Source organism: Ochlerotatus camptorhynchus, unplaced genomic scaffold (genome assembly GCF_037179485.1).
Source record: "Ochlerotatus camptorhynchus isolate MF236.1 unplaced genomic scaffold, CSIRO-AGI_Acam_v1.1 ptg000124l, whole genome shotgun sequence".
Taxonomy (NCBI): Eukaryota; Metazoa; Arthropoda; class Insecta; order Diptera; family Culicidae; genus Ochlerotatus; species Ochlerotatus camptorhynchus.
Window position 1 is genome coordinate 2,127,752 of NW_027040614.1, and position 67,024 is coordinate 2,194,775.

Sequence of the window (67,024 nt, forward strand, 5' to 3'; positions counted from 1 at the left end):
CTTGAAATTGAGTGATAGAGAAAGGAAGATTTTTTTTTGTTTCGTAGTCACGAATAACAGTTACCTACTTCACTCCATCTTTCTTTGTTACTCAAACTGGGTAAGATTCAAGAGTTTTTACCTCCCGTTCTTTCTCACTCAAATTCAACAATAATTGTAAAATTATTTTGGAACACACTCTTCCCTCCAATCGTTTTTCATTGGCAAAAGCTCCACTGCTTTTTTGCCCCAAGTAGGCATTGACGGTACCAAAATCGTCTCTTCTTGCCAAAGATCGACAGTTTGGTATAGGAATTTTCGGTTGAGTGAGTCGAAATCCGCTATGTTTCATGCACAGACTGGCAATTGATTATGGGATTTTACGACAGGAGTGAAGAGTTGCACAGTAGCCGTCAACGACACCTAAAAACCTACACTGAACGAAAACCTCCGCCAAATATTGTATGATTTTTGTGTCAATAATCATCACTGAGAAAAAAATCCATATCAACTTTTGTGTGAGCGAGCCCGAAAAAAAAATTACAGTGAAATTTTCAGTGGAAACAATGCTCTAACATTAATATTTATTGTCGACAATAAAAATGATTGTTATAATGTTGTACACTTCCGAAAACGGCAAAACTGCTACCTAGCTGTACAATGAATGTACATAATAAAATGTTGTTACAATGATTTTTATCGTATTTTTCATTTATTTTACTGTTAACATGATTCGATCATGGACAATAATGAACAACTCTATTACAATAAAAATTGTTGTTACATTAAATATTGGTGTGTTTTCATTGTGGGTTACTTCACGAACAATAAAAATAAATCTGATTGAAGCATGCAGACTATGAGAGGGTCAGCAACACTGCCAATGTAATCAAGATATTTAGGCGCTGCTCGTATGGCTCTGGCTTTGACAGTTCGTTTGGCTCAAAACCAGGCAGTCCGCGTCCGCTCATATCTTATCCTAGACCCTCTCTAAAGCTTAATGGAGACCTTTTCCGTGCAGTCAATAATCATACAATAATAATAAAAAATTCCACCACTTGAAGATGTCAGGAAGGAACTCTCAGGTGGAAGCATATTTCATGGGCGATTCTCTCCAGTCGAATGCATTAACTTATCAACGACGCTCAACCACCAAGGAGACGTGACCTAGGGATATCGAGCGCAGGGGAGTTGGCCTGAATTTCTCACAAGTTCCGGATCGAATCTCGATCCATAACCAGTAAAAAAAGGACCACCCGTAACAGACATACCACCCCCTTCCCTTCCCGGGGCAATGTTTTATTTTTTCGATTTATTTTTAAAGTCGATAAAGTAGATCTGTCAAGCCAACACATACACTCTAAAGTACACTGTTATTTTTTTTTAATCAATAAATTCGCCAACCAACAGTAAAATAACAATAATATATAATGTTATTGAAAAAAAATTATATGGGAAAATCACGAAAATTTCATTGTTAAGATACTTAACAACCCCCCTTTTTTATTGTAAATTTTACATTTACCATGAAATTTATTGTTTTGTACAACATAAATGAAGGTAAATTTATTGTAGACGGAACAATATAAATCATTGTTAAGACAATAATTTTCGTCTTATTGTTACATTGTTTTTTAATGTATTTTTGTTGTTATTTTTTTTCGGGAGGTGAGCGATATAGATATAAATTTGCAGTAGCCTTACGGGTGGAAACTAATGATTTTAAATTGGCTCACTACTTGACTAGCCTATTGGTCCCAAGCAAATCGATTAACGTACCCCATTCTAGTCAACATTCTAGTACTACACTATGTTTGTTTTGATTCGCTATGAAAGTTTGACAGATAAATGAGAGGTTCTAGGATTTTCATATGTTTCGAGGGGTGCATCGATTAGCTTGGGACCGAAGAGAGTACCAGAGCTGAGCCAAAAAGTTGAGCACATTTCTTCGGGATCTTCTAGTCTTAGAGTTACCTCTATGCTAGAAGGTCCCGAAGAAACGTGCTCAACTTTTTGGCTCAGCTTTGGTACTCTCTTCGATCCCAAGCTAACCGATGCACCCTTCGAAACATAGGAAAATCCACGAACCCCTCATTTTACATGCCATTTTTTTTTAGAATGAGATGCGTTAATCGATTTGCTTGGGTCCAAAAGGCTAGTCAAGTAGTGAACCAATTTAAAATCGTTAGTTTCCACCGTTTTTTTTTTGCATGGGAGTCAGCTGTCAGTTTTTTAGTTTAGTGTCAAAGAGCGAAGTTATTATTTTGCTTTAAATCTTCTTCATTCCTTTATTTATCGTCGGTCTCTGTTCAGCAATCTAGTGCCAATCACCGACCAGCGTTGCCAGATATACCGATTTAATGGTATTTATACCGATTTCCGAACTAGAAACCGATATACAGATAAGGATCCTCAGAATACCGATTTATATCGATTTTTTTTTTAAAATAATCAAAATTGTTATTGCCTGCCCGCGTTCAAATTTCGGAGAAAATTTTGGTGAGGGACTTGTATCTTTTTGAATACCTCATATTTTTTGAGCCTTCAAAATTCTAAAAAATCATCTGTAAAGATGCCTTATGCTTGATACTCTTTTGACTAATGTTTGCATTTCCTCCTTTTCCAAACGAGAAATAGTCGATGGCTCTTTCCGGTAATTCTTAGGGAATCGAGAAATATTTTTTAAACATCATTTAACTTCCGGAAGTTTGTATTCATTTTTAAACTTCCTGAAGTTTCATCCAACTTTCCCTGGAATTTTCTTCCACCTTACCTTGGAAGTTCCTTCAGCCTTTGCTCGATCCGCTCGATGATTCTTTCATCTTCTCGCGCCAGTTTTGTTCAACTTTATTGTGGGTCCACACTAGCTGCAGGAACATTTAAGAAGTTCTGAAACTTCAGAAAAGTAACGACTTTTGTGTAAGTTTCGATAAACCCGAAAACCCGGAAATTTCGAAAAAGTCCAGTGAACTCCAGTGAACTTAAGGAAAATCATAAATATTTTGGAAACTTGACAAGTTTAAAGAACTTCAGGGAAATTTAATGGTTTTCAGGAGCTGTAGTGAAGCTCAGAAGACATCAATGAAATTACTGGAATTATAAAGGAGTTCCGAGAAACTCAGGCAATTTCCGAAAACTTCAGCAATGTCCTGAGGGGCTCATGCAAATTTAAGAAACGTAAGGGAAGTTACATGAACATTAGAACATTGTGAGAAAATTTTATGGGAAGTTCTACGATAGTTTTAAAAATTAAATTAAAAGATTGAATAGTGTTTTAAGACTGAGAAAGACGTTAAGCAAAGCAATTCCCCTCAAATGACACGGCGGATTGGATTACTACGTAAGTTGACTAGTGGAAGCTAACCTAAAGCTGGGTTTAGACAGGGCAAGTCAATTGATCAAGTCAGTTGAATTCAACTGACTTGAACGCGAATTGAACGTGTAAACCATGCCATTCAACTGACTTGATCAACTCACTTGAATTGAAAAAAGTTGAACCAGGCTCAACTTTTCAAGCCAATTGAATTCAATTGAGTTGATCATTTGACTTGCCTAGTCTAAGCCCAGCTTAACTGTTTGTCGAGTCCTACGCGATAAGGAAGCAGTACTGGTAGGCGAGAGTAGAGTCGGTGTATAATAAGTCACGCCAAGAGTGAAGCCAAGTCTACCTATTGAACTGTCAAACCGGCTACCTATCGTGCAAAGTAAACAAACATTACGATGCTATGAAAGGTCCACGAAAGGTATTGCAATTAAATATAAAATATAATCGAAGAAATGATCATATACACGCAGTGAGCATTTGTCATGCGATACGTTTTGTAATGATCAGTAATAACAATTTCTACTATTTTTCTTTAAGATAATTCGACAAAATCACTGATATAATGATTTACTACAGCCGTTATTTTTTTTCCTCGCTAGAAGTCATTTGAAGTTGATGCAGAAGTCCTCTGTTGCCAAGTTAAAAGAAAGGGAATCTTTCGAAATCCGTGATGCGAGTTCAACTGTTTTTCTCTTGGCGTGACTCATTATACACCGAATCTAGGCGAGAGGAGCAAGCATTGGTGACCACTGTGAAGCATCCTGAATTCTGTGAGCATTTGTGGCATCGTAGGCTAGGTCATCGCGAAGATAGTGCGACACGATTTGGGTCTCGGCCTGAAATTGCAGAAGTGTACTGTAGATTGCGTATGTGGAGTTTGTGGACAAAACAACCAGCCAACAGGAAGCAACACATGCGGAAAAGGACGAAAAAGGAACTTCGGATAATGAAACTTAGAACAACCGATTACAGTACTACATAATTATATTTACGTCCAACATACACGAGTTGTTGTCTGCTATTGAAAGAAATAAAACAAACATCGCTACACACTGAAAAATATCAGATCAGTATCTCGAATTCAACTACCTTACCAAGGTGTGTGTAGATAGGTGGTCAATGATATTCTCCCACACTCCTCCTCAATGATCACCGCAGAAATTCATCCGATAAGTCCAGTTTGTTCCAACATCTGTCGAAACTTGGTCGCTCCCAACGGTTTTGTTAGTGCATCAGCTATCATCATCTCTGATGGACAGAACTCCAATTTCACAACGCCTTGATTTACCAAATCCTTGATGAAATGCTGCTTTGTATCAATGTGTTTGGATCTCTTGCTTGTTCGTTCCGCCTTGATTCATCACATTGCAGCAGTGCACAACAGTCTATGAGGACAATCAAAGCTGTTTGAGTTTCAACTCAAACAGCTTTGATTGTCCTCATAGACTGTTGTGCACTGCTGAACTTGCCCAAGATCTTCCATCAATCGACGCAGCCAGATTAGCTCCTGGCACGCCTCGCTTAATGCCACATATTCCGCTTCCATAGAAGATAAACTTACACAGGATTGTTTATGACTCACCCATGCAATCGGTCCAGCTCCAAAGAAGAACATGTACCCACTTGTAGATTTCCGAGTCGCTTGGTCGCCTGCCCAGTCTGCATCTGAGTAGCCCTCGAGTATCCATCCTTTTCCAGCTCCAAATTCCAGCTTAAGGTCTTTTGTTCCCTTTAGATATCTGACTACCCGCTTCGCCGCTTTCCAATCTATTTCTGAAGGATTGCTCACTTTTCTTCCAAGAAGAGATACACTTGCTGCCACATCTGGTCTAGCATTTACCGCCACGTAAAGGAGGGCACCTACTAAACTTCGGTACAGAGTAACATCTTCAAACGGCTTGCTGTTGCTATCCGATTTGACATAGCTCGGATCCATTGGTGATTTAGAAGGGTTGCAGTCCTTGAGACCAAACTTCTCGATCAAAGCATCGATGTAACTTGTCAAGCGTAGGCTGTAGAATCCTCCATTGCAGCGCACCTCATGACCAAGAAAATGCTTCACCTTTCCAAGGTTTGTAACATCGAACTCCTTCCGAAGTGCTTCGAACACAGCATCTATAACTGCTGTTTGCGTACACGCAACTAATATGTCGTCGACGTATACAAGAAGATATACCGTCTTCGAACCATCACGTCGAACATACAAACAGGGATCTGATTCACATTGTTCAAGCTTTAGCTTCATCAACACCGCATGTAATGCATGATTCCAGCATCGTGCTGACTGCTTGAGGCCATAGATGCTCCTCCTGAGTCGGCACACCATGTTCTCCTTACCAGCAACTTCATATCCGGGGGGCTGTCGAATGTAGATCTCCTCTTCGATGGTACCGTGTAGGTACGCCGTTTTAACATCCATGTGTTGCACTACCATACGTTTCTTCCCTGCTACTGCCAGAAGCGCACGTAGAGTTTCCTGCCGCGTTACCGGAGCGAACACATCCAAGTAATCAACACCGTAGCGTTGATTGTAGCCTTGCGCCACCAGTCTTGCCTTATGCTTCACGACTTCCCCACTTTCGTTACGTTTTAGCTTGAACACCCACCGTGACCCAACCACTTTTCTTCCTTCCGGTAGATGAACCAGCTCCCAGGTTCCATTCAAGTTGTGTGGTCCAATTTCCGAATCCATCGCTTCCTTCCATTTCGAAATCTCCAACGCCTTCCGGTAATCGGTTGGTTCAAATGAAGAAAACTCAGCGATACCCACAACAAAATTGTCATACCGTCTTGGTAGAACACCTCTAGTTCTCCTTTGAATACGCTGCAATGTTTGCTCCTCCTCTTGGCGATCACCTTCATCACTGAAACCTTGAAAATCTTCTTCTGACGGATCATCCGCAGAACTCCAACCTTCAAAGTCATCAGAAGAAACATCATCGTCTACAGCATTTCGACCAGTCGTCACCGGGTTGATCGGGATAACAACGGAATCATCCAACTCCTCTGACACAACCTCAGATTTCCGTTCACCCAATCGTTCCGATCCATTACCAAGCTCAATGAACATCGCATCTCTACTTATGGTCACACGATTAGTAACCAAATCGAGAAAACGATATCCCTTATGGTCCTCAGAATAGCCAACGAAAGTTAGTTTAATAGACTTCTCATCTAACTTAGATCGTTTTGCATCAGGTATGTGCACATAAGCATCACATCCAAATACACGAAGATGTTCAAAACTTGGCTTGCGTCCTGTCCAAAGTTCGAACGGTGTCTTCACTACAACCCTGGATGGTAGCCGGTTTTGCAGGTAAGTTGCCGTCAAGACAGCCTCGCCCCAATACAGTTTTCCTAATCCAGCATCTGCTAACATACAAATCGCCATTTCCTGTATTGATCGGTTCTTGCGCTCGGCGACGCCGTTTTGTTGCGGAGAATACGGCATGGTGTACTGCGCCTTTATGCCCTCAGCTTCATAAAACTCCCGCAGCTCACGGTTGACGTACTCGCCTCCGCCATCGGATCGAATGACGCGTGGCTTACGCCCGAAACAATTCTCCACCCACCGAACATACAGCTGAATCTTTCCTGAGGCTTCTGATTTATTCTTCAGCAGATACACGGTTGTGTACCGGCTGAAATCGTCAATGAGCGTCATCAGATAGCGATTTCCCGATGGTGTAGTGGTTTCCATTGGGCCACACAGATCCGTGTGAACCAACTCCAGGGGCTGTGAAGATTTCCGCTCAGTCACAGGAGGAAAAGGCTTTCGCGCAAGCTTGCCCTTCATGCAACACTCGCAGACGATGCGAGCCCCACAATCATGTAAAATGAAACCACTTACCAGCTCATCTGCTACTATTCGCCTCAGCACATCAGGGTCTCGATGGCCAATCCGACGATGCCAAGTATGTTGGCACCGCTCATGATGTTCACCGTCAACTTTCATTGAACGTTCATAAATCCGCAACCGGTATAGGTTGCTAACTTTATCTGCAACTAGCACTGATTCACCCTTTTCATTCTGGATCACACACGACGTTGCATCGAATTTCGCCGCGAATCCATTCGCAGCCAGTTGACTCACCGAAATTAAACCACCATCCAGTTCCGGCACGTACAGTACGTTTTTCAAAGTTACTTCTACCCGGTCACCACGTCCGTTCTCACCGAAAACGACGCCCTCACCGACACCGCACACTTTCGTTTTATTACCGTCGGCAAGCGTAACTCTCGAATAGTCACTAGCGTTCATTGACTCGAAAAACGATCGATCACTCGTCATATGACGCGTCGCCAGTTGACGTTTTTTTTACTACACTCGCTTCGTTGTCGTGCGCGACAGTCTGTTTGTATTCGAACACTCATGCTCTACCGTCGTCTCTCTCACACAACACGAGCGGTAGAATAACATTCGAGCTAAAAGAAAATTATCAAAATAGCTATCATATGACATGTGTGATTTCGTTGTAATTCCTCAATTTGGTGTAAATCAAACCATTTCTGTACAGAAATATTATTATTATGACATCATTGCTTGCTATTTTCAGAATTCACACAAGCACACCATCAGCAGCTCTTATTATGAGAAAAACTAAAATACATACATTCGTGACGGTCTTCGGCGACAGTGTCGTATGACAGAGCCTGTCATACGACATTTTAGTTTGGTACTGTACTATGATAGCTTGCTTTGCAAGTGTCGGTGGCAAAGGCAGTCAATTATCACAGAAAATGTGTCGACAACCGTGACCGCTTACAAGACTGCGCGTCGCACCACTGTCAATTACCCAACAGCCCGGCATCGCATCACCAGCCATAAAACACACGGATCCCCCAGAACCACCCGCGTTATGGGCCTGTTTTGCTTTAGGATTTCCACCTCTGTAATTATCATCCTTCCGATGCCACTGTTTCTTCTCATCTTCACAAATATTCTTCTTCGACTGCAACTTCTTGCAATGCTTTCGAAAATGACCGGGTTGTTTACAGAAATAACACACTTTTTCTCTTCTGTTTTCACCTGCATCGAGCTTCATCGCTTTCATATCGTTCGACAAAACATCACTTCTCTCCCGCCGTTGGTTGTACTCATCCAAAAGGCGAGCTTTTACCAGCACAACTGTCCAATCAGCATCTGCCCGGCACTGTAAACTTTGCACCAAGCTTCGATACGACGGAGGAACACTACGGAAAATCATTGCTATCTGCAACGACTCGTCCAAGTTTTGCCCCGCAGCAATCAACTTATCAAACAACTCTTCCATCGTGTTCAAGTGTTCTTCCATGTTCCCATTTTCAGCCATATTTGCACTACACAGTTGGTTTAGATAATGCACAACGGTGGACATTGTTGCTTTTTCGTGGTGCTCCCGTAGAGCATTCCACATCCCACGAGCACTGTCTGAATTCTTCACCAACTTGAATTGACTTTCATCGAGAAAAAGTCCAATGTTCGCACGAGCTTTCCGATCGCGACTCTTCCATTCTTCCGTCTCCGGTTCCGGCTTTGCAACACTTATGACATCCCACAAATCCTCCTTCTCGAGCAACCATTCCATTCGTTGCTTCCAAGAAGCCCAGTTCGTTTGACTCAACTTGGGGAATGAAACTTTTGCACCGTCCGCCATTATGAAAAAAAAAAACGGCTACCACACGTTTAGAGTCCGCGAGAAAATAAAATAAAAAACACTAGAACAGTTTCTTTTTCAGTTCAGCACTTTTCTTCACTTCTCCTGCGCTGGGCCCATAACCTGTGGACAAAACAACCAGCCAACAGGAAGCAACACATGCGGAAAAGGACGAAAAAGGAACTTCGGATAATGAAACTTAGAACAACCGATTACAGTACTACATAATTATATTTACGTCCAACATACACGAGTTGTTGTCTGCTATTGAAAGAAATAAAACAAACATCGCTACACACTGAAAAATATCAGATCAGTATCTCGAATTCAACTACCTTACCAAGGTGTGTGTAGATAGGTGGTCAATGATATTCTCCCACAGAGTTTGCTTGAAAGGGAAGATGAGTCCGAAGCAGTCCCAGAGCAAGTCATCAGCGGTTGCAGTATTGGTTTGTTTATAATCTTTTGCTGCCAGCTGCTCTAACAATTTCAGTCGAAAGAATTGTCAAAAACTGTTTTGAAACGCTTTTACAAAGCTCCAATCTTCTCTAGTGAGAGCGAGTATTGTCGGCAACCAGTTTTCTTCGGCAACCGTTCCATTTGAACTGCATGTCAATCTGCTGTTCTATTATCGGCAACTCGAAATCAGCTACAACTTGTAGTGCGTGTGTTTCATTTCAAGAAAACCCTGCTAGATTGCTTTTTCTCAGTGGTAAAAATATAGCCAAATTGAAGCTGAAAGCATAAAGAATAGTTTGCATGCATTCAGCGAAGTGTTTTCGTATGAAAATCCAGTGAAAATAGTGTTTCAATTTGGGTTGCCGAAAATAGTCTGTCATGCCGAAGCCGTCATTTCCCCTATATGTATATATATTCCAGTTCAGCTGCATCCGTTGGTGCGTTCTTGGTCATTGCATCCAATAACTCGACCGCCTTCAAGTGCTTCTCCACGCGGAACTTCCAATTTTCAAATCCAGTCCCGGAAAACGGAATTATTACGTGGACAGTTTCCTTCCGTGAGTCGTCCATAACCTCTTGAGAGTAAATAAACAACAAACAGATCATAGCCCGTTTGGAAACGGGAACAATTTATTGTTATATTGGATTGATCTTGTGGAGTGTTACAATTGGCATGATGATTGTTACTTGAAATCAATAGCGTTGCTAAGGACTTGCTATCAACCAATGAAGTCTTCGGTAGCTTCGATTTCGATTACATCAATGCCACAACAAATTCCACAACAAACTTTCAAGAAGCTGCTCAAATGTCATCCAGTACTGGAAAAATCTATACATTCACCCGTATTCTTGTTTTCGTTCAAACCGTATTTTCCATACAAAAGAAAAGTTTTTTTGTATGGAAAATACGGTTTGAACGAAAACAAGAATATGGGTGATTATCTGAAATGATAAAACTATTCTTATTTTCAAGGCGTGCAGAGTAAGCTTGAACCCCCACTTCCTAGCCAATGCAAAACAGGGAACAGAAGATTTCACACTGCCGTCCAATATAATCAAAATGACGATAATGTTAACCCAAAAATGAACGGAAAAATCCATCACAACAGCACGATTCAGGGACATTTCTTTCCAAAAACCAGTGTCGTACTCTCTCTTGAATTCTTCAGCTAATTTATTCAACAGATTTTCCGGGGAGATATGACCTTGAGGGTAATAAATGACTACAACGCTTCGAAAACAAAACCGAACGATTAAAAATTAAAGCACGTGTTGCTCGTATAGCGATCGTGCTTCCAAGAAATCTAGATCCTTCTCCAGAATCTCCCGCACGAAAAAGAAAACCTATCTCCTAAAAATAACAAAGTCTCAACCTTCTACGTACACAAATCCTAACCTAATAAGCTGTAACCGAATGCGTAGAGGACCTAATAAAAAAAATGAAAATCAGAACAGAAAATCGAATGGCACCTTTGTAAGAGCTCATGTGGAACTAGAAGTTTAGTTGGTTTTGGGTAGGGTAGCAGGCGAATTTTATTGTCATTTCATCAGACTGCGGTTTTTTGACTTAGTTTTCGGTCTTTTTGTTTGAGTTGTACTCTCGCGCTTCAGTTGAACTGAACCATTTTGGGATCAATATCGTTGAAAATATCTCAAACTTCCGAGTGATAGTATCCGCTCAGTGTAAATCAAACGAGGAGATGTTACTTTGTCCGCTTAAAATAAATGTATCTACCTAAAATTGTAGTGCTTCCGAGGACAGTCTCTATGGAGCTGAGTATATAAGCAATGCACTTCTGTGTTGTATATAAACTTTTTCACGATTTAATTGCACCATTTTGTTTTTGTTTTAGTTTGATTGACCCTGGATCAAAACACAAAGCTACACACGTAATTCTAACAGACAACGCCGCACACAGTTCCTGTCCCTCGCACTCCCATCCGCAGACATCAATCAATCGCAGACACTCACAAACGAAAGTTAAAAAAAATATAAATGAAAATGCCACAGCTATATAGACAACCAGATTCAACAGATTCGAACTTTTGTCCGTACAAATATTTCAGTTTTGTTGCTATTGTTTGTGCAGTGCCCGTTCGGCGCTGGATTCGGCTTACCGCACCGGATCCCGCAGGTGAATCAGCTCCCTCAGGAAGTGCTTGATGTGATCGTACGTCGCAAAGCTGATCCCGACGGCGATGGGGCCCTTGATCCAGTTCATGCTGAGTCCCTTGTAGAAACCCTTGATTAAACCTTCCTCCCTGTTTCGGAAAGAATTGGTTATTGTAAAATTTTCTTGGGGAATTTCACACGAAACCAACCTGTAGATTTTGACCAGTGTCGTTCCGATCGTCAGATAGCGATCGGCACAGTGTGCCGTCACGCCGGTAGTCTGCATCCGCCGTCGGACAATGTCCAGCGGGTAGCTCGAAGACTGACCGATCACGCCGGCCGTGGCCCCGAACACTAACGATATCACAGTATTTGGACTGCTGTCACCGGTGCGTTCTGCAAAGGACGTTCGTGGTTCAGTATGTGTCGTTCAAGAAGGTTTCCTTCTGCAATAGATACTCACTGAAATACTCCTTCTTGAGAGTATCGTATGTGAAGAACGACATCCCGGCGTACGGAATGACACCCAGGATGGTGGCCCAGTAGCCCCGGTAAAGCGTCCGAGGGCCTTCGCACTGCCAAATCTTCACAAACACCTCCCGAAGCGTCCGGTAGCCGCTGTACTTGTCCGTCACGGCCATCCGTGCCCGGGCCAGATCCAGCGGGTAGGTCATCGACTGCGACGTGATCCCGGCCAGCGATCCGGCGATAAATCGCCGTACTTTGGTGCTGGAAAATCACACACTTTGTTAGCTCTATTGGAGTAACCTTAAGCTGACCACTCACTCTTCGTGCAGGTCGACGTGCAGCAGCTTCTTCCACTGCTCGTGCGCCGTGAACTGGATCGCCGAATAGGGAATGATCCGTGCCATCGTGGCCGAGTTGCCCCGCCAGAGGGCCAGGAAGCCCTCCTTGGTGTACGTGTTGCGCACAAATTCGAATGCCGCTCGGAATGAGTAGGGGACGTGTTTGCTGGAAGTTGAGAATCGTAAGTAATTTATAGAATAACCAACGACATTGATACAGAAAGGAAAGCGAACCTACTTGATCTGAAAGTTGATCTTGGTCCTATCCAGCGGGGCGATTGTCGTTTTGGCCAGGGCACCGGCGATGGCTCCGGCAACCAGACTGGTGAGGACTATCTCTCGATTGTGTAGCCGTTGGTGGTGGGGATTCGGGATGCCACTACTGCTACTACTAGGACTACTGCTACTACTATTATTACTACTACTGCTGCTGCTGCTGCCTAGCGATGATGACGACGACATTGACTTTGGTGCACTGGTGAATGACGAGTCTGGATTTCGAGAGAAAGAAAATATTTTGTAATATTAGCTATATTTGATTATAACGTACTACTGTACTGTAACAGTTTATATTAGAAAAAAGGGCCATGATCGGGTTTGTTGGTTATTTGGGAATGTACTCCCTAAGCTAGTATAATACAATACATTAGATCTACATTTTTAACGTTCAAAATCATAATGACCTAACTGAAAATGATCAATCCCTTTCGTCGATTGTTTCTTTCCATTCCAGATAGTGTTAGTCTCCCACTCACCACGAGTTTGGATTGACGGCGATTAAAGCGAGGTAGTCAACGAGTTCGTGTATTCGGGCTCGCTGGTCACCGCCGATAATGACACCAAATGCTGATTAGGTAGTCCTCTCCGACCACTATACGTTCGTGGATGACAAACTCGCTCTTGGTGATTTTGAACGGAAAGTTTTGCGTATTATCTACGGTGGAGTTCTGATGGAGACCGAGAATTGCACCAGCTGCTGGGAGAACCAGCAATTGGCGATTACGATGGTCTGGGTTCGTAAAATAATGCCTCGATTTGAACAAGACGAAGACTGAGGCGCTCAGCGTTCGAGGTGGATCAACTAAGCGAAATGCGTTGTGCGGAGCCTTCTACATCCCCTATCTACATTCTCTCTCTCTCTCTCTCGAGATTTGAGGTTAGAAGACGTGGTCTCTGATGCAAAAAAATCTAACAGCTAGCTAAGTTGGTTCGTTGTCCTTATTAAGGAGATTTTCAGCCAGACACTAGTTCATCTCCGGGAACCACTGAAAGAGCTAACATAAAGTACTGGCAATCACGCAAAAGTGTTCAGCATCGATTGAGGGTGATACAAATATTTGCGAGCTTTGAGACTCGTTTCGGGTGACCTTTGCAGGTTCAGTTTGCCCCAGGGTTTTCCTTAATTTCGTAAAATTTGATGGTGTTTTTCTCCCAATTCGCTTGTTTGTACCAAGGGTGATGAATTTTACCAGCTTTAGCTCAAAGATCGAGAAAACAAGTTAGTTATATTTATTAAAGAGGCATTCAGGCATTGGCTCGTTCACCTCTGAGCTCAAGAAAGCAAGGTTGCTTCGACTCACTTAGCTATAAAAAATGTTTTTCGGAATTATGAAATCGTCAGATGTTATGCCATGGACTAATATTCCAGGGAAAAATTCCCGAATTTGAGAAAAGTAAAGATTGGATTCACTCAGTTTATTGGTACTACTCCGAGACTGAATAAAATTTTCGTCAATTTCCTCATTTTCCGGCAGATTTTTTAGGTTTTCCACAGGAAACCATGAGACAAATTTTACTCATCGCTGAGTTCACTTTTGGCGATTATGAGTGAACTAAACTCATATAACTCGACCGTCGATAAGTTCGGACGTACTTTTATTTGGCTCCGCGTTTTTAATTGGTGCGTTTTTTTTTTTTACCTTCTGTGATTCAGTTATTTTTACTTGCATACATCATGGTTTGCGAAATTTGTGCTTGCGACACTTCTGTAGACTCGGTCATGTGGACGTGTGCAGGTTGCCCAAGAATGTTACACGCTACCTGCATTGGGGTAACTGTACAACGGAACTCACTTCGCAGGAAGGACAGGAAGGTATCGGACTTTACATCTTACATACTACCATGCTGCGAGTCCTGTCAAGAGCTGTTACAGGCAATCGATTTTAAAAGCATTGCTGAACAGCAAAAATCGATCGAAAAGCAACTGAATGGCAATGCGGAGGTGATGCACCGGCTCACGTTTCAACAAGAAAAACCGAACCTCGTTCATGAAGCGATCGATGGCATAGAAATTTTGCTGACTAGTATGAAAAATGAGTTGGCCGCAATTAATAAAAGTAACAGTTTAGCTGGCAGTGTCGTTGCCATAAAAAACCACATTACCTCGCTACTTGATACTGCAACGATGTCAACAAAGGATAATGTTAATGTGGCGGTCAAATCAGTGACGTCAGAGCTATCAACTGACCTACGTAACTTAAATGATGATGTTAGCCATCTCACCCAGCTCTCTTTAGATACCGCGGCAAGTTGCACAATGCAAACAAATTCAATGTTGGAGCTTGAAATACTCGATGAGGTGAAGGCGCTGTCTGCCAACATAGCACACCATAGTGCATGGCTACCATCTTCTCCCGACTTACACCCCAGTTTGGAGGTAGAATTGAACAAGGAAAAGGACGCTGATAGCTCCGGGTGGCGTCTTATAGGTACGAGGAGAGTATGGAAGGCCGATTGGTCTGAATACGATGCGCGGAAATTAAGACGTTCGAATCAGCAAAAACAGGCTGATAATGCAAAAAGGCGACGCAAGCGACAAAGCAGAAGGTATCAAAATATCAACAACTTTAGATTGCGAAATCACCGCAACAATCACAACAACAATAACAACAACAATAACAACAACAATCGGAGGACAATTTTCGGCTTCAACAATAACCACGGCGACAATAATTACAATAGATCCAATTTGCTCCCCACTGATCGAGAGCTTCTAACTGTGGCAAAGGATCGCTTCTCCAAACCTCCGGTTAACTATACACCGTCGATGCGATTTGAAAAAGGTGAAATATTAAACCCTTACCCGGTCAGCGGTACTGCGAATTCACATTGGCTGGCTAACCCCTCTACATCGACCGAAGCGTGTCTATGTAGACATTCGTGTTTCCGTCGAAATTGACGCTCTCTCCAGAGGAAGTAGATGACAAAAGTGTTGCAGAACCGACCGATTTTCAAGATTTGACGACCTCTCAGGACCAAGAAGAAGAGGTAATTAATTTTAATAGTTTTAAGTGTTCAGGGAATACAACATCGCAATGTACAAATGAAAGCAAGGAGCTACTCGTCTATTGCCAAAATTTTAACAGAATGAAAAGTGCTTTCAAAGTGAACGAAATTTATAAACAAGTATCAGCATGCAATTTTCATGCAATTTTAGCAACATAAACCAGCTGGGATGCTGGAGTAAAGAACGAAGAAGTTTTCGGTGATCGATTCAATGTTTTTAGGGATGATCGTGATAAAACGTTATCCAACAAAAAAAGTGGTGGTGGTGTCATAGTAGCAGTTAGTGCTGACTATGAATCTGAACAAATATCATCTTGTAAGTGTAAGGAGTTTGATCACGTTTGGGTCAAATGTTTCATTGGAGATCAAGTTCATATTTTTGCGACAGTATATTTTCCTCCAGAATATGCAAAGCAAGATTCATACGAAATTTTTTTTAAACTCGCTGAAAATATTATTTCGAAATGTGAGGCGGAAGCAAATGTTCACATATACGGAGATTTTTACCAACGCTCAGTGAATTTTATTGTTGATGATGACAACGAATCTTTGTTGATACCGATTATAGGAGAAAATGAAACACTTCGTACTCTGTTCGACAAAAGTGCAGAAATTGGACTCAACCAAATAAATCACATAAAAAATCAAAATAACTGCTACTTAGATTTGTTATTCACTAATATGACTGATGATTTCTGGGTATCAGAGTCACCCACCCCTCTTTGGAAAAACGAAGTGTTCCACACTGCTATTGAATACTCCATATTCATACATGAAAAAAACGGCAACGTTGGATAACAATTTATCTGAAACATACTTCGACTTTCATAAAGCAAAGTATGTACTTCTCAAAGAAAAATTAGCCTGTATTGACTGGCAAACTACAATACGTAATCTTGACATAGAACAGGCAGTGGACACATTTTATCAAATTATTTATAAAATTCTGCAACAGACGGTACCCTTGAAGCAGAGGAAACCCACAAAGTCCAAGACACCAGTTTGGTACAATAAAAAGGTTATCAATCTTTAAAATAGGAAACAGAAAGCACATAAGATTTATAAAAGAAATCATAGTGAAGAAAATCTTACATTTTATCTAGAAGTCTGCGATCAACTGAATGAAGAAATGAAAAATGCATATGAAGAACATAATACCAAGGTAGAAAATAATATTAAAACAGATCCAAAATCATTTTTTAACTATGTTAAAGAGAGACAAAAATCGAAGAACTTTCCTTCTAAAATGCAGTTAGATAACAGAACCGGGACCACATCTGGTGAGATCAGTAATTTATTTGCGGACTTTTTTCAGAACATTTACACAACTCTAGGAATTTGTTTTACATTAACAATCAAAGAACAAACTATGCTAAAAATGGACCTTTGAATAGAATTATGACCTGCTATAACGCATATTCCCAATCAATTGATGTAACAATGAATAAAATAACACTAAAAAAAGCATTCTTTTCAAGGTTAGCCAGGCAATAATATTTAAGACATAGTTAATAAGCATTCATTGTAATTGGTCTACGATTGATTGACGACATAAATAAATAAATAAATAAATTTGGGTCGTTATTGGACTATAGATACTATAGATTCCATACATAAATAGATATGTTTGTTATGTAAAACCTGTCAATTTGGCTTATAGAGAGTTACAATCCACGATTTTATGATTCTTGAGCTCTCACAAATAGCAAAATCGCAGATTGTGACTCTCTGAAAGCTAATATGACAGGTTTTTATGTGACCAAAAGAACAAAAACCCGAATTAATCCACCTATGGTGAGATCTAACCCTTCTTACAGTCAACTCTCCATATCTATGTTACCACTTTGTTTCTATATGACGATGGTTATTTCTAGAAACACTGGAATAAAAACATGAATTTGGCAACAAGATAAACATCAAAGCAATCCTGGCATCACTTGCATTTGTAACTGCTTGCGAGTGACTTCGCCAATGCACCGACGAGCGAGTTCATGAGTGATTGTTAAACGATTTTAATACTCCTCCCTAATTGGGTTCTTTAAGGGTATTGAGGTAAATGCATATTCGTAATCTGCATTAAAAATGGAACCCAAACCCAAAATTTCATCAATTTTGGTACACTGGAACTATTTTAAATAAGTACGATTACATTTGCAAAAATCACCTTATTAGCGTCCCTCGGTGTCACTTTGTATGGAAGCGAGCCGTCAGTTTGTCAGTTTAGTGTCAAACAGTGAAGTTATTATTTTGCTTTAAATCTTGATTTAAGAATCGAGATGAAAGTGTGTGGGTTTGAAAAAAATATCGCTGTGCTCAGAAAACAAAGCTCTTTCAGATGATATATAAAAACCGATATATTTTTCAAAATTAAAGAACCCAATTGAAGCAACCCATTTGTAAACGTTGCAGATTGGAACCGCTTTTGACAGTTCGATTGGAATCATAAGAATGTCTCCGCTGGTCTCTTATTCCAGTGTTTCTACCCGAAAAAGGAAATTTTCAGTGGAAACAATACTCTAACATTAATATTTATTGTCGACAATAAAAATGATTGTTATAATTGGAGGCGAACCAGCCTAAGGCTGAAAGCCTCCTAAATAAAGCTAAATAATAATAATGATTGTTATAATGTTGTACTCTTCCGAAAACGGCAAAACTGCTACCTAGATGTACAATGAATGTACATAATAAAATGTTGTTACAATGATTTTTATCGTATTTTTCATTTATTTTATTGTTAACATGATTCGATCATGAACAATAATGAACAACTCTATTACAATAAAAATTGTTGTTACATTAAATATTGGTGTATTTTCATTGTGGGTTACTTCACGAACAATAAAAATAAATCTGATTGAAGCATGCAGACTATGAGAGGGTCAACAACACTGCCAATGTAATTAAGATAGGCGCTGCTCGTATGGCTCTGGCTTTGACAGTTCGTTTGGCTCAAAACCAGGCAGTCCGCGTTCGCTCATATCTTATCCTAGACCCTCTCTAAAGCTTAATGGAGACCTTTTCCGTGCAGTCAATAATCATACAATAATAATAAAAAATTCCACCACTTGAAGATGTCAGGAAAGAACTCTCAGGTGGAAGCATATTTCGTGGGCGATTCTCTCCAGTCGAATGCATTAACTTATCAACAACGCTCAACCACCAAGGAGACGTGACCTAGGGATATCGAGCGCAGGGGAGTTGGCCTGTATTTCTCACAAGTTCCGGATCGAATCTTCGATCCATAACCAGTAAAAAAAAGGACCACTTGTAACAGACATAATACCACCCCCTTCCCTTCCCGGGGCAATGTTTTATTTTTTCGATTTATTTTTAAAGTCGATAAAGTAGATCTGTCAAGCCAACACATACACTCTAAAGTACACTGTTATTTTTTTTAATCAATAAATTCGCCAACCAACAGTAAAATAACAATAATATATAATGTTATTGAAAAAAAAATTATATGGGAAAATCACGAAAATTTCATTGTTAAGATACTTATCAACCCCCCTTTTTTATTGTAAATTTTCCATTTACCATGAAATTTACTGTTTTGTATAACATAAATCAAGGTAAATTTATTGTAGACGTAACAATATAAATCATTGTTAAGACAATAATTTTTGTCTTATTGTTACATTGTTTTTTAATGTATTTTTGTTGTTATTTTTTTTCGGGTAGTTATTTCAGTCCCTTCAAAAGATCTAGTAGGCTATTCATATTATATATCTCGATGGTCCCTTCAAAATTGAGATATGGAGAGTTGACTGTAATAGAAACTGTACACTTCTATACACGATAAGAAGAAATTACGCATCTTCGTGCACAATACGCACGGATTTTTTTTATTTATTCAATTGGCGTATTGCAGTGAAACTTTTCCATGCTTTCGCCACCTACATTTCGAAGTGAGAACTACTAGAAGGAGGATAGTTTCCAAATTCTTCAACTAAAACAGACGATTTTTGGGGCAAATCGGTACATAAAGAAAAACTAATAATTTCTCGTGGAAACTTTTGCTTGAATCGTGTAAGAAAATGTGTTTGCAAACTAACTGTTATTATTTCGGTATGGATCGGAGATGTTTTCATGGGAAATTATGCATAACAAGTTTGCACCCACAGGGAGAGGTTACCTCCTGCGCAGCGGCATTTTTCGGAAAATGGTGAATATGTGCGATTTCCACTAGGATGAAAGTGGAAATTAAGTGAATTTACTTAGGAAAGGTTGTATCATGCTGGTGGTAATGGAGACTGGTTGTATAGGACGCCAATATTCAATAAATGTTCATTTTGGCCTTTTGTTAGCAAACATATTGATGCTCACAATTTTCGATGGAAAACGCAACGGAACTTGCTTTACTCAACACGCACCATACTATAAAATGGTGCTAGATGGTCTTCAAAGTGATAGCAAGATGACAAATCATCTCTATTTTGAGTAATTGAGCAATTTACTTCTGTTTACATCATATTTACGATGCAGCATTGTTGGAGCCACGAAATGAAATGAATATATCTTATGAAAGTTCAACTGGAAAAGTCAAAGTTGCACATCAGTCTGATCGTAAAAACGTGTTCTTCTGCAATTCGAATGTTATATTGGAAGAATTTTACACAGGCTTGATGAAAATTATGATTTAACGCTAATTTTCACGAATTCTATATGCAGTCTGTCAACATTATCATCATCATGCAGTGGCGACATCTGCGTTGAGCTTTTACGGCAATCTTCCAATAGATAATAAAAAAGCGAAAATTGAATGGAAGAATTTCTTGTTAAACGTTTCCAATCGCGAGATATTTGCGATCAATCTTAAAAATTCGACATTTTTTTGCTTTTTCTAGCGTCATGGAGAAAACCTCTACTTAATTCGAAGTGTTTTTGGATGATTGACAAGGTCATGGTGTATTCGATCATTGCGGGATTTTTTTATGTACCACTTCAATACTGTTATCAAAGAGCTTTGGGATTGATGTGGCTGGCAGCAAGGCGAGCGAACGTTCAATAAAAACTAACTCTTAAACAACTATAATTTATGATGGTCCTCAAAAGAACCGTTTTGTTGTGATGGTTGAGTAATGCTGATCTATTAGGGTGTTCAACACAGATGAGGTTGGCGAGCTGTATGTTATTTGGATCGAGGGTGACGCGCTGACGGGCATAGATGGCCCACAGCGACTAATCAAGAGCTACTGAATCCGATCAGTAGCGGTGCGGCTTCGTCCTCCATCTTCGACGTTCATATGGGCTGCAGCTCGCTGCTTGCAGGCAGCCTTTCGATGTGTACATTGTTCAACGCCACGCACCGAAAGCACTACTGCTGCTGCTGCTGCTGATGATGACAACCAACCGGACACCGCCACACAAGGTGATTGAATAGACACCGTTCAGCGATACCGGATGGACTTCGATTTTGAAATCTGTGTTAGGGAAAGCGCTTTTGACAGGCAATCAATGATAATTTGTATCACCATTGCAACAGTTGGACATTTGTGTAAATTTCAATGGTGACCTATTGAAAACTGATAAAATGTTCATTTTAGCAGATTCAAAGAAAAATTTCCAACTGATTGGCTTGATTAGATTTAAAATCCATCTGCTATTGACAGAATTATAGCAACCGATGGAAACTAACGATTTTAAATTGGCTCACTACTTGACTAGCCTATTGGTCCTAAGCAAATCGATTAACGTAGCCCATTCTAGTAGACATTCTAGTACTACACTATGTTTGTTTTGATTCGCTATGAAAGAGGGGTGCATCGATTAGCTTGGGACCGAGTACCAGAGCTGAGCCAAAAACTTGAGCACGTTTCTTCGGGACCTTCTGGTGTTAGAGTTACCTCTATGGTTATAGGTGGTCAAAACCTGACCAATTTTCGTCACGCGGTCGATTTTGATTTTTTTTAATTGCACCCCCAATATGTTGCCGAAAGACGTAATCCTACGTCAAACAGTTATAATTGTAAGTGCATTTACACCATCGCGATAATAGTTACAAGAAAATTATTACGAACGAGCGCCATCGCGTTTGATTTTGTAATTTTTTATCATTTTAGTATACACTGATCGAATTCCACTCCCATAATCGGACTTAGTATAATGCATAAAATTTAATCTTTATTCAAGGGATAGGTCACTCCGCACACCAATCTTGGGTCATCTTTTTTGTCAGTGTGTCGCAAGTGTGCCGCAGGTGTGCCGATTGTGCCGGCCATAGAGCAAGCTGCGATTGTTTGTAAAATACCAATCTTGGCAACCCGGTGTTTTTGACACCTTGAATGTTTTGGTTTGAAATCGGAATGAGGATAACGCGGGAAGTGGCGGGTGCGCGAAATTTTGGTGTTTTGTGTCCTGTGTTTCAGGGTTTTATAATGCCCTCAAAGGCAGACCAGCAACCTAGCCTTACGTGATGTGAAAAGCAACGATCTATCAGCGACCGGAAAGAGTTGGAACCGGTGGGGAACATTGTTTGAGACCGACTATAGAGGATGATGAATAGACTTCTGTAGTTTGTTTTGTGGGAGTTGCAGCATTATTTGAATTAAGGATACTAATGGGGTCTGATTAGCTGCCTCTTTCTCTTGAGCCCACTCTAGACCATTTTTTTAGATCTATTTGTGAACAGCTGGTATGAGTTTCTTAGTTTTGTAATGTTTTTGAGTGTACTTTGAAACCCTTTTGCCCTAGGGGGGGGGGGACATGCTGTCAAATCAGTCTACTGATCATTCTTGTATGAAATTGTTTCCAAACGTAAACAAACCCTGTAGGTTTCTTATGAGTTGTTTACGCTTGGAACCAGTTATGCGAGGTAGATGACGATTGTTCGTATTTGACAGCCACCTCTCCGCCCCTTGCTTTTGCTTCTTTACTTACTTTGGCTTCCTTTGTGCTTCAAATGTCTTTTATTGAACTAGTTTTTGAAATCTCAAGGTGATTTTGAGACTAATCATGATTGGAAGTGACCAAAGTGGTCCTGGGTACTTGAAATGACTACCGCTTAACTAGGTTTTGAATTCTCATGTGATTTGGAGCGTCACAAGGATTGGATTTAGTCTCATGACCCATTCAATCCGGAACATGTTCCGGTCGTATCTCGGGAACCTTTCTCGGGAACTTTCGAAATGTCAGTTAATCTAATAGAACTTTTTTGAAAGGAGCCGGGAACTTCTGGAAACCGTATTACAGAGATCTTCATGGCCAATGACAATAACTCAGAGGGAGAGTCACTTCTACTCAGAGGTATGTGAAATTTCTAAAAACTGCAGGAACTCAGCACTGCAGTTTTTATAAATTTCCCATACAACTTATTCTCATTGGCCGTGTTTATGCCATGTCATGAAGGTTTCAGAAAAAGTCTTCACCAATTTTAAACATCTTAGTTCATCAAGATTCTGAGAATTGAATATTCGAAATGTGGAGAGTTTTTAACATTTCTTAACCCTCCGTTACTCGCGCGTTTCCATTGCCATTTTGCAGCCGAGCTACCAATCGATATGAAACCAACGGGTATTCCTTTAAAAAAATTGTTTTTAACTAAAGCTAAACTTTTATCACAGTTAACCCCCAAAAATGCGGATAATAGAGAAAATGTGAATGGAAACCGCGTAAACGGTGTCCGTACTACGTGGGATTTGACTTAATTGGTTACAACATGGAACATCTCGAGATTCTGACCAGATAGAAAGTTACTCTCTTCGGCAAAGTTGTTCTAGAGATCATAACCTTTTCGCTGGTAGAGAGTAGTTTAGAAGTTACTGTCTTGAACTAAGTTGTTCAGGAGATTAAAGCCTATTTTTTGATGCAGAATGTTTTAGAATTATTTCACTACGCGGCGCTAGTATTAGCGTGAAATATTCACGTATATAATATCTCGTGAACCTGACCAAATAGAAAGTAAATGTCTTCGGCAAAGTTGTTCAGGAGGTGTCAAGGTCTTTTGGCTGGTGAACAGTAGTTCAGAATTTTCTCCCTGCGCTGCGCTAGTATACACGTGCAATCCTCATATATGCTACAGCACGAGATCCCAAACAGCTAGAAAATTACTGCCTTCGGCAAAGTTGTTTAGGAGATCAAAGCTTTTTGCTGGTGAACACTAAATAGTTCAGAATATTTCCGGTATGCGGCGCTAGTGTGCATGTACAATATTTGTATATGCTATAGCTTAAGGTCAGGAAGTAACTGTCATCGTCAAAGTTGTACATGCGGCAAAGTTCTTCCGGATGGTGAACATACAAATGTGTTTTGTTCAAAGCTCTCTCATCTTACGTCCAATTTTTGATCTCCTTAGGTTATTTCAATGGTATGAATGATATAGCATAAGGGTTCAACTACTACTTTTCTTAAAATTCTTAATTACTGTTTACCAGCCAAAAAGTCTTTAACCCCTAAACAACTATGCCGAAGACAGTAACTGTCTAGCTGATCATGATCTCGAGTTATTGAATATGCGAGAAAGGCACGTATATACTAGCGCCCCTAGTGAGAAAACTCTGAACTACTGTCCACCTGCGAAAAAGCCTTGACCTCCTGAACAACTATACCCAAGAAAGTACCTTTCTATTTGATTGGGAACTCGAGATATTTTGAGAATTTCACGTGTATACTAGCGTATGTCGCGTAGTGAGCAAATGCTGAACTATTGAGCACCAAGCAATAGGCTTTGACCTCCTGAAAAACTTTGTGAAAGGCAGTAACTTACCAAAATAGTACTTTGCCATCATGTTGACGGATCATGGGCCGCAGACGCCGATTCAAACACTCCCGGACGTAAATTTCAGTGTTCATCATCACAAAAGGCTTGTCACACTCACATATCGCTTGCCAAACCATGGCCTTCTTACCAAATTTTTCAGTAAACATTGACTTATCGCACATACTTATCGGCATCGTCTTCCTGACCATCACGGACTGTGTAGTATTGATCTCCCGGAAGCGTTTTGCAGTCAGATTTGAGGTATGTTTCATCGTCCATGATAACACACGTCGATTTGAAGGATGCGGCTTGTTCTGTCTCCAATTCGGCTTCTTCTGCTTCTTGAACGTTTTCAGCCCGTTTCTTGCCCAAATCTCGAACAGAAGCGCTTTTATTTTTGGCCAAAGGTTGGTGATCTTCTGGTCCACTAATCCCGGTGCACGGCCAGATTTCGATGTGTCCTCGAAGGTAACTTACGGATGGCGGTTTGGACTGCACCGATACTTCCTTCCTCCATTTTCGTCAACTTCCTTACTAATAGGTTGGTAATAGTGCACCATTTGTGCACGATCTGTTTGCGCTTTTCCGGGGAAATGCCTCGCATTATGATGATTTTGAAACTTGTTGGGCAATAAGTAAACAACAACATACATCGATGAACAGCTGATAAACTTCATCGGGGTAGAAATAACGGCGAGTTGAAAGTGTGCTTATACTTTCTGGGACACCCTATAGGGAGGTTGAAAGGATCGTTCCAAGGCAATCGTCGAAGAGCAAAACGGACAAACTTGCGTTGAATCGCTTCTGCTTGTTGTATACTGTTTGTGCCCGTTCAAATATTATGTAACGCAAAAAAGTGGATTTTTGAATACCCCCACCCCCTAGTCTCGCACTTTTCCTATACCTAATACATGGTGCTTAACACATTTCCAGACTACCCCCACTCCCTCTTGCGTTACGTAATATTTGAATGGGCCCTTTTGGAGCCCATGCAACAACTTAGCTCAGTCGGTAAAGGCGCAGCTACAAAGCAAGACCATGCTGGAGGTGGCTGGATTCGATTCCCGGTCCGGTCTAGGAATTTTTCGGGTTGTAAAATTTCTCGACTTCCCTGGGCATAGAAGTATGATTGGACTTGCCACAGAATTATACCAATGCAAAAATGGTACAGGCATCGAAAGCTCTCAATTAATAACTGTGGAAGTGCATCTAGAACACTAAGTTGAGAGCACGCAATAAGCTAATATGCGATATGCAATAAGCTTGAAATACGAAGAAGAAGAAAAAGAACAACAACAACAACAACTGCACACTCTATATGTAGAGCGAACCAAAGAACAATACAAGGTCTAGGAGCGTTTACGAGCAAAAGAAATCACTCAGCATTTGTATTACATTTCATGCAACATAAATATTTTCACGTTGAGCGGGTTCCAAAGCACAGTTTGTTATTTTTGTGTGTCTACTTTTTCCGTGTTCATAAGCCTGTAAATCTGGCATCGTTGATGAGGTGTACACGGTGAATGAGAACGACCCAAATTTGAGTTTAGTCCACTCATAATCGCCAAAAGTGCAGGAACTCAGCGATGTGTAAATTTGCCGTATGGTTTCCTGTGGAAAACCTAAAAAATCTGCCGGAAAATGAGGAAATTGACGAAAATTTTATTCAGTCTAGGAGTAGTACCTAGTAGACTGATTGAATCCAATCTTTACTTTTCTCATATTCGGAAGTTTTTTCCTGGACAACCTGGAAAAACATGAGGCAAATTTACTCATCGCTGGGTTTCTGCACTTTTGCGATTTATGGGTAAACTAAACTCAAATTTGGGGTGTTCTCATTGGCCGTGTAGGACATTTCACTTTGTTTTCTGATGAGTATTATTATGGCATTTGAACATAAGATGTAATACAGTGATATTGTTTGGTTGTTGTATGCTTTTAACCGACAAAACGGAAAAATGTCGGCAGTACTGCGCTCATCGTAAATCAGCAATGAAGTTTGCTTCCCTTCGACAATTCAAATGCCGAACTGAAGGAATTCCAGTTGTCACTGCCTAGCACCGCATATCCAGATAAACAACGTTTTCACATTATCTGATTGAATACTTCGAGCTGCAGCTCATTGTACAGAAAAAAATCTTTTGTTTGAACAGAGAAACTATGCACATAACACTAAACCCTAGAGAAAATTCTCATATCGTTGAGTGTAAAGGGTGTCCACGATGAAATTGCCACACTATGAAATTGCTCTAACTTTTAACCGTTGGGTAGAATTTAATGAAAATTTGGGTGGATTTAGTTCATAGTGCATTATTTACATCCTGCAAGTTTTAAAGTCCTGTGATCAAAACTCGCGGAAATGGAGTCGAAAGAACAGCTCGTGCGTGATAAAATCTTGCGCATTCATCACGAGAACAAGGATCTCTCGCATCGTTCCATCGCTAAAACGTTGGGAATCGCGAATTCCACGGTGTCGCGAGTGATTAAGCGGTTCGAGGAACGGTTGACCACCGATCGGAAGCCCAGAAGTGAAGGAAAAAGTATTCCGTACAACACCAAAAATCACAACCGCGTAGTTGGGGCCTTCAACCGAAATCCGAACGCCTCCGTTAGGGATGTGGCTAAGAAGCTGCACCTAAGCCGAAGTTTTGTCCAGAAGGCCAAAACTAAGGGTGGGCTTCGAACGTTCAAGGTACAAAAGGCCCCTAATCGCGACGAGAAGCAGAACAAGTCCGCCAAAACCCGTGCCAGGAAGTTGTACCTCAACATGCTGACGAAAGTTGAATGCTGCATCATGGACGACGAAACATATGTGAAGGCCGACTTCAAACAGATCCCCGGCAACCTGTTTTTCACGGCCAAGGATAAGTTCAGCGTTCCGGAGCATGTCCGCACTCAGAAGATGTCCAAATTTGCGAAGAAATTCCTGGTTTGGCAAGCCATCTGCACGTGCGGGAAGCGGAGTGCACCTTTCGTGACCCAGGACACGATGAACGGACAGGTGTACATAAAAGAGTGCCTCCAGAAGCGGCTGCTTCCTCTCCTGAAGGCCCACAACGTCCCAACAATCTTCTGGCCGGATTTGGCCTCATGCCACTACTCCAAGGACGTGCTGAAGTGGTATGCGGACAATAAGGTCAATTTCGTGCCGAAAATGTTCAACCCTCCCAACACTCCGGAGCTCCGCCCCATCGAGAAGTACTGGGCGATTATGAAGCAGCACCTTCTTAAACGACCTAAGGTAGTGAAGATAGTCGAGGAACTGAAGAAAGTATGGGTTTACATGCAAAAAACGGTTGATTCACAGGTTGTGTAGAATCTTATGGCCGGGGTTAAGGCCAAGGTGCGGGCATTTGCGTATGAACTGTAAATAAAATACGAGTAAAATGGTAAAATGAAGTTTAATAGTTATTTCTCAATCCCTGAAAATTTGATGGCAATCGGATGAAAACTCGAATTTTGCGAATCAATTTTGTGTGTGGCAATTTCATCGTGGACACCCTTTAGTATTGTCACATTACTTCTTTGAATTTTCACCTCGAACAGAAACACAATAACTTTTCGCTGATATGCATTATGCAAATCAGGTTCCATCGGCAAACACCGCTTTTCAGATGGCAACAAATTGCCACCTCTTGCCGGGCTCTAAATCCCTATTTATAGTCACCAAGTAAACTTGTCATCAGTCCCATAATTAAACAATCAACATTACCGCTAAGTCTAACCCGCCAAACAAGTCACCCGCCCCGAACGATGCACTCACATTCTACGGTTCCAGTTTTATCAGCGGCCGTCTCTCGCGATGACTTGTCCTGTAGCTGACTGCCCCCGCTCGTTCCCACGACGATGGCCATCCCTGAAGCTTCGGCTGCACTGCTGCCACCGAGAAAGCTCTTCAAATTGGCCATTAACAACCGGCACACTGCAGCAACACTCGCACCCCAACCGGTTCTGCTCTGTGTTTGTAACCGCTTTTCTGAACACTACACGAAATTCACGACACCTTCTTCCGTCTTATCATTCTTATCGCACACCGCGAGCTCCGTAGGCAGTAGACTGCGATTTATTTTTTGGCACCACGTTATTTCGGATTTCCCCTCGTGATTTTCCACCGCTGCTCACTGCGATTCGTTCGTTGACGTCATTCGAATTTTCCTCAGCAAACTCATAAAATACACGAATAAAAACAAAACGAAACTGTTTTCTCCTTTGTAAAAAAAAACGCGATTATTGTTTTCTTCTTATCATCTTGGAATCTCGTCGCGAATTGGCCCCAAAAATGTAATCTTCTGCCACCGTCGGACCGTCGGTTTCCGACGATGTCGTAGGTCTTGTTGTTCTTCGGTTTTATATTTTTACACACACGCGCCCGCGACCACTGCGTATTTTGGTATTTCGGTGTTGGCAGACTATAATAGTAGTCGTATAGTGTTGTATGAGATTGTCTCTGTTTACATCAGAGTCACCGTTGAATGTCGCGGAATTGCCGTTCATCGCCCTTAGCGACCATACCGTCGAGGAAAGACGGCGCTAAGACCGCGATGGTGATGTGGGTGCGTTTGCGAAAATCTGAAATTTCAAAGAAAAGATAAAGTTTAACGATTTAATGCATGATAAACAGCGGAGCTACTCTTGTAAATGGAGCTGGGTTGCAGTGTTGTTCAGAGAATACCCATCGATATTGGTTTTGTTTGGGAATGGTCCCACCTGCGCGCGACAGGTGATTATGTTTTTCTCGGATTTCTCGATCGACAAACAAATCCGTAGCAGGCCTTGGGTATGATGTGTATGTGTGTTCATGAAACGGGCGGCATCGAGGTTTCACTCCAAACCTAGCTGAAGGCAAAACGACGGCGGCTGAAGGTCATCGTTGATAGTGGACGGGAGGGTACCTACATGGGGCAGGTGCTCGAATGGTTCCCAAAATTGTGATAAAGGTTTCTTATCAGAATAATTCTGGCGAAGTAATTATTTCGTTGAAACACATCAAATAAACCGTAGGCCCCCGTTTAGTACCCTATGTAGCAGAACCAGTTAACCCTCCGTTACTCGCACCAACTTTTGTAACACGAGTACTCGTGCGTTGTACTTTGTACAACAGTGTGTGTTTTCCATTGCCATTTTGCAGCCGAGCTACCAATCGATATGAAACCAACGGGTATTCCTTTAAAAAAATTGTTTTTAACTAAACAAGCTAAACTTGTATCACAGTAAACCCACAAAAAATGCGGATAATAGAGAAAATGTGAATGGAAACCGCGTAAACGGTGTCCGTACTACGTGGGATTTGACTTAATTGGTTACAACATGGAAAATCTCGAGATCCTGACCAGCTAGAATGTTACTGTCTTGGTCAAAGTTGCTCTAGAGATCATAACCTTTTCGCTGGTGGAGAGTAGTTGAGAATTTTCTCACTAATTAGCGCTAGAATACATGTGAAATTCTCGCATGTGATATATCTCGAGATCATGACCGGATAGAAAGTTACTGTCGTCGGCAATTTTTTTGATGAGATCAAAGCCTATTTCTTGGTGCACAATAGTTCAAAATTTTCTCAATACGTGGCACTAGTATACACGTGAAATTCTCATATAAAATATCTCGAGCCTGACCAGATAGAAAGTTACTGTCTTAGGTAAAGCTGTTCAGGAGATCATAGCATTTTTGCTGGTTAACAGTAGTTCAGAATCTTATCACTAGGTAGTGCTCATATACATGTTAAGTTTTCGCATGTGATACATCACTAGATCCTGACCAGATAGAGAGTAAATGTCTTTGGCAAAGTTGTTCAGGAAGTCAGGATCTTTTCGTTGGTGGACAGTTGTTAAGAATTTTCCCACTACTTGGTGCTAGTATACACATGCAATTCTCGCATATACAATAACTCGACATCCTGAGTAGATAAAAAGTTACTGTTTTCGGCAAAATGGTTCAGGGGTTCAAGACTTTTTGGCTGGTGGACAGTAGCCCAGAATTTTCTTACCACGTGGCGCTAGTAAACGTGTACATGTCTCGCGTATGCTAAGCTCAAGATTCTGAACAGGTAGAAAATTACTGTCTTCGAAAAAGTTGTTCATGAGGTCAATGCCTATTGCTTGGTGCACAATTGATCAGAATTTTCAGACTACGTGGCGTTAGTATACACGCGAAATTCTCGCATGTAATATGTCTCAGGATTCTGATCAGATAGATTTTCCTAGTGGACAGTAGTTCAATATTCAATGTTTTCTCACTACGTAGCGCTAGAATATACGTGAAATTCTCGCATGTGGCTTGTTTCGAGATCCTGATCAGATATACAGTTTTATGTCTACGACAAAGTTGTTCAGGAGGTCAAGGTATTTTGGGTGGTGAACAGTAGTTCAGAATTTTCTCACAAGTTCTAGGCTTTAACCTCCAGAACAACTTTGTTCAATACAGTAACTTTCTATCTGGTCAGGATCTCGAGATATATCACAGGCGAGAATTTCACATTTTACTAGCGTTACGTAGTGATAAAATTTTGAACAACTGCCACGAGCAAAAATTTTGTGATATCCTGAACAACTTTGCCGACGACAGTAAATTTCTATCTGGTCAAGAACGTGAGATATTTTATATGCGAGAATTTCACATGTATACTAGCACCATGAAGTGAGAAAATTCTGAACTACTGTCCACCAACTAAAATACCTTGACCCCCTAAACAACTTTGCCGAAGACAGCAACTTTCTAGCTGATCAAGATCTCGAACTATTGAATATGCGAGAAAGGCACGTGTATACTAGCACCGCATATCGAGAAAATTTTGAACTATTGAGCACCCAACAAAAAGATCTTGACTTCCTGAAAAAGTTTGCCGAATACATTTACTTTCTATCTGGTCAGGATCTAGAGATATTTTATATGCAAGAGTTTCACATGTATAGTAGCGCCGCAAAGTGAGAAAACTCTGAACTACTGTCCTGAGAAAAAGCCTTGACCTCCTGAACAACTATGCCGAAGACAGTACCTTTCTATCTGGTTGGGAACTCGAGATATTTTATTTGATAATTTCACGTGGATACTAGCGCTACCTAGTGAGAAAATTCTGAACTACTGTTCACCAGCGACAAGGCTATGATCTCCTGAACAACTTTGTCGTAGACAGTAACTTTATATCTGATCAGGATCTCGATATATTCCATGTTGTAATAAATTAAGTCAAATCCCACGTAGTATGGTCACAGTTTACGCGGTTTCCATTTACATTTTCCCTATTATCCGCATTTTTAGGTGTTTACTGTAATCAAAGTTTAGCTTGTTTAGCTCAAAACAAGTTGATCGCGCACGGGCGGGATCCCTACGTTGTGTTTTTGTGATACGGATTGATTAAATATAAAAAACACCGATTGCTTTGCCGTCCTGCCATGGCGGAGGCATACGAGACACTGTTGTATTGTTTATTTGTATTGCTCGTTACAGCGGGTAGGGTAGTTAGACATATAAATGACGTTGCACAAACACAAGTTTTTTGAGGAATACTCGTTGGTTTCAGATCGATTGGTAACTCAACAACAAAATGGCAATGGAAAACTCATGTGTGTTGTACAAAGTACAACAGCGCGAGTAACGGAGGGTTAAATAAATTCTAAATGAGCCCCCAAGTTTAGCTGTTCAAATTAACGAGGGTTGGGGAGCAAGTGGGACCAAAGGGTAACCCTAATAAAAAATAATACCATAGCCGAACGATAACCCAAACTATATAAATATTCCATAAATGGTTTGGATGATACCCTGAACACGTCGTTAAGCAAAATAGTCTTACACATTTTATTAGGGAAGAGGATACCACAGGACTGAAACGCCTGTCATCGGCGAACAACTCGAGTGAAGCCAAATTTTGCTGGTGCTTGCAGGTGGGTTAGTCACCACGCTTCACTATAGTCGCTATATTCATAGTCAGGCGGATAGAATTTCGATCCATCAAAAAGCGGAACCAATTCAATATATTGTAGACCAACAATTGAAAAGGCACTATCAACTTTTATAACCAAACCGTGGATTATTCTTTCCTCGCCAATCGAACACAAATTACCGGCATCATCGGATAGGGGAAACTTTCCTCAACCCAAAGATGGTGTTAGTTTGCGTAGGCAAGCCTTGAGTCACGAGAAAAGGGTTTCCGAAGTTTTGTTCGCAATAGCTGATGTGCTCTTTTCTGTTGTTGGTCATGATTTGCTCGATTGGTTCCGCTATTTGACGGCTCAATTGGTTCCCGAGATTCTATCCGCCAGACTATGAATATAGCGACTATACGCTTCACCTCCTTCCCTACCCAAATACACGACCAATGAGAACTACCCAAATTTGCGTTTAGTTTACTTATAAATCACATAAAGTGCAGGAACTCAGCGATGAGTAAACAAAAATGTTGACCCAAGAGTGGTGTGCGGAGTGACCTACCCCTTGGGTTTAGGCCTTGTACCACCTACTAATTCCGAAAATATTCCCTTCATTAAACAAAATCATGAGATTGCTTCAATTTTTTCAAAGCACAACCGTGAATCTTCACCAAGTCTCGCCATGGATTCTCCTAAATCGAATTGTCAGCGCACATCCTGATGCCTGTCCGAAGTAGGTACGTCATTCCGTTCCGGACTGCGTACAATCATTCCGACCACCGAGGATGAAGAAATCAGGGCAATCAGTTGCATAGCAACACTCCACAATCCCAACCTTACCGGAAACAATGCTCATCTTTATCACCCAACGACGGTCCCCTGCTCCGCAATCTAGTGCCAATCACCGACGGACATCGATTGCCATCCATTGACGGCAATCGAATGTGCAGAAAGGCAGCTTTCCACACCTACGTAGGATATCGCACCCATTCAAACACACACTTCCCTTCCGAAGGAAGACGTGACCAGAGATTAATGCCTCAGAAAAATCCCATCGACCTCGACTGGGATTGAACCCAGACCCATTGAAGAGTGAGAAAGTAGTCACGCTTACCACTACACCACCGGCGCCGGCATCGACATTTCTTCCTATCTGAACTTTATCCGTTTATTAGAACAGCTGACAGCGGTGTCGTGACCGAAACGAGGTTTCCAGCCTCGTCCACGGATACACGAATTAGCCATGCAGCTCCTACGGCTGCGGCTGCTTCCAATGCTGCTGTTGTTCTTGCGGCTTCTGCTGCTGCTATTGTTGCAGCTGTTCCTTCTGCTGGTTCGTCTCCTCCAAAATTCGTCAAAAGAATGTTGTATAAGGTGGACCAGTTTTGAGTTTTACCTTGCAAAATTCAACAGTGCAAACATCACGGATGAGTTTTCAAGTTCGAAAATTGGCGCTATTCATTTTTATTGTGGGAGTAAACAATGACCACCTTCTGCCTAACCTGAGATCAGCGTGTCATTACCTCGATGTTCACACCAATACCAACAAGAAGCGGCGAACTGACGATGCACTTCGCTGTGACGTTTTTTTTATTCGTATCTTTTCACTTGAGTAGAGCAGACAATAAAGTACAATTTCCGTGCAGTTAAATCCGTCGCGTTTTATTTCTGCTGGTGTTCCTTTTTCGGACTTTTATTTCGCTGATCGTTTCGCTTCCCTGTTTGGTCGTAGTTTCACCATAGGTTATGGGCCCAGCAAGTGAAATAGTGAAAAAGTGAACGGGTAAAGAAAACGACGGTGGAAAACTGAGAGCGAACATTTTTTTTTCGAGAAGTTTTCTTCCACGCGGTTGAGACCGGAACAAAATGGCGGACGCTGCGAAAGTTTTGTTCCCCAAGTTAAACCAACAAAACTGGGCGTCGTGGAAACAGCGAATGGAGTGGTTGTTGGAAAAGGATGACTTGTGGGAAGTGATTCGTGTCGCGGCGCCAGAACCTGTGACGGATGAGTGGCAGAATAAGGATCGAAAGGCTCGGGCAAATATTGGGCTGTTCCTAGAAGACAGCCAGTTCAAGTTGGTCAAGAGTGCAACCAGTGCGAAGGGTATGTGGAACGCTCTTAAGGAAAGCCATGAGAAAGCAACGATGTCCACTATCGTACATTATATGGGTTTGGGTATGAGTGAAAGTGATAGCATGGAAGATCATTTGAATTCCATGGAGGGATTGTTCGACAAATTGGCTGCCGCCGGTCAAAATTTGGATGTACCGCTGCAGATTGCGACGATTCTCCGCAGTGTACCGTCGTCATACCGTACGCTCGTACAGAGTCTGCAAACTCGGGCGGATGCAGACTGGACTGTCACGTCGGTGAAAGCAAGTTTGCTGGACGAATATAATCAGCGCATAGAGCGTGGTGAACGCGAGTCGCGAGATCTCAAGGCGATGAAATCGGACGCGAGTGGTGAACAGAAGGAAAAGTTGTGTTTTTTTTTGTAAACAACCGGGACACTTCAAGAAGGACTGTAAGAAGTGGTTGTCTGCAAAAAGTGAAACGAAGAAACGCCGGGAAAACAAGGAAGACAGCTCGAAGGACAAAGGTGGGAAGACCAAACAGGCTCACGGAGCTGGAAGTGCGGTTTGCTTTATGGTGGGCGGCGGTCTATCTGGTTGGATTATCGATAGCGGCGCGACATGCCATATGACCAGTGACCGGTCGTTTTTCGTGGCGTTGAAAACGTGTGCGGTTTCGAGTGTGACACTCGCGGACGGGAAAAAGACCAGCGTCGGCGGTGCGGGTCACGGTATCGCGTTCGGTGTTGACGGACAAGGTGAAAGTGTCAAGATTACGCTCAAGGATGTATTATACGTTCCGGAACTCGATGGAGGGCTGATATCGGTTAGTCAGCTGGTCGCGAAGAAATTTGTTGTGGAGTTCAACGAGCAGATCTGTGAAGTAAAGAACCAAGCTGGTGAAACTGTCGTCGTCGGAGATAAAGTCAGCTGTCTCTACCAACTTCGAATGGAGCAAGGTGCCAGGAAGATCGGCAGCAGCCATGGAAATTGTCAGCACCTGTGGCACAGGAGGATTGGCCATCGGGACCCCGATGTCTTGCGTATCATGGAGAAGGACAAGTTGGTAAGTGGATTCCAGTTTAAAGATTGCGGTATTAGAATCACTTGTGAGTGTTGCCTGAAGGGCAAGTTAGCAAGGAAACCGTTTCCAGCTAAGCCGGAGAGAAGCACCTCACGTCCTCTGGAGATAATCCATACCGACTTATGTGGTCCCATGGAAACCGTTACTCCTTCCGGCAATCGCTACATAATGACTCTAATCGACGACTTCAGTCGTTATGCGGTGGTGTATTTGCTTAGGAAGAAGAGTGAAGCTGCCTCAAAGATAAAGCAGGATGTTCGCTGGGTAGAAAATGTGTTTGACAGAAAACCTCTCGTCATTCGTTCAGACGGAGGCGGTGAGTTTGTGAACCGTGAACTGCAAACATTCTACGAAAGCGAAGGGATAAAAGCACAGCTCACGACTCCGTATTCACCCCAACAAAACGGGGTCGCCGAGCGGAAAAATAGATCGTTGCAGGAGATGGCGATTTGTTTGCTGGCGGATGCGAACATGGCCAAGCTGTACTGGGGTGAGGCAGTTATGACGGCAGCGTACCTGCAGAACCGGCTGCCTTCTCGAGTGGTTAAAGGAACACCGTTTGAGTTGTGGACTGGCCTGAAGTCGAACATAGGACATTTCCGTATTTTCGGCTGTGAAGCCTACGTGCACATCCCGGATCGATCAAAGTTGGACCAGAAAGCAGTTAAGCTACGTTTTGTCGGGTACAGCGAAGATCATAAGGGTTACCGGTTTCTCGACCAAACTACAAATCGGATCACTATAAGTCGCGATGCTAAGTTTCTCGAGCACGGTGATGGATCGGACCCAAGCAACACACATCCATCAAAATAGGTTGCTGCAACTTGATTGTGACTGAAATAGGGTGCATACAAGTAACCACAACAGTTGAATGACAAGTGTGCTGCTAGGGGAGCATCAGCAGCCAGACGCAGCTCGCAAGGAGTCTGAGCAGGAGATTGAGATCTCGTGTAAACCGTTGGAGCCGGAAGGAGAGCTGTGTAGTGACAGCAGCTTCGAAGGTTGGGACGATGCTACAGACAGATCAAGTGAAGAGGATTTTTCTTGGATTTGCCCCGAAGATCAAGCGGAAACATCAGATCCAGAAGTCATTATTAATGAGGAGGATCGTGAATTACGACGTGAAGATCGTAGATCGCGTGGTGTACTGCCGAGTCGGTATGATGACTTCGTTGTCGGCGTAGCTGAGTGTTCCATGGAAGAGCCGACGTGTTGCAAAGATGCTGTCAAGATTACCGAATGGAAGCAAGCAATGGACGCGGAAATGCTATCCCATGCTGAGAACCAAACGTGGGAGCTGATGCAGCTGCCGGAAGGTAAGAAGGTAATAGGATCAAAGTGGATATTTAAGCTGAAGCGGAATGAGGTCGGCAAGGTTATCAAGCATAAGGCGCGCTTGGTAGCCCAAGGTTTTAATCAACGGTTCGGCATCGATTACTTGGACGTGTTTGCTCCGGTTACTCGTCTAGCAACGCTTCGTGCAGTTCTGGCAGTCGCTGGTAAACGGCAGATGATTTTGCACCACTTCGATATAAAGACCGCTTACCTTAACGGAACTTTGGAGGAGGAGGTTTATATGCGCCAACCTCCCGGGTATGAAGCTGTTGGGAAGGAGAGTTTGGTTTGTCGGATCAAGAAAAGTATCTATGGCCTCAAGCAGAGTGCTCGATGTTGGAACCGAGCTTTGCATGAAGTACTGACTCGCTTGCACTTCAAGCAATGCCAGTCCGACCCGTGTTTGTATTTGCGTCATGACGACGAGAAGACAGTTATTCTGATAGTATATGTTGATGATCTACTAGTAGGCTGTAAGGATGAGAGTGAAATACGTGCCGTTTATAACGCCCTACGTGATGCATTCGAAGCAACCAACCTAGGACCGGTGCGACAGTTTCTTGGATTGGAAGTTCTGCGTGATGAAGGTTACTACAGCATCCGTTTAACCAGCTACATTAAGACATTAATCAGCAAGTTTGAGTTGACCGATTGTAACGTATCGAAGACGCCTATGGAAGCAGGATACATGCGCGCAGGGGAAGACAGTGATCAGCTTGTGGATGCAACGAGATATCGCAGTCTAGTTGGGGGCCTCTTGTATGTCGCGGTCAACGCCAGACCGGACAAAGCAGCATGCGTCTCTATTCTCGGAAGATGTGTGAGCCGACCAACAGAAAGGGATTGGAAAGCAGCTAAGCGTGTCGTTAGGTACCTGAAAGGGACCAAACAGCTTCAACTGAAATTCGGACGAGGAGATGAATGGAATCTAATTGGCTACTCCGACGCCGACTGGGCTGGTGACCAAAATAGCAGACGATCGACTACAGGATTTATCTTCTTCTTCGGATCGGGGCCTGTTACCTGGGTTAGTCGACGCCAATCATGTGTGAGTTTGTCCTCAATGGAGGCCGAATATGTAGCACTGAGCGAAGCATCCCAAGAACTGGTCTGGTTACGCAGACTGTTCAACGAGATCGGCGAGGATACCAGCAAGGCGACAACAATATTCGAGGACAACCAGAGTTGCCTCAGTTTTGTGAAGGCGGAGCGTACCAGCAAACGATCAAAACATATTGATACCAAGAAGCACTTCGTGAAGGATCTCTGCGATCAAGGAGACTTAGAGCTTGTCTACTGTCCATCAGATGAAATGACTGCGGATGCACTCACTAAACCTTTGGGTGCCGTCCGTTTTCGGGAAATGCTGGAGCGAATGGGCCTCGGCCATTGATGGTCGGTGTTCATTGAGGGGGAGTGTGGGAGTAAACAATGACCACCTTCTGCCTAACCTGAGATCAGCGTGTCATTACCTCGATGTTCACACCAATACCAACAACAGATGCACTTCGCTGTGACGTTTTTTTTATTCGTATCTTTTCACTTGAGTAGAGCAGACAATAAAGTACAATTTCCGTGCAGTTAAATCCGTCGCGTTTTATTTCTGCTGGTGTTCCTTTTTCGGACTTTTATTTCGCTGATCGTCAGTTATAACTATTGTTTTTGCATCAGGCGATTGATGCCATTTGACGTTTAATAGGTTTCTCTGAGTTTTAAGCTAGAATGATTTTTCGCCGTTGTGAGTGTGAGCACGAGTGCGTGAATATGCATATTTCAAAGGAGCATTCAAAGTAATTTTTTCGAAGAATTTCGAGTAAGTTTATGAAAAATTTCATAAGCAGAATTCCAAGATACATTTGGATTAATATAATGGGAATCCTGAAATGAATTGCATGGTAATTTCGATTTATCCCGAAAATTGTTTAGCTCAATTTCGGTTTTCATATTTTAGTCCAAAGTCCGGCATATTCAATCCCACTTATTCTGCGAGTCGCTCGACTCTGTCACATTTGTCACCTCACCGGTGAGAGAGAGTCACGTGACTCGCAGAATAGGGGGGGACGAAAAATAAATTTGCAATATATGTGAGTACCTGTATTGTGCAGCACAATGAGCAAGTCTTATTTTTGGTGAAGACTCGCTCCGTTTCACTAATTAGTTTTTAAAATATTGCCATAGTTTTCGTGGCAGTGTTGGATGATCATACTAGTAATAAGTTTGGGAAGAATTATCAGAAATTTCTTGCCAAACGAAATCGATTCCGACAGCGCAAATCTTCCTCCAATTCGAACAATTGGACTTAACTTATATAGGCCTATTCTGCGCGGCGTGCGAGGTGAGGTGACAGTGATGGTGCAAATGAAGTGACAATTCTAGATAGAGCTGGAATTAGGGCGTAACAGCTTTTGTAAACAATTACTTCTCTCGAGGATTTCTCGAATGTCATGGCTCTCCCTGGCAAATCGACATCACCATCGAGTAGGGGAAGACTTCCCGTACTTGATGGATGTGTTGGTTTGTGTAGGCGTGCCTTGAATTCCTAGAAATCAACGAGAGAAGTCATTGTTTACAAAGGCTGTTACGCCCTAATTCCAGCTCTATCTAGAATTGTCACCTCGGGTGAGATGAGACTCCGTGCAATTCAAACAGAGAGTTACCTCACCCGAGGTGACAATTGTCACTTCACCATCTCCTCACCTCACACGCCGCGCAGAATAGGCCTGATAGAACTAGTTGAGTCGGTTTTGCTATTACAGAATACTCCAAGTAGCGTCCCGCCTCGACACTAAGACAGTGTTCCATTTTTAGTTAATTTTCTCTGCCTGTCAAAACTAATTCATTGTCTGTCAGAAATAAGTCTGTTGGAATAGCAGGTTTATTTGAAAATGTTCTATCTGCCAACTATAAGTGAAAATTCACTAAATGAAACTGTGCCATAGATTGAATTTCCAGCTATTTTCATCCGATAGTTGGCAATGAATTAAACTACGCAGTGCTACAACAGCTAACACCGATACTAATCTTTTAATTATTAATCTTTTATCCGATTAATCTTTTCACGAATCTTATTTTTTTAATATGAAAACCGTTTACATTTCAGTCACCGTTCCGTGGAAGTGGCAAATCGCTTGGCAATGGTACCTGTTCTGCTCGTTTCCTGGCAAAACTCGATGATGGGTAAACAAGACTATACTATTGCTCGTTTTCCAAGCGATGATTGTGCCCGTGGTAAATTTTCACACTCTTAAGGACAATAATCGAAAAAAAAACTCCATTTCCCGAATGTCATAGGACGGGCAATAAATAACCAATGGCTGGCGCACCTAACGGATCGGACATTGGACTTTTCAATTTCCTACAACTTCTTGCTCTATAAATAGATCGACAAACTCCCACAATTGGAGACACATTTCTCTGGTGTGGACGGAAGAGCAAGAGCAAGAGCGTAACGAGGTAACTGATAAATTGCTGACTGCCACAGTGCCATCAATATAGACATTTGAACCCTCGTTTGCTTGGCTCTGCTCGTCGTCGTCATCATCGAATGAATAATAAAACGTGACACACATGCCTGGATTAGACTGGAGGTGCCCTTTGGAACCTGGCAGTCACACACATGCTTATCATCATTCTCAGTGCTTTGATGTAGTATGGCTGAAATGATAATCAAAGATTTAGCTGTAGATTAGAAGCAGCGCAAAATTTAATCCCCGGCTCCGGAGCTCCGTAATGTGGTTTCATCAATCAACCTATATATAATAAAAAACCAGCCCGTGTGTGTAAAAAAAAAAACGATTACATAAACCTGACTGAGAATATCTTCGCATAGTTTGAGTGCTACCCTCTTCCTTCTCGAATAGCTCCTGTTATCAGTTAACTTCCTAACGGTAGGTCGAGAGCAGCAAATTACTGCTATTATTTAGCTTATGTGTGCGGAAGAACAATAACAACCATAAGAAAATGACTTACCTCTTAGGTAATCACCTGCTGCTGTAGCCTCTTCTAGCCTTGATTGCCTGTACAAGGATTCCACGACGTAGAAAACACTCTTGACACCGTATTAGCGCCCCATCATTATCCAAAGCACAATAATCCGAGTATCGTGAGGGGAAAACACATGGGAAACTTTGTTCTTTATTGTTCGAATCGTACACTACTCTGGTCCTATTCCACTTTTATGTCCACCATATCGGGTGCGAAAATAACAAACGTAATTTGCAACCTCTACCCACACGACCCGTTACTAGTCACTGCTGCTGAAACACTACATCGCGGGCGATTTACTACGAGACTACGATGACGAGGACTTTGAGAACGTTGAAAACAGAGCGTACACAAACCAACAACAACCGTACGTCACACCAACACCACCCGAATCGGGCACACACCCACACTACTTGGACGGGTGCGAAATTTTTGTTTTGGTGTTTACCTGTATATTCACCTATTAGTGCTCCATTGTACGATTTTTGCTACACGAAGAAATTAGTACGAAAACACCTACTCTGATAATTATTTTCTACAACTAATACCGCTAGTCGTAGACGTTAAACAACTACCGACAACGCAACGGACGTGCAAGGTGGGACGTTGCGAAGAACACACGGACGGTGAGATCAACTCAAAATTGAGTTGAATTCGACTCACTTTTGCAAAATGTGGATTTGCTCTGCAGTGCGAGTAAAATTTTCCGAGCTTTTCCAGGAAGAACTTCTAGATTTTCGTCATATTCGAGAAGTTTTACTCACTTCGCGAGCAAATCCACTATTGGTAGTCGAATTGAACTCAATTTTGTGTTGATCTCATCGTCCGTGAAGACAAATTCGTAAACAAAACTTACGCATGAATGAAAAGCGCTTACAGACGAATGACCCTCGCAAAAAAATGTGTGTGTGTGTGTGTGTGTGTCGTCCGTGTTTGGCAAGCGGATGTCAGCTGATGATTGTTGCATGAAAGGTTATTTTTGTTGCGTATAGAGCTGTGCGCGATGCAACGTCAAACTACCAGTCAAGAGACCTTCAAGAGCAAATTTTCATTATGTCGTAAGTAACATTCGCACCAATCCGAGAAAAATAAAGTTTTGTTTTGATGACCGAAAAGTTATTCCTATTTCCAAGTAAACACATATAATCTCATAGTGATAGCAATGTTTAACATATTTAGCAGGGTTTTAATCATACAAATGCAAATCGCTAGCTTTCATGCTAAAAAATAAGTTATTATACGTCGTTTGGTGGCCCCTATTGTTACTTAAGTCAAAGTGTATTTACCAGGATATTCGGGAGAATTATCAATTACGTCTCCTTACGTGCAGCCCATTCATCATTTTAGGACTACCGAAATCATCTTAGCAACAAACAGTTCGATTTATTCACTTTAATAATGAGAAAGCGAAACGACGAACGTACACTTTTCACGGGTTTCTCAGCACTGTTACTTAAGTCAAACGGCATCTCCATAGAAATTGGGTGACTTAAGTAACATCGAAAACTATTTTGATCGGAAGGTGATTACGTCAAAAAGCAATTTGACTGGCAAATAAATTTAAAAATGGGATTTGATCCTATATTCGGACAGTATATAGTGTAATAGCAGGAGAATCGATTGACACTGATAGCTCGACTTTGTTTACCTTTGTTACATTCGACGTAATGAAAATTTGCTCTTGGAATGATACATCATTGAAAAAAAAGTTCAAAATACATACCCGGATTTTCCAGTACATATAAAAAAATTTAAAAATTCTATATTTGTTGGATGGTGGACTTTCCAAACCTTTAAATCGATTTATCTCCTTAAATATGGCTCTAATCGCGAATTGGGGGGTGTTCAGATGGTCGAAATTTTTTATACCCGGATTTCCCAAAATGAAATAGTTAAAAATTCTATATTTGTTGGCTGGTGGACTTTCCAAACCTTTAAATCGATTTATCTCCTTAAATATTACTCTAATCGCGATTTGGGGGGTGTTCAGATGGTCGAAATTTTAATACCCGGATTTCCCAGTATAAAATATTTAAAAATCCTTTATTTGTTGGCTGGTGGACTTTCCAAACCTTAAAATCGATTTATCTCCTGAAATAAGGCTCTAATCGCGGTTTGGGGGGTGTTCAGATGGTCGAAATTTTTTCAATTGGATTTCCCAGTATAAAATATTTAAAAATTCTTTATTTGTTGGCTGGTGGACTTTCCAAACCTTTAAATCGATTTATCTCCTTAAATATGGCTCTAATCGCGATTTGGGGGGTGTTCAGATGGTCGAAATTTTCATACCCGGATTTCCCAAAGTAAAATAATTAAAAATTCTATATTTTTTGGATGGTGGACTTTCCAAACCTTTAAATCGATTTATCTCCTTAAATATGGCTCTAATCGCGATTTGGGGGGTGTTCAGATGGTCGAAATTTTAATACCCGGATTTCCCAGTACAAAATATTTAAAAATTCTTTATTTCTTGGCTAGTGGACTTTCCAAACCTTTAAATCGATTTATCTCCTTAAATATGGCTCTAATCGCGATTTGGGGGGTGTTCAGATGGTCGAAATTTTAATACCCGGATTTCCCAGTATGAAATATTTAAAAATTCTATATTTGATGGATGGTAGACTTTCCAAACCTTTAAATCGATTTATCTCCTTAAATATGGCTCTAATCGCGATTTGGGGGGTGTTCAGATGGTCGAAATTTTAATACCCGGATTTCCCAAACTGTAATAATTAAAAATTCCATATTTCTTGGTTGGTGGACTTTCCAAACCTTTAAATCGATTTATCTCCTTAAATATGGCTCTAATCGTGATTTAAGGGGTGTTCAGATGGTCGAAATTGTCATACCCGGATTCCCCGGTATAAAATATTTAAAAATTCTATATTTCTTGGCTGGTGGACTTTCCAAACATTTAAATCGATTTATCTCCTTAAATATGGCTCTAATCGCGATTTGGGGGGTGTTCAGATGGTCGAAATTTCAATACCCGGATTTCCCAATATAAAATATTTAAAAATCCTTTATTTGTTGGCTGGTGGACTTTCCAAACTTTTAAATCGATTTATCTCCTTAAATATGGCTCTAATCGCGATTTGGGGGGTGTTCACATAGTCGAAATTTAATATATTTTTATATAATGCCTTCAATGGGTCACAAACTTTTTCTTAGATCAGGACAGGGCTTTCTCTAAAATGTTTGCCACTCTTCATTTAGCTTGAAGCGACTTTTTTTTCGTTTATGTAGTATAAAACATATAAATCATCAACTTTTTGAGGGCTGTCTATATATACTATGTGGACAGTTGTACAAACCCCCCAATCACCTCCTTTACATCGATAGAAACTGCTGATCCTTGTAGTAGGCATCAATCTCGTCAAAGTATTCAAACTTAACAACGGCCTTACCGTTCAGTTGCAGTCTTGATCTACATTCCTTGTAGCTCCGGAAAAGATTGTTCCATCGCGTCCGACAGTCTCTGGGTGTTCGCTGCAAATATAAAACCTTGAAAACCTTTGCTCCAGTCGTTGATGATGGGAAGCAAATTACATTTATGTGCAGTTCAATCAGTTTGTTCGAGATGCACTCGAATAAATTGAACCCCTTGAACTTTGGCCTAAGATCGCAGTGGATCTTGATCAGCAGTACCGTCTGGATCCGGTTCCACGCGGGAAAGATGTTCTTCCGCACTTTCAGCCGGGCCTTTTCCGCCTTGTTGATTACCTCCTCGCTGCTTCCCGCGCTAGCGGACCACGCCTCCCCGTTGAATTCATCCTCCACCTCCTCACCGGATTCCACCTCGATCGGAATCACCAAACTGACACCTTCCATTTCTTTCGTAATCTTCGGCTTTTCAAGTTGTGGAGCGACTTTGTCATCCACTTTCTTCGTCGGCGGCGGTACGATTTTCACATCCTGACTCTTTATCAAACACGAATGAATTCCCCGAAGAACCTTTTGTATTTCTTCGTCCGTCAACTGTTCTCGGGCACGTTCCTGCTCCTCCTGTCGGTAGTGTTCCTGCTTGACCTGCTGCAGCATGTTCTGATTCGTGTAGTAGAGCAACTTCTGCTCCATCAATCTCAACTTCAAATCATTTAATCCGTTATTCGCCGTCAGCTCGGCATGCCCATCATGTTCGTTTTGAATATCCGTCTGCCTGGAATCTATCATCATGCTACCGCCTTCTTCACCGTCACTGTCCTCGTAGATGTCAACCAGGAAGATTTCCGATTTGCATTTACTGCTCGCATTCTCCTCGTCCGTCTTGTTCGTGTAATACTGGTGGAATATATCAAAGAAGGGAAATCGCATCTTGCGAATACTATTACTGTCCTTCGTCAGTCGCTTGACGCACAGCCGGTACGTTTTCAGGACATTGTTGAACCGGGACTGGCAAGCGGATGCATTTTTCTAGAAAAAAAAAACAGAAAATTATCAAACTACCGATTATCCCAGTACCGGCCGCGCTTTACATGGATGTTGTGCTTCTGGACCAGGTAGTCTGAAATCTGATCGTAGACCTTATCGCTGCGGGCGCCTCTAAACATCTCCAGCCGCTTCTGGATCAGCAGGGTCGTTTCCTCGACGGTCCATTCGCAGTTGCTCATGCTTATGGATTTGGACGAGATGACGGAACCGGAAGTAGACACACACTTTCGTTGAATATGCAACTAACTACACTTCTTCGATTTTGCTTTTGGTATTCAAATAAACTTTGATAGTTTATAATAACCGGTTATTGTAACCAATAAAACAACAAATTACAAATTAATCTAGAAATCCAGAAACAATCCCCGCGGACGCGGTTTGTTGTTAATAAACATTCGAAAACGACTCCGCCCTTCTGCATGCACCCAAAGCGAGATCGAGATCCACAGAAAAATAATGTTGATGTCGGTAAAGAAGAAACGCAACGAGCCGAATCAGCTGTTCAGCAAAAAAAAAATAGCAGCCATAACCATAACAACGTCAGCTGTCACAACAAAAACAAGATCCTTTCACGCATCGCAAAAATTAATCGAACGAATCGTCGTCTCTAATCCGAAGGAAGAGATAAAGGTCACACATTCAACAAGTTTAATTCGTGTGTCCAAGGCCGCTGCCTCCGGATACCTGTACAGCAATGTGCAGCAGTGTAAAATTCAAGCTGATTTGAAGCAGTTCGTGAGACATGAATCCAACCCCATCCGGATAGGGAGCAATTTAGAATGACCACCCGGAGGCCTAGCATTACCGAGTACCAGATGCTGGAGCGGATCGGTAGCGGCTCGTACGCCACCGTATTCCGCGCGATGCATAAGGTTCTTCCCGGACGTTTCATACTTTATATGTACGTGGAATTCAAACGGATTTGTTTCGTTACAGGTAACGAAGGAAATCTACGCCATCAAATGCGTGGAGAAGGCGTCGCTGTCGAAAACGGCCGTGGACAACATCATCACGGAGATCAGCTTGCTGAAGAAGCTCAAGCATCGGCACATTGTGGAGATGAAGGACTTTCTGTGGGACGAACGGTGCATCTACATCGTGATGGAGTACTGCAACGGGGGGAGCCTATCGGCGTACATTCGGCAGCGGCAGAAGCTGAGCGAAACTACGTGCAGGATATTCCTACGGCAGCTGGCCCTGGCGTTGAGGTACATGCGCGAGAACGAAGTCAGCCATTTCGATTTAAAACCGCAGAATCTGCTGCTGATGAGGGGTGGAAGCGAAGGCGCACCGATGCTAAAAGTGGCGGATTTTGGCTTTGCACAGCATTTGAAGCTGGGCCAGGAAAATACCTCGATTAAAGGATCGCCTCTCTACATGGCTCCGGAGATTCTGCTGAAACACTGCTACGATCCAACGGCGGATTTGTGGAGCATTGGAGTGATTCTGTATGAGTGTTTGTTCGGCAGAGCACCGTACAGTTCCAAGACTTTGCAGGAGTTGCTGGATAAGATACGATCGGAAAAGAGGATCGAAATTCCTAAGGCGCATCGCATCTCACCGGAGGGCGAGGATCTGCTGTGCAGATTGCTACAACGGTCTCCGAAGGATCGGATCACGTTTGAGGAATTCTTTAAGCACCCATTTTTGGATCTTAAACATGCACCTTCCGAGCAAAATCTAGAAAAAGCCATCGAGCTGATTAATGAAGCCATTGAACTAGACAAGAAGCAGGAATATGACGCGGCCTATGGCAAGTACTGCAAAGGGCTACAGTTCTTTGTCCCCATAATTCAGGCCGAAACTGATCCCGACAAGAAGAAGGTTCTTCGGCAGCGAGTTCAGACCTACCTGAACAGGGCAGAAGAGATCAAACATTCCTTCCAACAGGAAGTTCCAAGCAAGGCTTCATCTTCGAAACCGCTAAACCGAACAGCTTCGCGAGTACAGCAAATCCAGAGGGCCCTCCAACCTTCCGAACTGTACCAACAACTGACGGCCTTGGCGTCATCTAGTCCGGAGTTGAAATCTGCCCTGGAAATCGGTCGGCAAGCCGAACTATACGCCCTGGAGAACAAATTGGACGTAGCGCTGGAGTCCTTAAAAACCGTACTGGGTGCCTTGATGCCACTGCTGGCCGAAGAGCCGCGGGGATCCAAACGCCGAGATCTTCTGCACCAGCAAATCGTCTGCTGGATGGAGGAAGCCGAGCACATAAAATCCGTTCGATCGGCGCAGATTCTCGAAGAGATGGAAAATAGCCCGGCGGCCAACTACAACTGCTGCTTGCAGTGAAGAATTCTAAACCCTGAGCCATTCAAATTCGTTAGCTTTCATGTGCTTGATTGTGTGAGATTATCTTTTAGCTACTTATTATGACAGACAGTTTACCCTATTCTAAAAAGTAATCAAAATCACTTTTATTTACAATCATTTTACAAACCCCCCAAAATCTTGACTCTCCTCACTTGGCCTCGTTTCCTGGTGGTGGTGGAGGCGTCGATTCGGCGCCACCGCTGGTGATCGTGTTCCAGCCCCTTTTGAGCATCTGCAATGGATTTATAAATCGGAATCATACGAAATTCATAGATCGGTCCAAGGTAATGTTTTACTTTGACTAGAGGTATGTCATGTCGCTGGTCGGGCGGAACGAGGGCATCGTTCTGATGCAGCTGGTACCAACCCCAGTGGATGCCGATCAACGAAGGGATCATAACGATTACGACCAGGTTTTTGTTCACGAACGTCTTGAACCGGGACATGGCTTTATCACAAACTATACGGAGCTAAAAATATAATATATTTATAATGTTACTATTATTATGCGCACCGGGACTCCACGACTGATTACAAAACCGTGAACCGCTGGTTTCTTTCTGATTGTTTTGATTTTGTTTAGGAGTTTTTCTTCCATTTCTGACAGTTTCCCTCTGAAGATCGAAACAGGTCGATAAAGCAGATTTTCGAACATGAAGCCCGATTGGAAAAATGCGAGGAAAAATGTCGCGGAATTACAAACTGCACCAAAACATCATCTCTTTTCTGCTTCCAGCAAAAGCAGTTTTTGCCTCGGTTTTTGCCCTATGTTGGCGCTGGGATCACTGCCTCAAGTCACGATGCGTAGTGTCACCCGAAGCGAACCGCGGAGTTCAACCCAGTGGCAGCCCGTAAAAAAAAAGAGCGATATAGGTACAGTGAAACTTATTAGGTCGTATGAATAAAAGCGTTTACTTTACTTTTCCCGTAAGAAAAGCACGGGAAAGTAAAGTAAACTCTTTTTATTCATACGGCCCATTGTAACCATACAATAGAATTTATTGTACTCAAAATAAATTGTATCGTCCACAACTATAAAATAACCATAGAATTTAATGTTTGCACAATATAATATATGGTAAATGGGGAAATCTACAATAGAACAAGGGGTTTATTATGTATCTTAACGGTACAAAAAAATCACTTTTTCCCGAACAAACTTGAGCCATTTACCATTAATTTTATTGTTTTTCCATTGTTGAAAATTCATACTATATGGGACATATTGTAGATCTATTGTAATAACAATGTTAAAATTTCTTGAAAAATATATGCAAAATAAGATCGATTGTTGGCAATATATTTGAATGTAATTGTATTTTATTTTATGGTAGTTGTATGGTTATTTTTGACGTAGGACTACGTCTTTGATTTCTATATGGGGGTACACTTTGTGAAAACCAAACAGGTTTGAAGTTGATGTAGAAGTCCTCTGTTGCCAAGTGAAAAGAAAGGGAATCCTTCAAAAACCGTGATGCGAGTTCAACTGTTTTTCTCTTGGCGTGACTCATTATACACCGACTCTATACTACACCACCCCAATAAAAATAATACCATAAATGAACGATAACCCAAATTATAGAACTATTCCAAAAATTGTTTGGATGATACCTCGAGCACGTCGTTAAGCAAAATTATTATGGCAGACTTTCTGCTGACGGATCAGGAATCAATTTTGACAACCACCTTCTCGAAAATCGGAAGATCAACAAGAGAGGGATTTTCGAACATTATAATTTATTTTCAAAGTGTAAAATTTGAGTGAAAATTCAGCAAATGGAATACAGCCTATCATCTTAGGAGTGCTGCTATCGACTGAGGCTGTGAACCATTTACCGAGTTAAATTTAACTCGTGGTTAAAAGTGACATTTCGAAAGTTATTTTCTATGTTCGAAAATCCCTGTGCTGTCGATCGACCGGTTTTTCGAGAAGAACTTAGCCAAGGTTGTCAAAATTTAACTTCTTGTCTGTCAGAAATAACCATGCTCGGATAGCAGGGTTAATCCGTGGGGGACGACTCTATCTACGATGCAGGAAAGATTGTGCTTTTGCTATGGCTAGCTGCGTGCACGCTGAGTAGATAGAAACAAGATTGACGACGATTCTGAAGATTTCCTGCAAAAAGATGATGTACGATGCAAGTAGATGCGAGAAATGAAAGAAGATTTTTCGAAGATTGATTCGCTAGTGTGAGATTAGTTGAGCATCTAGAATTGAGATTTAGATGTGTTGCCCCCCTCGGGTTAATCTATAACTTTCCATCTGTCAAATTTTAACCAAAATTAAAAATAATCCACCAAATGGTTCAGAGCCTGAGTAAAGTATTGCAACGAAAAACTTTTTCATGCGACCATTCGTACAAAAAATGTTTCGTTTCGAGCTGCACAAAGTGGCCCTTGGTAACTGGCGTTTGTTAACCGTACACATAGACGGAAATCCCCACTCATCTGTGAAATTGTGCCCATGTTTGCTGCACCACCATAGTGAACACTTCCTTAACTAGGACCAGATGATTCCTCCGAATAATGCAGCGCCGAACTCCCGTCCGCCTGATCCCCTTCTTCCACTTAAAGAAAACTGCACTCTTCCGGCGACGGATTTTACCGCTCGATGATGGATTCAATATTCCACGGGTGCAGAAATATGCGAGCTACACATTCCAAACAGTTAAATCTGGATCGGGACACTTTTAGGGGATAATTATTACTTTTAAATTTGGTAGAACACACTTCCAAAAACAAAACCATGCATTTATTTTTTGTATTCTCACACTATTCTAAAACTTACCCAGAAATGGGTAAAAATCTACCCATTAGGCTATGTTCCATTTGGTGAATTTTCACTTAAATTTTACACGGCCAATCATACCAACTCAGCGGCTTAGAATAATTGACTTAGAGAATTTTCTTTCCATACGAAATTTACTCAGATTTGGAAGAAACTGCAGTTACTCATAGCTTATGAGTAACTTTTTTTTTTTTTCTTTATTAGAGAGATTTTTAGCCATAGGCTAGTTTATCTCTTAATTATGAGTAACTGTAGTTTCTTCCAAATCTGAGTAATTTTCGTATGGAAAGAAAATTCTCTGAGTCAATTATTCTCAGTCACTGAGTTGGTATGATTAGCCGTGTACAGATGGAAAATTTTCAAATAAACCTGCTATTCCAGCAGACTTATTTCTGATAGACCAGGAATCAATTTTGACATGCACCTTCTCGAAAATCGACCGATCAACAACAAAGGGATTTCCGAACATCTTAATTTATTTTTGAAATGTCAAATTTAAGTGAAAATTCACCAAATGGAACACAACCTTAGGCTGTGTTCCATTTGGTAAATATTCACTAAAAATTTGACACTTCGAAAATTAATTAAAATGTTCGTTAATTCCTTTTGTTGTTGATCATTTGATTTTCGAGAAGGTGTATTCAAAATTGATTGCTGGTCTGTCAGAAATAAGCCTGCTGGAATAGCAGGTTTATTTGAAAATTTTCCATCTGTCAAATTTAAGAGAAAATTCACCAAATGGAACACACACGGATAGAAATCTCCTTATACCTTTTGGCAAATTTCTATTGCTGATTATTCATAAAATGTATAAGTCAAGTAATAAGCAGAGACGTCTTTCAAAAAGTTAATGAAGATCATGAGTCAAATGAAATGTATAAGCGGTTACACATACTTTTTAGTCATTCTTATAGGCCTTTTTGACGTGTAATCGTCTTTCTCTTTCTAGCACACATGGATGAATGCATGGCTTGTTTTCCCACTAAACTGTTTCCCTCTTGCTCGCACTCGTTCGATTTAAATGGTGCAGTAGTGTGCGCCGATTAAACGTCAAAAAACTCTATAGGACCTATGTGATTTGTCTTATGGAATGTATAAGGCTGATGTTTTGGTAAAAATGTATAAGTAAAACACATGGGTAAAATAATTGATCTTCGCTTTGTGCAGCCTTAGTCTCAGACGTCATTCGATCAAAAATGCCGTTTCCGTGCTACAATTTTTTGAAAAATTTCAAAGACGCCATTTTGAAAAAAAAAATACTAGACCATTTAATCATTGCCCATAACAAACAATTCAGTGCCAACATTTCAAAGGGGCGTAATTGCTTTTGTAAACAATGGCTTTAGCCGTCGATTTCTCGCAAATAAAAGCTCACTCCTTCAAATTAACAATGCTAGCTGATAGAGGAAACATTCCTCTATCTGCTGGTGTAATTAATTTTCATGAGTGAGCTTTTATTTGCGAGAAATCGACGGCTAAAGCCATTGTTTACAAATACAATTACGCCCCTTTGAAATGTTGGCACTGAATTATGCAAAATTTCATACAAATTTGACAAGCCCCTTTTTTAATGGTGATAAGTTTCGGAAAAAGTATACTGCTTCATTCCTACAACCCAATATAAACATTTTACCTTAAAATCGGCACGGGTCTATTTTCGAACATTTGCTAACATCCATTTTGACATCCATTTATTTACAAACAAACCGCTTCCGCGGGGGAATCTGCGTTGTTTATCGGAATTCCAGATAAAAATACCAAAAGCGAAGCGAAGAACGGTTTATACGCGTTGTTTACTGTAGTTGCCGTTTCAGCAAAATAATATTTTAAATAAGTGTTACGTTCGTGTGATTTTTGTTTTATGTTTGCCTCCGGTTTCGTCTTCCCGCCGAACCCATGAATATGAGCACCAGCAACTGGACCATCGAGGAAACGCACCTTCTGATTCGAAAGCGGCTGGAGCTGTTCGGATGCGCCCGCAGCGACAAGGTCTACGATCAAATCTCCAGCTACCTGGCCCAGAAGCATAACTTCTATGTGAGTGCAACGGCCGGTTCGTAATGGTACATACCCGGATAATCGTTATTATGATGGTTTTCGTTTTTAGAAAAATGCTGCCGCCTGCCAGACCCGTTTCAACAATCTGCTGAAAACGTACCGGACCTGTGTCAAGCGACTAGAAAACGGTGGGAAGATTTGCAAGATGCGATTTCCATATTTTGATACGTTCCACCAGTATTACGCGAACATCGCAGTTGGGGACAATGCGAATAATAAGTGCAAGTCGGAGATTTTCCTGGATGACATCTTCGAGGACAGTTCCTACGCAGTGGATGGCGGTGGGGGAGGAGAAGGAGAAGCTGCAAGGGTAGTGGGTTTGGATAGCATGATGATGGATTCCACGCAGACGGAAGATGAGTACGTGGAATCGCCGGACAATCGGAACGAACATGATGGAGATGAAGAGCTGACGACTTCGTTGACGGTCAATAACGGGTTGGAAGATTTGAAGCTGAGATTGATGGAGCAAAAGTTGCTCTACTACACGAATCAGAACATGTTGCTACAAATTAAGCAGGAACACTACCGACAGAAGGAGCAGGACCGAGCCCGGGGGCAGTTGATGGCCGAAGAGATACTGAAGGTTCTACGGGGGATTCATTCGTGCTTGAAGAAGAGTTTGGAGGTAAAAATCGTACCACCGCCGACGAAGAAAGTGGTGGAAAAAGTTGCTCCGGTGAAGGTAGAGAAGAAACCGGAGGAGACGAAGATCAAGGAGGACATTATGGACGAAGAAGAGGAAGCGGAGGAGGAAGAAGAAGCGGAAGGTAGTAGTTCGGTGATTCCGATCGAGGTGGAATCCGGCGACGAGGAAGAGGATGAAGATGACGATGAATTCAACGGGGATGCGCAATCCGGGAGCGCGGGAAGCAGCGAGGAGGTGGTCAAGAAGCCGGAAATGCCCCGACTGAAAGTGCGGAAGAATATCTTTCCCGCGTGGAATCGAATCCAGACGGTACTGCTGATCAAGATCCACTGCGATCTGAGGCCAAAGTTCAAGGGGTACAATTTGTTCGAGTGCATCTCGAACAAGCTGATTGAACTGCACATAAATGTAATTTTTTTTTCTGATTTGAATATCAGCAAGGGCAAGGGTTTTCACATGTTCATATTTGCAGCGAACACCCAGAGACTGTCGGACGCGGTGGAACAATCTTTTCCGGAGCTACAAGGAATGTCGATCGCGACTGCGGCTGAATGATAAGGCCGCGGTTAAATTCGAATACTTTGACGAGATTGATGCCTACTACAAGGATCAGCAGTTTCTATCGATATAGGAGGTAATTGTACACGACGATTTTATATGTTTTTCTGTATAAAAAGTTAATGATCTTTTATATTTTAACAATACACGAAAAAATGTTGCTAACAAGCATGGATGGAAGATTAGAGATTTTAGAGAAAGCCTTGCCGAAAGACTATCCACCAGGCGAGCAAGCGGACCGGGAAGCTTCGAGTTATGTGTTTCGATCGCCTACATTTGGGCGATTTCGCTGGGGGTATTCGCACGGTAAACGTGAACAACCTCATAATGGTGTAAACTTCCATTGCACTCCAATGTAATGTGGTGTGTCTGATTCGCCAAAATGTATGCAATTTTGTCGAACTTGTACACGATTGTTCAATCTCGTCAGAGAGAAAATTTAATAACTGCTACTGCTAGTGAAAGAGAAATTTCTAAAAATGTAGGTTTCTCAGCGTTGAGTAATACTTCCCTGTGGTAATACAAACCGGTGGAAACTAACGATTTAAAATTGGCTCACTACTTGACTAGCCTATTGGTCCCAAGCAAATCGATTAACGTACCACATTCTAGGCAAACTTCTAGTACTACACTATGTTTGTTTTTGTTGAAGATCAGTAAGCTGCGTCTAGGAAGTTTCTAGAAGATCAAGAAAAAAAATTCACCGAAAAGTAGAGAAGATGTCTTAAGCGCAAGCGGATCAAGCGGAGCCGGTAGTTACGTCCAGTCAATTTCAATCTTATCCGGAATTGAACGCCTCATCGGTCGGGAGAAGTGGGCCAGCTGGAAGTTTGCGGTGCAAACGTATCTGGAGCAGAAGCGGAAAGTGGACGGTACCTACGAAGCGGTAGACGCTGGGAAAGATCGGAAGGCGCGTGCGAAGGTCATCCTACACTGCACCCGGTGAATTACGTCCACGTTCGGGAAGCAGAAACAGCGCAGCAAGTATGGTCCAAGCTGGAGACCGCCTTCGAGGACTCGGGCCTAACCAGACGAGTCGGGCTTCTCCACAAGCTGATCAAGACGGAGCTGTCATCGTGTGATTCCATGGCCGACTACGCCAATCAAATCGTGTCGACAGCGCACCAGCTGGCTGTCATTGGTTTTGCGATTTCTGCGGAGTGGGTTGGCACATTGTTGCTGGCCGGGCTTCCTGCTGAGTATCGTCCCATGATTATCGCCCTCGAGAACTCGGGAACGCCCATCACCAGATATGCCATCAAAACGAAGCTTCTTCAAGAGATCCAGGTTTCATCTCTAGACTCGGCGTTGGCCACAAGCAAAGGAGCAAATCGCAGTGGAAGGCACGAGGGTAAGCATACGAAAAAACTCGACCCCCCGAAAGGACCAAAGTGTCGGAAATGCCACAAGTTTGGGCACATCGCGAAAGTTCTTTCAACGTTCAGTTCAACTGACAAGGATGACTGGTTTTTCGATTCGGGTGCAAGCGGGCATATGACCCGGAATCAAAACCTGCTGGAGAACATGAAGCGTTCTGCCGGCACAGTAGTAGCTGCAAACGGCGGCAGCATGAAGGTGGTAGCAACGGGCTCAACGGTACTGAAGCCACAGTGCCAGCAAGAGGCCAGCCCAGTGAAGGAAGTTCAGCTGCTACCGGAGCTCAGTGCAAACCTGCTGTCCGTGAGCCAAATTGTGAATAAGGGACACACCGTTATTATCCCCAACGACGGATGCAAAGTGGTCGATATGGACGGCGACGTGATTGCAACAGGTATCCAAGACAACAATCTTTTCAAATTGTAACAGCATCGGAAAGATACGAAAAGCGTGCTAGCTTGGTCGTCTTCCGTGAGCTTAGAGGTTTGGCATCGAAGATTGGGCCACTTGAACGTCAAGAGCATTCGGCGGCTCGCCGATGGTTTGGTCGATGGCGTGAAAATCAACAGCGGTAACCATGGAAACTGCAAAGTTTGTGCCATGGGTAAGCAGTGTCGTCATCCGTTCAGCAAATAAGGCTCTCGTGCTCCCGAGAAGCTCGACGTCGTTCACTCCGACATCTGCGGACCAATGGAGGTGAGTTCCCTAGGAGGTAGTCGTTATTATATTGTCTTCGTCGTAGACGATAAATCCCGGCGCATGTGGGTGTACTTCCGCAAGTCGAAGTCTGAAGCGGACGGCTTGAAGGCATTCAAGGAATTAAAGATGTTACGAACCGACAACGGGAAGGAGTATGTGAACCGTGGTTTCGAAGGCTATTTGAAGCAGCACGGCATACGGCATCAGAAGACGAAGGACTACACTCCGGAGCAGAACGGCATGGCAGAACGAGCGAACACATCGATTGTGGAGCGTGCTCGGTGCATGCTTGGGCGGAAGCTGTCTCGACGGCCGTATATCTGTTAAGTCGATCTCCAACGCATGGCCACGATGTCACTCCCGAAGAAGCTTGGACTGGGAAAAGGCCGAACCTGTCCCACGTTCGAGTATTTGGAACCAAAACGATGGCGTTCATTCCGAAGCCAAAGCGGAAGAAGTGGGATCCGAAATCCCGTGAGTGTATCTTTTCTGGTTTCGACGAGGGCGTCAAAGGGTACAGGCTGTACGATCCAAAATACAGGAACATCATCAAGAGCCGAGAAGTCACATTCATCGATGAAATCAATCGTGAAGTCTCCCAACGTCCCACGCTGGTACAGCTTGACATCGAGGATGTCGTTTCGCTGTCTCTAGACGAAGCCCCGTTGCAACCGCAGCCAGATGAGTCCGAAGAAGAATTTTTCACCGATGAAAATAGCAGCAGTGAGAGCGACTTGTCCACAGATTCCGAGATCGACGTGACTTCCGTGCTCCCACCGCGACAATCTTCAAATCCACCTCAGTCACAGGTGTTGAGGCGCAGCGGTCGGGAGCACAGGCTACCAGGCAATTATGATGATTTTCAACTGTCACACAAAGGTCTGCCGCATATTATTCCCCCACAGAGCACCACCTGTAATACCAATCTCGACGGCGATGGGTCGTTAATGAGCACTGACAACCAGGGTCAGTTCAGCGGAATGGCGGATTCTTCAATTCAAGCCGACGCTAGGAGGATGGATGATGATCCGGTGACACACCAGGAGGCATTGTCCAGAGACGACTCCGTACGCTGGGAGACGGCGATGAAAGAGGAGTACGACGCGCTGATCAACAACAAAACCTGGACGTTGACGAAGCTACCGAAAGGCCATCAAATGTAAATGGGTCTACAAGACGAAGCACGACGCTAGTGGTAATGTTGACAGCTAAAAAGCTCGCTTGGTGATCAAGGGATACTCGCAGCGAAAGGGGGTGGACCACGACAAAACTTACTCTCCTGTCGTTCGTCACAGTTCACCAGATGGATGCCTTCACCGCGTTCCTGCAGGGAGATCTGGAAGAGGAGATTTTCATGGAACAACCGCCTTGTTTCATGAACACCGGAAGACGACAACTGGTATGTCGTTTGAACAAAGTGCTCTATGGTCTCAAGCAATCCAGTAGGGTCTGGAACATCAAACTGGACGCCGCGCTGAAGAAGCTGGGACTCATCCATTCGGAGTGCCTGTACTATTGGATCGAAGATGGGAAGATTTTGTTCGTTGCGGTGTACGTTGACGACGTGCTAATATTTTCCAACGATGTCGCGCTGAAGAATAGCCTGAAGGCCAAGCTAAGCAGTACATTCCGGATGAAGGGTTTGGGACCTGCGACGAGCTGTTTGGGTATCCGTGTCACCCGTACGGAAGGTTCAGTTTCGTATCGACGTTATCCCAGCAGGGTAAACTGGCACAACTCGCCAACGAGGCGCGACGCATGAAGCTAGAAATCCTGGGACTGAGTGAAGTTCGTTGGCCTAACTTTGGAGAACACAAACTGCCGTCGGGACAGGTACTACTATACTCTGGTATTCGAGGTGAAATCGCTCCCCGCCATCGTGGAGTTGGTCTGCTACTTAGCGTCCAGGCAAGTGCTGCGCTGATCAAGTGGGAGCCTGTTAACGAGAGGATAATCGTTGCCAGATTTAGAACACGGGTTCGTAACCTTACCATAATCCAATGTTATGCGCCAACCGATGCTGCCGAGCTACAGGACAAGAAGAATTTTTACAGTCAACTGAATGCCGTCGTGGATAAGGTTCCAAAGGGTGACATCAAGATCTACACTGGCGACTTCAATGCGAAGATCGGCTCCGACAACACGGGCTATGAGCGTGTCATGGGACGTCATGGTCTCGGCGAAATGAGCGAGAACGGTGAGCTGTTTGCAGAATTTTGTGGCAATAACGACATGGTGATCGGGGGCTCGCTCTTCCCCCATCGGCCAGTGCACAAAGTCACGTGGGTTTCCCGTGATGGACATACCGAGAATCAGATCGACCACATCTGCATCAGCCGAAAATGGAGACGGAGCCTTCTTGATGTCCGGAATAAACGCAGCGCCGACATCGCGTCTGACCATCACCTTCTAATCGGTGAAATCCGCCTACGCATGGCGTGGATTCAGCGACGGGAGGAGAGACTCGGGTGGCGGTTCAACACACGCTGACTTGAAGATCCAGCGGTAAAAAGGTCTTTTGTTGAAGAACTTGAGACTCGATCTGCGGACGTTCCAGAAGGTGGCAGCGTAGAAGAACAATGGACGGCCATCAAGAATGCCTTTATAGAAACAAGCGAGAACAACTTGGGTGAGCTGCGCACCCAGAGGAAAGAGTGGATCACAGATGAAACCTGGCGGAAGATTGAGGAGCGTAGAGAAGCAAGAACGAAGCCCGTCAACGGTACTCGGCTCTAGAGAAGGAAGTCAAGCGCTCTTGCAGACGGGACAAGCAAGCGTGGGTGAACTCCCTGGCCGACGAAGGGGAGAAAGCCACAAACACTGGCGATATACGCCTCCTCTACGATATCTCACGCACGACGCCTGAGTGGAGCAAGGATAAACCCGAGGATGCCAGTGAAGGACACGACTGGACAATTGCTTACCGACCCCACTGACCAGCTGAAACGCTGGTTTGAGCACTTCGAACAACTTCTTCAAGTTTCGACGGCCAACCAGCCATCAACATCTCGACATGATCCGCCTAGGGTGCGGCGCATCACTCGCGTCAATTCCGAGGCCCCATCACTGCAGGAGATTGAAGCAGCTATCCGAAGCATGAAATCCAACAAGGCTCCAGGGGTCGATCGCATATCAGCAGAGATGCTCAAAGCTGACCCAATGCTATCCGCACAAATGTTGCATCAACTATTCTGTAATATCTGGGACACCGCGACTTTTCCGGCCGACTGGATGCAGGGCATCTTAGTGAAGGTCCCAAAGAAGGGGGATCTGACTGTGTGCGACAATTGGCGAGGCATCATAAATACTGTGTATTGTTCTCAAAGTTCTGTGCAAAGTTATCCTGAATCGGATACAGGAGAAGATCGACGCGACTCTCCGACGGCAGCAGGCAGGATTCCGTTCCGGAAGATCTTGTTTGGACCATATTGTCACGCTCCGCACCATCCTGGAGCAGGTCAATGAATTCCAAGAGTCCCTTTATTTGGTATTCATTGACTACGAAAAAGCTTTCGACCGTCTCAATCACGAGAATCTGTGGGGCGCCCTGAGACGCAAGGGAGTCCCGGATAAAATCGTCAACCTCATCGAAGCGCAGTATGAGGCTTTCACGTGCAGAGTTCTGCATAACGGAGCCTTGTCTGACCCTATCCGGGTAGTCGCTGGTGTGAGACAAGGATGTATACTATCACCGCTACTGTTTCTCATCGTAATCGACGAGATCATGGTAGGTGCAATTGACCGTGTACCGAACCGTGGGCTGCTTTAGCAGCCTATCACCATGGAGCATCTCAACGACTTCGATTTGGCTGATGATGTGGCTCTACTAGCACAACGGCGCTCTGATATGCAGAGTAAGCTCAATGACCTAGCCGAACGCTCCTCTGCGGCGGGTCTCACCATCAACGTCAACAAGACCAAATCGTTGGATATCAACACGGGCAACCCTTCCAACAAGCAGTGGAGAAGGTCGAAAGTTTCCAATATCTTGGCAGCCAAATAGCGTCGGACGGCGGGACCAAGAGCGACATAGGTGCACGAATTAAGAAGGCTAGGGCTGCCTTTGCGAGTTTACGAAACGTATGGAGATCCAACCAGATAAGTCAACGCACCAAAATCCGAATTTTCAACTCGAACGTGAAATCTGTGTTGTTATACGCCAGCGAGACGTGGTGTGTATCAGCGGAGAGCACTCAAAAGCTGCAGGTCTTCAGCAACCGATGCCTGCGATATATAATTCGTGCCTGGTGGCCTCACAACTGGATCTCGAATGCCGAGCTCCATCGTCGATGCCATCAGAAGCCGATAGCAACAGAAATTTGAGAGCGAAAGTGGAGGTGGGTCGGCCACACACTTCGACGGGGCGGAAACGTAATCTGCTAGGAAGCGCTTGGAATCCGGCAGGACATCGCAGCAGAGGCAGACCCAGGGGCTCATGGCGGCGGAGCCTCAATAAGGAAATTAAGCAAGTCGATAGGAATCTGACCTGGGCCCAGGTCAAGGCAAAAGCGAGCAACCGTCCGATCTTGACGACAGAAGGTCAACGAGTGGATACGTATTCCTGCTGCAAGGAGGAGCAGTATCCTGGTGCTGTAAGCGACAGACCACCGTATCATTGTCAACGTTTGAGGCGGAGTGCATGGCGTTGTCTGCTGCGGTACAAGAGGCGTCATGGTGGCGAGGACTGGTGTCGCAGTTTGGCGAACAAGATCCAATCGAGTTGCGTTGTGACAACCAGAGAACAATTTGTATCGCGCGGAACGGCGGATACACACTCCGGACAAAACACATAGATATCCGGCACCATTACATCCGTGATGCGTTGGACCGGAAATCTATCAAACTCAACTACGTCAAAACCGAAGACCAAATTGCAGATGGTTTGACGAAGCCACTTCAGCGAGTCAAGCTTGAACGCTACCAAAGTGCAATGGGATTGCATATTTGAAGACGACAGCTTAAGGAGGAGTGTTGAAGATCAGTAAGCTGCGTCTACATCAGTAGGCTAGTTATTATATGCGACAATAAATTTTCATTCTACTTCTAACCGTCAACCGAACCAGACGTTCTCATTGCCTACTTCCAATATTTTTTCTTTCGCTATGAAAGTTTGACGGATAAAATGAGGGGTTCGTGGATTTTCCTATGTTTTGAGGGGTGCATCGATTAGCGAAGAGAGTTCCAGGGTTGATCCAAAAAAATTAAGCACGTTTCTTCGGGACCTTCTAGTCTTAGAGTTACCCGAAGAAACGTGCTCAACTTTTTGGCTCAGCTCTGGTACTATCTTCGGTCCTAAGCTAATCGATGCACCCCTCGAAACATCGGAAAATCGACATGCGTAAGTAATCAATTCTGGATCAACAATAGAAAAGGGCCCATCAGCATTTGTAAACAAACCGTTCCAAAGCCCATTCCTCACAAATCGAAGGCCGCCCACACAAACCAACACCATCATCGTGTAGGTAGAAGTTTCCCCTATCCGATGATAGTGTTGGTTTGCGTGGGTGGCCTTCGCTTTGTGAGTAAAGGCCTTTGGAACGGTTTGATTACAAATGCTGGTGGGCCCTTTTCTATTGTTGATCCAGAATTTGGCAAGGCATTTGTGACCAGCATACACCTTCCGGTCGTATGAAACAGGTCCAAACCTGTCCAAACCTATCCAAATCCGGCCTAGATCAGCGTCTGTGGGTAGATTGAGGATGGCCACATCATTGTAAACTAATATATTTTAAATATTTATGGTTGAACTTTGATATTCATAGTATTTTGAAACGGAAGCTTGAATTCAGGAAATGCTTTGTAAACAAAGGCATCGGGCTTCCATCCACTAACGTGTAAACATAATGTTAACGATCAAATAAAGCCCATTGCCACTAGATCATCGCGTTTTCACCGGTGGTTGCCTAAACTGGCTCGATTTGCTGTAAACCGGGAGAAAAGCAAGAAGATGAGTCCCCTACAGTCGCCAAATCGCGCATTTCGCAGCTCACCGTTCGTGCACGTGTGATTATTGTTGTTATTGTTATTGTTATTGCTCAGTTCACACCCTGGCCGGCTGCTGCCTACCGATCTGCACTTAAACCACGCATGAACCTACGGAAATTTAGTCGTGTCCTATGCTAGACCGTATAGCAAAACGACTTTCCTTTCACTAGCAGGCTTGTTGGTCCCACTAGCGTCCGATTAGGGGATGGTAAGGGATTAAAAGAATAAAGAGAGAGATAGAGGATTTTGTTGTTTTGCTGAAAAGAAATAAAAAGAACTAAAAAAACACGCCAGCTTGTTGTGCAACATCAGGTTTGTTCGCTTTCATTTCCGTTCCAAGGGGGCTACGTCCATCGCTGTTGTACTCAAATATACCTGGGAACCTTCAGAGGTGCATAGGGCAAACGTGAAAGACTTCAATTCTGGGCAGCTGCTTGACCTGGGCCCAGGTCAAATTCCTATCGGCTTGCTTGATTTACTTATTGACGCTCCGCCGCCTTAGTGTTTGCCTTCCCTAATAAAAATTGTATGGTTAATTTGCTTAACGACGTCTTCTGGGTATCATCCAAACCATTTGTGGAATAGTTCAATGATTTGGGTTATCGTTCGTTTATGGTTATTTATTATTAGGGTTTGCTGCGATGTTCTGGCGGATTTAATTCATAGTCATAATCAATAAAATTCGTTTATACTTCTTCACTAGTTAATTGTAATTGGTTATTGGTAGTAATCAGTTACGTGACTGAAACGAGACTGTAGAGTGTACCGTGGACCCCCGCTAATCTGAACGACACGTCATTCATATCACGGGGTTCATTTTTAATTTGAACTTCCAGTAACCCTATCAGCGTGTTTCTGGTTGCCTTATTTGCTGTTTTGCTTTGATTCTGCGTTCCGTTTTGCAATGTTCCATTTCGCTTTACTCCGTTCGATGTGCAAAATGACGTTTAGGCAATTTTTAGTTTGCACGCCGTGCAGATAAGCGGGATTCAAATTAAAAAGTGTTCAGATTAAAACCGGTCATATTACCGGGGGTCCACGGTATACATAACTGAATGTATTACCGTTCGTTATTGCATAATGCATGGAAGAACCCCTCGTTGAACAGTCAGACGAATGAACAGATTCATCCTCTTGCGCCTTAGCAACACGTCAGCAACAGCACTGCGTTCGAGCCCTCCTTCGGTCGCTGGTTGTTGAGTAGACAACACGTGTGTGATTGCTGCACCATGCTGGGTGATTCTCACTCGGAGCAACAAGTAAGTTCCCACAGAGACAAAAACAAATACCGACAGAAACAGGAATAGAAAATTTTGGTATCTCCTTTCAGCTGCAACTAGTTAATGGTTTCTCTTCAAAACTAGGTTGGCAGTTTATCGTTAGTCGTTTATCATGACGTCCATCCTAAGTAAAGCCGTTGGTCCCCGGTTCATGGGACCTGCCTCCCTGGCAACGGTAGCATTGGTGCTCAGCACGGAAAACAAGATCGACGGAAATCAAATCAAAAGGAAAAAAAATGACGTCCATCCTCGCATTCCGCTGAATAAGAGACCTGAAAAACAGAAATCTGTAAATCTGAAAAACAGTGCTTTAACAAGCCCCTCCTCCTGAATGCATTCCTTTATTGTGTTCCTCTCCTATTGTAGCTTCCGTCTTATCATATCCCTCCCCATGGGCGAACTTTATGTAAATTTTCCTAGATCCCCTTCCCAATCCATATCTTCACAATTATTGGTTATTAAATCTCGCTAATCTTAAATATGTTATTAATTTAGGTTCCTATTCCCATAGTCGATCCCGTTAATCCAGTTAATTAGTTAGTGCATCATGTTACGTTATCTTATTATTCTTAGTTTATTATTATCTTAACTACTTAATTCATTCATTCATTCAATCCTTCATCAGACGCTGAAGCCCATAAATCTCTCATCGTATACTCCATCTTCCATCGAATGTGCTCTGCGAATGGCCGAAAGGGCTCGCGGCTGTTTGCAAGATCACGGAGATACTCTAAGGATAGATTCGTACACTGAATGTCTTGATCTAGACAGGTTTTCCAATTATGACATGGACGCCCTCGGTTGAACGCACCAGGAATTTCATATTGTGATGCAAGTTTTTGTATTTCGCCATCCTCCATCCTCATAACATGTGCCCAGTACAAAAGCCGTGCCATACAGACTTTCTTCCCGATCGTACGACCATTCAGGATAGCGTCCACATCGAACGAGGCTATATCCATGCCGTTCGCGTTGCCACCTTCATGTCGAGAGGCATTGTATATCCCATAGACTACTCTCTGTTCTAGGTCTCGCAAACGATTTCTATTCTGCTTAGTTATGGTCGATACTTTCAGGGCATAAAGAACAATTGGCGTTATAACTGTATGATATATTCTCATTGATGTTTCCCACCGTAGTTGGAAGATTCTAATGAACGGAACTATGGCGTGACATGCCCTTAATGCCTTTGGCAGCGGTCTGACACCGTCTCTCGTCGGCTTAGCGAACTTGTTAAGTAGGCTCCCAAGTATTTCAGTTTTGTAACTACGCTCAGTTCAAATTCGCCAAATCAGACCAATCTGGGGGCCTCGTGGTTTTCACTTTCACTCAGGGAAGGATCCGGAATTAGTACTTCCGTCTTATTGACATTCAGTTTCAGTCCGAATTCTTGTAAACATGGCCCTATGAACGATAGTATTCTTGAGATTTGGGACGGGTCCGTCAAAATCAATAAAATGTCGTCAGTGTATACACGAATACATGGGAGTTTTATACGACCATCTTGTCCAAGAAACAGTTTCGGCATCTGGGCTTGTAGTCTACGTAGTGCTTGGTCGAGCAGGTAAACAAAAAGTTTCGGTGACAGAGGACATCCTTGTTTTATTCCTCGCACTTTGTTGTGTTTGTCCGTCCTCTGCCCGAACCATTGCAAGGATGTGCGCTCCGTGAGGCAGGCCGATATGATTCTATTGATCAAGTACACCGGGACCCCCAGCCTCTCTGTAGTGTCTCTGGGACCACACCCAGGTTTATAGTATCAAACGCTTGCTTTAGGTCTAGTGATACTACATAGGTGGTGCGTCCCCTGCGCCATCGTTCGTCTAGTAGTTGTCTGACTATATATACTTGGTCCTCTGCACTGCGATTATAGTGGTACGCAAACTGGTAGTTCTCTACATTACCTAAATACGTCTCTAGTTGCTGCAGCAAATGTATTATGTAGATTGTTGTACATAATGTAATTCGCCGGTATTCGTCTACTCATTTGGGTCTAGCGTTTTTCGGAATTGGTACTTGCAGAGTTTCTACCAGCCGCGCGGGAATATTGTTATCTCGCCATATCTGTTGAAGAAGTTGATGTATCCTGTTATGCAAACATTCTGGTCCATATCGTATTAGTTCTGGGCGTACGCCATCGGTTCCTGCAGCGGTTCCATTGCGCAAGGTAAGGCTTATGCGCTCTATTTCCGCGAGCGTTGGTCCTGATCCCATAGGAGGTTCTACATCTTCTGGTAGTAGTGCCATATCAGCAGCTCCACTGCCTGATTGTAATTTCTCTTCCCAGCCTCTAATTCGGATGAACGTTGACGTTCCCTGAGTTGTTCTGCGGCGATAATATTTGAGATAACGAAATGTTAGGCGGATAGTTTTCCTCGTACGCTCTACTTTTTGCTTTCCTGGCCTCCCGGTATTTTCGTTTTAACGAAGCATTATGCCTGTCTGCAAGCAGCTCTCGCTGTACTCCTTGAAGGATCCGGCCAGCCTCAACACGTTTCGGTGTAGGAGGAGAGCGGGACCTTTTGAGTGTGATAGCAGCAGTGTCTAGAACCGAGGTGACAATGGAGTTAAGCAGTTTTTCTGAATCAACTGTTGATGCATGATCTGAAATCGATAGCTTATTGCTAAGCATTCTGGAGGATTTTTCCTTGGCTTTGGGGTCAGTCGTCAACAGTGAGACTTGGTATTGGGGTTGGTCATTTTTGTCCTGGCTTTTTTTCCTATATTGGTGCTCGTGGCTTTGTTGATTCCCAGTCGTTTGGTCCGTGGATCGATTGTCTTGCAGTTATCAGCAGCAAGCGGTGATCGGAAAATCCAGACGCGTCCTCTACACTGTTACATTTTGGTCTTAGAAAACGTCTTATGATTGGCATTATTATGTGATCGATCTGAGAACGGCTGCTCCCTCTATTCCATGTGCACAAAACGCTGGAGCAGGGGCTGAATGAGCTTCATAGGCGGTAACCAATAATAAGCTCTGCAATTTGTCTTTCAATCCATTTCATTTGCATTACTCCAGGGATGATGCAAGTACTTTCCTATCCGGGCACGATCTGCAGGTAGTAGGTCCTTGTATCCAACATGCGCGTTGAAGTCTCCCAGTATTATTACATTTGAACACTGTCGTGTAGATAATTTACTTAGGAAGTTGTGTACATTCCTGAATTCCGGGTCCGCTTGCCCACCATTCCAACGAGCATATACCGAGATGATGATGAGCTGTTCCTCAAATACTGTTGTAAAGACAGCACAGGCATTAACCGAAATCCTTATGAATTTGCATTTTGATGCCGTACTGCGTATGACCAGATCTGCCGTGCCTCCTCCCATTCTAGCTTCTCCAGGTTGTCTGTTGAGGTTAAACCGCGAATAACAGTCCGTGTTTACAGTGCATGTTGAAATTCTTGTTTCTTGCATGCATGCTACTGTAACATTCTGCATTTTCAGAAATCGATCCACAAGTTCTCGGTCTGCTGCTTGAGAACATTCCGATACGTTCCACGTTCCTACTATGAAGGTGTCAGTGATCGTGGCTGGAGAAGTTAAGGTTTCTGCAAAATCACTGTGTTGGGATATTCCATGGGTGTCAATCGCAGGTAATCGGTGAACTGATTGTAGATGTTCCATCGGGAGAGGATTTTGCATTTGTGAGGAGTATTCTAAGGGTTCTGTGGTTGCAGGTAGCATTGATTCACTGTCCGATGTTGTTACGCCGCCGTTACTAGCCACCTGAGGGTTGTTTGTAGTATCTGTGTTTGTAGATGATCCTATATTCCGAGATTTTTCTGGAAATCAAGGTGTAAAAAGATGACGTGCTTTGTGCATTTGAGTATGTGTTAAGTTACCTTCCTTTTCCATAAGCCTTTTAACGCTATCAAAATGGTTGTAGGTTCCGTCTACCACCATTCGGTGAACAATGCTCAGGCATTTCCTTTCATATTCGTCAGCGCTGATCTCCATCCTGCAGGCATGTTCCTTGTATATTCTTATCTTGAATCCGAATGTTACCGCTATCGCATACATTGATTCTTTGAACCCCCCCCCCCCCCCCAGAATCCTGGCCTCGACAGTTGTTCTAGGTAATGATTCACCAGTTGGGCCGGTGCCATTGTGTTTGCCTCGTCCGGAAATATTGATACTGCTTGTAGGAATAGCCGTTCCATCCAGCTGTTTCTTCGCTCTTGGTAAAAGGATACCACCAGGGCGCGCAGAGTCCTTGTGTAGAACGTGTTCGTCTCCGT

At 42.9% G+C, this 67,024-nt stretch overlaps 4 protein-coding genes across 4 annotated transcripts; 2 read left to right on the forward strand and 2 right to left on the reverse strand.

Annotated features, from left to right (window-relative positions):
* Positions 1-10,567: 10,567 nt before the first annotated feature.
* Positions 10,568-40,939, reverse strand: DPCoAC (dephosphocoenzyme A carrier). The gene is made up of 7 exons (XM_065220331.1): positions 40,628-40,939; positions 28,068-28,873; positions 12,557-12,809; positions 12,299-12,484; positions 11,976-12,241; positions 11,722-11,908; positions 10,568-11,661 (listed from the first exon to the last, which is right to left on the reverse strand). Exons 2-7 carry the CDS (start codon positions 28,210-28,212, stop codon positions 11,514-11,516), a joined length of 1,185 nt encoding a protein of 394 aa, XP_065076403.1. The 5' UTR covers positions 28,213-28,873; positions 40,628-40,939; the 3' UTR covers positions 10,568-11,513.
* A 2,800-nt stretch (positions 40,940-43,739) lies between these two features.
* LOC135699940 (uncharacterized) lies at positions 43,740-45,412 on the reverse strand. The gene is made up of 3 exons (XM_065220269.1): positions 45,118-45,412; positions 44,192-45,055; positions 43,740-44,131 (listed from the first exon to the last, which is right to left on the reverse strand). Exons 1-3 carry the CDS (start codon positions 45,250-45,252, stop codon positions 43,973-43,975), a joined length of 1,158 nt encoding a protein of 385 aa, XP_065076341.1. The 5' UTR covers positions 45,253-45,412; the 3' UTR covers positions 43,740-43,972.
* Positions 45,413-45,667: 255 nt separating this feature from the next.
* Positions 45,668-47,461, forward strand: Aduk (Another Drosophila Unc-51-like kinase). The gene is made up of 2 exons (XM_065220329.1): positions 45,668-45,945; positions 46,010-47,461. The coding sequence occupies exons 1-2, from the start codon at positions 45,853-45,855 to the stop codon at positions 47,366-47,368; spliced, it is 1,452 nt and encodes a 483-aa protein (XP_065076401.1). The 5' UTR covers positions 45,668-45,852; the 3' UTR covers positions 47,369-47,461.
* A 4,479-nt stretch (positions 47,462-51,940) lies between these two features.
* On the forward strand, positions 51,941-53,542 carry LOC135699942 (uncharacterized). Its single transcript, XM_065220270.1, has 3 exons — positions 51,941-52,214; positions 52,285-53,292; positions 53,357-53,542. The coding sequence occupies exons 1-3, from the start codon at positions 52,074-52,076 to the stop codon at positions 53,513-53,515; spliced, it is 1,308 nt and encodes a 435-aa protein (XP_065076342.1). The 5' UTR covers positions 51,941-52,073; the 3' UTR covers positions 53,516-53,542.
* Positions 53,543-67,024: the final 13,482 nt, after the last annotated feature.

Coding starts and splice junctions, on each gene's coding strand:
- DPCoAC (XM_065220331.1), bottom strand. CDS start 28,212: ATGGCCAATTTGAAGAGCTTTCTCGGTGGCAGCAGTGCAGCCGAAGCT. Junction 11,909..11,975: donor TCTCAAGAAGGAGTATTTCA/GTGAGTATCTAT, acceptor CGTCCTTTGCAG/AACGCACCGGTGACAGCAGT. Junction 11,662..11,721: donor ACACTGGTCAAAATCTACAG/GTTGGTTTCGTG, acceptor TTTCCGAAACAG/GGAGGAAGGTTTAATCAAGG.
- LOC135699942 (XM_065220270.1), top strand. CDS start 52,074: ATGAATATGAGCACCAGCAACTGGACCATCGAGGAAACGCACCTTCTG. Junction 52,215..52,284: donor CCCAGAAGCATAACTTCTAT/GTGAGTGCAACG, acceptor TTTCGTTTTTAG/AAAAATGCTGCCGCCTGCCA. Junction 53,293..53,356: donor TGATTGAACTGCACATAAAT/GTAATTTTTTTT, acceptor TCATATTTGCAG/CGAACACCCAGAGACTGTCG.
- Aduk (XM_065220329.1), top strand. CDS start 45,853: ATGACCACCCGGAGGCCTAGCATTACCGAGTACCAGATGCTGGAGCGG. Junction 45,946..46,009: donor TATTCCGCGCGATGCATAAG/GTTCTTCCCGGA, acceptor GTTTCGTTACAG/GTAACGAAGGAAATCTACGC.
- LOC135699940 (XM_065220269.1), bottom strand. CDS start 45,252: ATGAGCAACTGCGAATGGACCGTCGAGGAAACGACCCTGCTGATCCAG. Junction 45,056..45,117: donor TCCAGAAGCACAACATCCAT/GTAAAGCGCGGC, acceptor TTTTTTTTCTAG/AAAAATGCATCCGCTTGCCA. Junction 44,132..44,191: donor TGATTGAACTGCACATAAAT/GTAATTTGCTTC, acceptor TTATATTTGCAG/CGAACACCCAGAGACTGTCG.